This window comes from Pollicipes pollicipes, unplaced genomic scaffold, assembly GCF_011947565.3.
Source record: "Pollicipes pollicipes isolate AB1234 unplaced genomic scaffold, Ppol_2.1 Scaffold_3087;HRSCAF=3621_pilon_pilon_pilon, whole genome shotgun sequence".
In the NCBI taxonomy this organism is placed as follows: domain Eukaryota; kingdom Metazoa; phylum Arthropoda; class Thecostraca; order Pollicipedomorpha; family Pollicipedidae; genus Pollicipes; species Pollicipes pollicipes.
The window spans coordinates 38721917-38784416 of NW_023596225.1; the positions used below are offsets into that span (position 1 = coordinate 38721917).

Consider the following 62500-nt stretch of genomic DNA (forward strand, 5'->3'; position numbering starts at 1 on the left):
TTTCCTACCTAACGTTAGAAAAAATCATTGTACACCATTCGTCGTGTTTAAGGCATGACATATCGTAAATAATCTCAAAACAGGTAGAATCATGCTCCTACCTTCGAATTTCAATAACTTCGATGGCGGGCCCCCGAGCGCCGCGCGCACCGCACCGCCTGGACTCCCCAGCGCCGTTTCCGCGTTGCCGTTGCGTAAATACAATATTTCTGCGTACCAAGAACTGTACAAAATGTACGGGACCAAAGTAAACCATTCGTCATGTTTAAGGCAGGACAACCACAACCTAACTGCGAACCATAAAAATATTTACTAAACATAAACCATATTTACCATAACCATATTTACCATATAAACCATATTAACTGCGAACCATACTATAAACCATAACTATAACTATAAACTATACTATATAAACCATACTATAACTATAAACCATATTTACTGCGAACCATAAAAATGTACCGGGACAAGGTAGCAAGAATCCATGAAATTTGATCCTCGACGCCAACGGGACCATGGGTTGCAGGGGGATTGGGTGGGGAATGTAAAGCAAAATGAGAACATGGCAGCTAAATAAAAGCTCACTATATGGCACCCATATATGGCATGGAACATGGATGCCAATGAGATGCTGGGTTGAAGGGGATATAGGGTGGGGAGGTTGGTTAGGTTAGGTTAGGTTAGGTTAGGTTAGGTTAGGTTAGGTTAGGTTAGGTTAGGTTAGGTTGGGTTGGGTTAGGTTAGGTCAGGTCAGGTCAGGTCAGGTCAGTCTAGCTTAGCTTAGCTTAGCTTAGGTTCTGGTCTATTCTCAGTTAGGTTAGGTTAGGTTAGGTTAGGTTAGGTTAGGCTAGGTTAGGTTAGGTTAGGTTAGGTTAGTTTAGGTTAGGTTAGGTTAGGTTAGGTTAGGTTAGGTTAGGTTAGGCTAGGTTAGGTTAGGTTAGGTTAGGTTAGGTTAGGTTAGGATATGTTCTGGACTATTCTGGCCTGCGTGTTTCATAAAAGTACCTAAACTCGATAAGAAACGATTTTGGTTGCTTTATTATTGTTACCTTGGTCCCGTACATGTTTTATGGTTCTTGATAAGCAGAAATATTGTGCTTTCGCAACAACGTAGAAACGGCGCTTGGAAGTCGAGGCAGTGCGGTGCGGGGCGTGCGGCGCTCGGGAGCTCGCTATCGTATTTATTAAAATTCGAGGGTAGGAGCATGATTCTATCTGTTTTGAAATTATTTACGATATGTTCCGCCTTAAACACGACGAATGGTTTACCTTGGTCCCGTACATTTTGTAGAGTCCTTGGTAAGCAGAAACATTGTATTTACGCAACGGCAACGCAGAAACGGCGCTGGGGAGTCCAGGCGGTGCGGTGCGCGCGGCGCTCGGGAGCTCGCCATCGAAGTTATTGAAATTCGAAGGTAGGAGCATGATTCTACCTGTTTTGAGATGATTTACGATATGTGCTGCCTTGAACACGACAAATGGTGTGCAATGATTTTTTCTAATGTTAGGTAGGAAAGTACACATACACCCTACATGATCTCGATCTGCTGGTTTCTTTGCGTGTGGCTGGAATTTCGCATTGCCGATGTTAAGCTGTGTACCTATTGAAGGGTATGATCCACATTTGAAGATGTTGAAACAAGCACCAGGTATGATGAGATGAGCTCACTTATAAAGGTACGAGGTCTGTTGGTATGTTTTGAAGCGAAAAAAGACCAGCACAATTTCTCTGTTGTGTAAATATGCTCGTCGAAATATCATCATTTAATTACGTCATCATATCTTTTGCAACATTGATTGAGAGCCAACTGAAGACGGTTATATTCGTAAATCGTGGTCACGAACGTCAGATGTTAACTAGTGGGCACTTACATTTTTTTGGCCCGTATCGTCGCATGGCTTAGGAATAGCAGGATTTGAATGACGTGGCGTCGCGGATGCGTGTGTGACCTTGAAGTAGTCAGCCGAAGTATTCCGCACATCTTCGCGGGCGTTTAGCCCAGAAACTAGAGGGGTCATGCCTTAAGAGGGGCGGGGCTATGAACTGCACCGAGTGTTCTTTAAGATGGCTATTTCAGTTCAAAACCTCGTGCAAACGTAGAGCACTCCCTTTAATAGATATCACAAACTTGGTAAGCAGAGTGGGGCACTTGCGTGCGTGTGCGACGCACAGCTCTAATTCGCGGTTTTCGAAGGGAACTTAAGGGCGAAGAGCGTCCGTTGGCACGTATGGTTTGTTATGACGCGCTAATAGCGATTTACTAAATGAGGGCGACCACACGGCGCTTGTGAATACATGACAGCGTGCAGCGTATTTTTACACTACGAGCGTGTGAGAACAAACGCTGCACGCAGAGGATAGTGCCGCGTGTGTTTGATAGCGCTGGCCTGGGGCTATTGAATGACACCCAGACTTTGAGGTGGGTCAGCGACGCCAATTTCTTTGACACAATCCCCACATATATGTATATGTGGGGATTGTGTATATATATATATATATATATATATATATATATATATATATATGTCATATCACGCGAACCCTGATACCCTACTTCCGAAGGCAGGTGGCTGCCGGCCGCATGCGATTCAAACTTTTGACGGCATACACTTCGTGTTCGTTCGAGTAAGAAGCTGCGCCGGCCGGCAGCCGTCTCGAACAGCGTCTCGTCTGGACCTGCCTTCTACAGCACACCACGGAAGCGCAAGGTGCAAGTCCGTCCACCGTCATCATGACGACCGACCAACCGAGGAGATCAACCAGAGCTGGCCTAGCCCAGACATCCGTGCACGAGGATGATGAGCGCGGCTTCATCTGCGATCCCGACATGCGCCGCTTCCCACCGCCCTCACGAGACTCGGCGTCAGATTTGGTAGCTTGTTGGGTGCTCTGGGCGCGGGCTTCAAGTGCACCTACGTCTTACTAGGTACGGGGTGTGCGCCATTGCATACAGATCGAAGCAGGATTGGACGCCTTGCGTGTCCCTCGTGTGTCCCTCGTGTCACGTGTTCGCACGTGTTGTTAGTAAAGCTTGTTAAGATGTCCGCCGTTCCCCCAACACTGACCAGGTTCGCAGCGTAAGCTGATCACGGACATGGACGAACACGCAAAGTGACCAGCAGGGTGATGTGCTTTCCTTACCAAAAGTTATGACATGTTTAATGTGTACGTGAAGAGCATTGTTAGCGCCACAAAATTAGCGGTTCAGTCAATATTGCTTGTAAAAACTTGCATCTAGGGGTCTTAAAACCTTATAAGCTAGATATATTTTAGGGTCTTAATATCTAAGAACGACAACTGTTTCGATTTAGAATCAATGCATCATGTATGTCATAGCATATATGGTACAAGCAATGCTATGCCTGGGAGGTAAAAAGACGCTCGTGCTGCTTTGATCATAGTGAATTTTTGCAAACCAGCTTTCGCAGCAAGGAGGTAGATCCAGAATCCGTATCCTTTTCTTTTCATGGCGGTATAATTGATAATCCACCATACGTCTCCGAACAGCTAATGCTGAACTGCTTTTTTTTCTCAGGAATCCCCAGCATCCGTGATAGAGGTTAGCCAACTATTAAAGGTGAATTTAGGAACTGCTACTTAGCCGGTTCATGAGTCGAAGACCGCGTCAAATGGGTCCCGCGCCTTTTAGGGTCGATGTTTGGAGCGAGCTGCCTTAGCTCGGCTACCTTCATTCCGTGATTTTTAGGCGGAATGGGCTCCGCCATTCCCACGCCCATGAGGCAGGGAAGCATCGGCCACAGCACGGATGCTCTTATCGCTGCATTTCGGCCGGGAGCCGGCGAGCTCGCCTTTACTTTTCGCACCAAATGCATCACGCAGTAACGAGACAGACCCATCCCGCGTCTCACGATGACGGCGTAGACTTACGGGGATCATGGGGCGGATGGCCAGATAGCTCTCGCTACATCAGCTCTGTCTGGCCTTCGGGCGCGGTTTCGGCCACCTGCCTCGCGGTCCATTTGACAGGAGGCCCTTGGGTCCTGTTGCGGTCCGCAATGCGCGCGGTCGAGGTGGCTACGTTTTTCGCGCGGTAACTGAAGAGCTTATGGTGTTTCGGCTACTTGGAAAGGATATCTGGCAACGGAGTTAATGCGCTCTCCTTTATCATCGGAAAAAGCCCATATGTCATGCTCCCAGGGCGTTTATTGTTGCTATACACCGATGTTCTTGGAGGTTTTTGTATTGCGCCAGAATCCCTCTGGTTCCGGAACGTCTCTGGCTGATAATATTCGGAAGGCTGCCAGCTAGGCTACCAGATACAAAATGTAAACATGCGGGTGGTAGGCGAAGGAGGGGGGGTGCTGGACGCGGGTGCTGTGGGTGGCCTACGGTAAGGTGTGTGGTTGTGAGCGTAGGTTGTGAGGGCTGCAGTGGCTATATAGGAAGGAAAAATTGTTTGGACATGTGGTATTCCCTCAAAAGGGTGGGAATCATACAGTGGCGTTGGTAACTCGCCCATGTCTTATCGTGGATCAGTACCTTGAATCTGCCTAATCAGTGATCAGGTTATCAATTTGATGCAGTCAGGAAGTTTTGGATGTATTAGCGTTTGTTGGTGGCTCGTGACTTGTGCAGGTACAAAAATAATGTTCTGTCATGATTTTGTAGTGCATGCCCACCTGTGAACATTTTTTCCAGTGTGTAACCATCCAAATGGGGTATCTTCCATATAGCAGAGCACACATGACTGGTGGCACTCCAACCTGTAACTGTTTTGACTGCTAAGATAACATTTTTTGCTCTACCACAAGTAAAAATTGTCACTTGGATGTTTATCCACCATTAATTCTCAACATGTTTTAAGAAACTTAAGATGTATCAAAAGCCATACTATTGTTCTCTTAAATAAGTGACATCAGCATGTTTGATTGTTTTGTCAGTTAAGGTATTGCAATGGGTTTTGGTTATGTTAACTATCCTTTACCACAGGTCTCGACAAACACTGACTTTTGTTTTGTATTTAGTGAAAAATACTTACCTGTCACAAAATCCATAATGTATTTCCCCAAATGCAGGTGCATAATGAGTCAAGAAGTGCTTCTGAAGCTTGTGGTGCATCAAAAACTTCCACAGATTCGAGGAGGTAAGCTTTTTTCACAGAAGCCTGGGAGATATGTTTTCTTTCAGTATATGTGGACAACATTCATATCACAATGTCATTTAATGTTTAACTGATATGTTGTGAACATTATCATGGCTGCTCATTTTCTTCAAGGGTGTAGCTGATATTTGTTTCCCACTTCACTACCACAGTGTGGCCTACAATCTGTGTTTGTTCAGTGATACTGTGGTTATATTTTGATGATGAATGATATGTTTCCTGATCCTTTTGCCATCTGGAAACTGGTTTTATTGCTGTGCTGAATCAGATGGATTATGATTTTGTGGTTTATTCCCACAGAATCCAAGGAGGAAATTATCCTGCATCCATGCTCAGTGCCAGGCTTGGAAGTTGGCAAGATAGTGGAGATCTCCCACCCGGACCTAGACTTTGCTCGTCTTTTGCTTCAGGTTTCATCTGGATCCCTCAGGGATGATCATAAAGGTGAATGAACAAGCCTTAATGACCTGGATGACAGTGATCACAAATGGAGTTATGCAGCACCAGTAATAAAGGTTGATCACTTGATAGCACAGGGTGTAATGTTTGGGCATAGTTTTGTAAGATCAGTTTAGGTGAGGGTAGGTGGATGCAACAAAGCAGATTTCTCCATGTATTTCAGTTTTTTTCTGTTCAAGACTGATGTGGCTGACATGATGGCTGGAGTTTGAGTATAAGCCAATGCAACTGAACACAAAATTATGTCTGTCCATTTGCACATTGATGTGTGGATGAATATAATATAAGATATATAAATGAAAATGATCAGAAATGAAGTCATGGTAGGGAAGAGTGGAGGCCAATGAAATAGAATTCATGATCATGCTGCACGATTAGAGCACCCAGTTATCCACCCACGTGCCAACAGCAGAGACAGTTGCACAAATAGGCTCCCTGGTAAAGATGCTTTTATGTGGTCAATGCATTTCTAATAGGGGCTATTACTGGTGGTTGTCTGCATGTGTGGTCCATGATTTTGACCAGGCTTCACCCACCTGGTTGCTGTGACCTGGTCTTACTCTGTCCCCATTGACTCCATCTCCATTGACTCTGACCCTCACAAGTCTGCCCCTGTTGACTCTGTCCCCCATTGACTCTGTCCCCATTGACTCTGCCCCCATTTGACTCTGTCCCCATTGACTATGACCCTGACAAGTCTGTCCCCATTGACTCTATTCCTGTTGACTCTGTCCCCATTGACTCTGTCCCCAGTGACTCTACCCCTGTTGACTTTGCCTCTCACAGCTCTGTCCCTGTTAACTCTGTCGCCATCGACTCCATTTCCGTCGAAGCTGTCCCCGTCGGCTCTGTCCCTGTTGGCTCTGTCCCGCGTCGACTCCGTCCCCATCGACTCCGTCCCCGTCGACTCCGTCCCCGTCGTACTGCCGCCCCGCCGATAACGGCTGTGTGTGGACGTTTTCAGTGGACGCCGTCAGTGTGGACAGTACGGTGGTGGAGACGTTCCACCTGCGGGACCGGCTGTACGACTCGGTCAGCGTGCGTCTGGTGGACCCGGCCGACGCCGCGCTCGAGTCGGTGGAGCTGCTCTTCAAGGACCACTACCTTAACCGCAGCGACATGTGGCGCCTCAAGAACAGCCTGGTCAGTGTGACGTGCGCAGGTCACCGCGCAGGCCACGTCTGGGCTGATGCAGCTCCGGTTCCGTGTGCGTGTTGCACTTGGTGCAATGGTACAATACGGCGGTGGGGTCGGCGGCTGCGCCCCAAAGGAAGCGCTCAGTAATTTAAGTAAATTGCGGAGTAAATTGATAAATTTACTTAATTGATTAAGTAAATCAAGTTCGCTGTGATCGGCATTGGACGTCAGCGGAGGTGGTGCAGGATCGCCATCAGTCGAAAACGTGCTGCCGTCGAATGGCAGCGGAATGGCAGCGAGCCAATTTGATTCGGAATGGGCTCCACACGCTGCTTGGAGATTCCAGCTGTCAGTAACAGGGCTTATTTAAGAGGAAAATCACGGCGGGCGCGATTGGCGAACGGAATCCATGGGTCGAGGCCACCGCTGGGTTGAAACTGCCGCTTCCCCGTTCGCTTTCTTCTTGATTTTGACGTACTGCATTCATTGTTGCGTTTCCAAAGCAAATTGTTCACTCTTGAAATCAATAGAGCATGTGGTATGTGAGCGTGTATCCATCCGTGTGGTAATTCATTGATTAATCTCCTAGCTTTTAGGCAGATGAATTAAGTACGTCTATGTGCTAGACTATATGCTCTTGCAAAAATTTGAATGACGATATTTATTAAAGACACGTTACGCCAGCCACGGTGCAGGGTGTGCCATGACCAAAAATTACGCAGATGATGCATAAAGAGGCAGCGTTGGCCGCAAGGGCGAAGATCAGCTGACGCAGAACAGCCGCGGGCAGTATGTACGGCGAACAAATAGGGGTTAAGACACATTCACTTCTGCATGTCTGGACAAGACTTCCCCCTTTGACATTTGAGTTTCTCTAAAAATGGATATCTTTGGCAATGTTTTATAATTTTATTAGTAAGTAATGTTGCAAAACAATCCCCCGGTGATTTCGCCCTAACTTAGGTTGCATTCGCGAGCCGCACTACACAGCATGCAATGAAGGCTACTAAGGCAGTGTAGGATGGAATGTTAATAAGAACACCACCACCAAATTGCCCCATAACAGCAAAAGCCAACACAGAACCGGGGCAGGGCTTCGACACGAGCGCCGCCACGAATCACGCCGCAGACCGGAAGTATCGAGAGCGTGTGACGCTGGAACCGAATAGCCACATGGGGATGTAACCACGGATGATGCACACGCACGCCGGTTGGCTGCCAGCACGCCTCCAGCGAGCAGGTGCCAAACTGGGCTGCCGCTGCCGACAGGTGGGCAAGGTGATGTACCACAAGAAGAACGTGGAGTTCTGCTCGCAGACGGTGCGCTGCCAGGTGTTCGAGATGTGGTCGCAGGGAGACCGCGTGGCGTGCGGTCTGGTCACGCCGGATACCAAGGTCAGTTGGCCGGGCCAGCCGCGGCCCCAGCTGGGTCCGGTGACCGGGTCATCGGCGCGCATACGGGACACGGGATACGTTTGGGGTGCGTACGGGACCGGACCCTGTACCCTGAATCGCCGCTGAGGTCTGTTTGAGGTCATTTGCGACTGGTGCTTTACGGACGGATTGGTGAGCATGAGGTGTTGTTGGCCGGCATGGGGCACCAACACGGAGGTCTGTCTTAACTGCACGGTGTGGAAGGTCGCTTCGGACAGTGCTGACGCTGAGCTTAGCGCCCCTCGTCCCGAGAAGTTAGGTGCGGTGATGGCGTCCCTCGTCCCTTGGAGTGAGGTGCGGTGATGGTGACCCTCGTCCCTGGGAGTGAGGTGCGGGGGTGGGTGCTGCCATCACAGGATCGGTGATGTTTCTTCTGTTGTGGAAGACGCCTTAGCGCCTTACCTCTGCCGCGGCCGTTCGTTATCGCCGTTCCAGCAAACGCGCCCGGCCACCGTGTCGGCCAGCCGTGTCACTCTATCGTGGCTGCGTTCTTTCTTCGGCAGGTGGTGTTCCGGTCAGCCACCAGCATGTTCCACCTCTACATCCAGATGTCAGAGGAAATGTGGGACTTTGACGTTTACGGAGACCTGTACTTCGAGAAGGCCGTTAACGGCTTCCTCAGTGACCTCTTCAACAATTGGAAGGTGCGGAACCTTGCGGAGACGCTTGCTACGTTATGCAGCGTTACGTTTGTTACGTTAAGCAGCCCTTGCTGCTTGGTGTCTGACAGTCACCGCGCCCGCGATGACCAACACGTGAAGTGGCCATCGCGCCTTCACAGACCCCGCGAGGCGCCAGCCGCAGGGCGAACGTCACTTGGGACAGTCAGCAACGGCAAACTGACATTCACGTTCTTACGAAGTCACGGCATGAACCATGAAGCGCAATCGCTCTCTTAAAATGGCACGGCAACAACCACGAGGTGAACATAGCGCTCTTACAGAGGCACGGGACCAACCACGAGGTGACCATGACGCTCTTACAGAGGCACGGGACCAACCACAAGGTGACCATCACGCTCTTACAGAGACATGGGACCAACCACGAGGTGACCATCACGCTGTTCTCCCGGCTCTTCTACAAGGCCAACTCGCTCAGCGAGTTTCCGGAGTACATGCGTCACGATGTACAGAAGGATTTCCGCAACATGTTCTACGAGGACTTCTACAGGTCGGTTAGATGCCCCGGACCGCACCATCCAGCTGCGTGTGGCGGGATCACGGGGCCGTTGTGTTCGGGAAGAGTATGGCGACCATGCGAGTTTAACGGACTTAACAGCAATGCCATCAGTGTTGAGCAGGATTGGAGGCGCCATGATGATTTCAATGTCACCCCGCTGATGCATACTGTTTAAACTTGTCCTGTTCATTTGTACTGCGTAGACATAGTTTACGGTGTCGGCCTACTATATCTCTAAGTTTTTTGCCTATGTACGTTACTGCGTATGTATGCATGTGGCGTTATATGTATAATATATTTATATATATACATACATATATATATACATATATATATATATATATATATATATATATATATATATATATATATATATATGGTTTTGTATATATAAGTGTGCTTTTCTGCTCATATATTTTTATTTATTTCTATATATGGCCTGGAACTAGAAGTGGCCGCACGGCCCCTACCTCACTGGGGCGGGGTACTGGGGGCGTAGTCATGGCCGAGTGGTTAACGTGTCGGACTCCCACTTAAGGGTCCGGGTTCGAATCTCGGTCGTGCCATGGCCCCTGAACGTTAATGTGGCCAATGGAGTCGCTGGCGCTCCATGCAAGAAGCGCGACGACGTGCGTCGCGGCCATTTAAAAAAGCGGGCAGCGCTGTGTTATGACCAAGCGCCCGCGCGGCCTCGATCTCTGTGTCGTGGCCAAGCGCCCGCGCGGCCTCGATCTCTGTGTCGTGACCAAGCGCCCGCGCGGCCTCGATCTCGCCAGGGTTGCCGTGCAAAACGAGCGGTACGAGGACTGGACGCCCGTGCTCTCCACCATCCGGCACCTGTTCATGGGCTACCGGGAGGGCCTGCTGAACTTCCAGCGGGAGCGGGCGCCCCCTGGCGCGCCGCCGCCGCCGCGCGCCTCGCTCAGCTCGGCCGCCCAGGGCAACTTCCTCGAGGTGCTCAACATCTCCATGAATGGTGCGTCCCCCCCCCCTCCGACCACGCGGTGGGTCCAAATGCTAGAAAGCGGTCACTTACTTCAGTGTGTTTTAGTGTGTTTCAGGGAATGGGATACACAGTTATTGCCGTTGTTTTTGTTGGGAATAACGTAAATGTTTGTGGTGGCCGGCCTAGGTCTGTATGCTGCCGATGTGATGCCTTTCCCGTCATTGTCATGCGTTTGCTCGCGTCCGCTCTGCCTCGAGGAACGATCGCGTCACTTTGAACGGCGTGATTCCTCTATGTTGTTCCGTGACGTGTGTGTTGCTGCTGTCTTTTTCGCTGTAAATACGACTTAAGGTTTTATACCCGCTGGTAGACACGGAAATACTTGATTCTGAGAGAAACATAGCATCTGCAGTCGGCATGTCTAAAACACCAACAGCCAATGAAGCCAACATTCATGCTGACACACTGATCTCAAACATAGAATGGCTCGTCCGCATTTATGTGTTCGCTTAGTTTGCCTTTACAGAGCTACTGGCTTGACCAGCGACTGTAAGCGCCAGAGTTTTAACGCCGCCTCCTTGACTAGCGACAATGTGCGGCAGTGTTTGAGAGCCACTGCTCGACTGGCGACTGTGTATGAGTGTTTGAGAGCCACCAGCTTAACTAGCGGCTGTGCGCGGCAGTGTTCGAGATGCACTACCTGCACCGGGCTCTGGAGCGCACCGGCCAGATGTGCGTGGTGGTGTCGCCCGGCGTTGGCGTGTACCAGGTGGAGCGGGAGCTCAACAATCTGACCAAGCAGCGCATCATCGACTACGGCGTCGGCATCGACCTGGTGTGCGTCGGCGAGCAGCCGCTGCACGCCGTGCCTCTGCTCAAGGTGCGTGCGCGCGCGACCGGCGCTCTTCGGCGCCGCCCACCTCCCTGTTGTGGACCGCCGCCGCCAGAGAGCGAGGAATAAGCCCGGCTGGGCGGGGCTCCACGCCATCCACGCGGGTGGGGGGTACTGGCGGCTGTGCCTAAGTTCTAAGTAAGGTTGGTGTCTCCCTCGGCTTCGTCCGCAGCGTCTTGTATTCGATATGTCTTGTTAAGAGTGTCGTTGGCCGCTCGTTCGTCGATCGCTGGCGTCGGTTGCGGTTTGGACCGTCCCGGGATCCTTGAATGAGTCATAACCGGTACATTCGCCAGCACCGTGCAGCTGATTTGGAGATCCTGTAGCGACCTGTAACCGGTGCATTCGCCAGCACCGTGCAGCTAATTTGGGGATCCTGTAGTGAGCTGTAACCGGTGCGCTCACCAATGCCGTGCAGTTGGCGTCACGTCTTCAGCTGTTCTGGCTGCTAAAACCTGACACCGAATCGTGAAAGCGCCCCAAGAACGGGCGGGTCCCTGGATCGCACGCCGGAGTGTGGGATCGCCTGCACAGATGAACCCACACTTCTGCCAGCACCAATGTCCTTGTCCTCCTTGGCCAATTTATCTCACGTTGCTGTGACGTCTGGTCGGCGGGATCTGTGCACAGTTCGTGTTTTGTGTTCTTTGGTTGCCTTACTGTGACTGAAAGTTATATTTTTCTTGCTAGTTGGGTGGCGGGGAGTTGTGGTGATATTGCAGTGCTGCTGAAGCCGACCTGATCAAGAAGTTTAATGCAAATATTGAACAATTGATACAGCGCGGTGTGTAAACAATCGCGCCTCTTGTGAACTATTGGATGAGCCTGCGATCGATGATTGCAAATATCCTACGCAAACAGTCCTGAATAAAGGTCTTAGAGAAATGCAAGAATCCGTTAACGAATTTTGCCAAGCCCATTTGCTTTTTTGGCCCAGGTTATGGTAAAGCGGTCGCTTGCTACTGTTTTGCCAACGTTTCACGCGGAGGTTAGAGCTATTTCTGCAGTGTGTGGCGTTTTTTTGGGAAGCTGACCAAATGATCCTGGCTGCGAACGCCGGTCACTGGCCGTTCACCGCCACACCCTGCTGCCTCAGTTCCACAACAAGAGCCTGACGGAGACGCAGGACTACTACCTGCCACACACCTGGATCAACCTCAGCTTCTACTCGTCCAACAAGCGGGTGGGCTACTCGGAGTTCGTGCCGCGCATCAAGGTGCCGCCGAGCGCGCCCAAGGCGCCCGTGGCGCGCGTGCAGTCGGTGCTGCCGCGCGGTCGCCCGCCGCCCAGCGAGCACGCCATCCCCAGCTCCGTGTACGACTACGACGCCCACGACGCCGACGTCTTCCGCATGCCCGCCAACGCCACCTATAAACAGTGAGTTGGTGAAGCGCGGCGGGAGTTGGGCAGCGAGATGAGATGTGTTATGTCATGAAGTCTGGATTGTGCCGTAAGCGGACAGAATATGGCTGTATAGAGATGAGGCGCTGGCTTCGCATAAAAATGACATCTGTCTGTGTCGATGGGTTGTGAAGCTCGAAGCCTGTCAAAGGCATTTGGCAGAGGCGCATTGTGCCTGTCATTAAAATACAAGGCCGTCTTGGATTTCACAAACCGTAGCGATCTGTTTCGCAGATCCCTGGCAAGTTTAGCCCGTACAAACTAAAGCAGCGCGGTTCTGCCGAATGCCAGGGATTTTCTTACAGGGGGGGGGGGGGGGGGGGAGGGGGACCGGAGCTCACGAGAACGTATTGCGCCGATCGCAAACGTTCTGTCATGCGCCATTTATGGCATAGAAATGCGAAATGCGGGTCTAGGGAATGAGTGTCCGGGCCCGCCTCCCTCCTTGGCTGCACATGCAGAGTTCGTCAGCCGGTGTCAGTCGGTGTCAGTTAGTCGGTGTCGGTGATGGCTGCCATGTTGAGCTGACAGCCAGCGGACGGTGCTGCCGATCCGTCGGCGCGCCGCTGAACCGCGTCCGACGCGTCCCCCCCACCAGGGCGACGATGACCCTGCAGCGCGTGCCGCCGCGCAAGCGCACCGTCACCACCTCGCACGTGAAGCCGCCGCGCCCGCCGACCGACTCGGCCGTCTCGTCGCCGATCGCCGAGCAGGTGTACAGCTCGTCAGCCACCGGGTTTGTCACACCAGGTGGGTTGGCGGCGCCCGCTGGCGGCGCCGCGCCGCGCTCGCCGCACGCCGGGCCCGCTGCCGCGCCGGCTCCAAACGGAGCCGGCGCGGCGTGACGTCACTGCGGCGCGGCGCGCGCGAAGGACGGGCGGTGCGGGCGCTGTGTGTTGTGAAACTGCTGTCGGCGGCATGCGCTGGGCTGTTGCTTGGCAACAAATGCGATGCTCAAACGTTTGATGCACTCGCAAGCTGAGACTGAAGCAACCACTTACAAATGTAGCTGCCTACGAGTGCCGTCACGTCAGGGTAGTGAACACGTCCCGTGGCGACGCCGCTAAAGGTGTAGTGATCTGTGGAGCAGGGTCTGCCCAGCGGTGCAGCCGAGCTACGACACTTTACGGAAGTAATTTGTAGTAACTGCATCTTTACCCTTGAGCGTGTGTAGGCGACGCGTGATAAAAGTAGGTACCATTGACGTAAATAAAGTAGCGATCCTTGTTGTTCATGGGTTCTGTGTTACGGAACTATTGCGTTTTTCGGAAAACACGGAACTTAAATGTAAATAGAAAATAAACCTCTACCACCATTCCAAGTGGTATACAAGGTTATGGCGCTCAGGCGCTGACCGCGACCCAATCTTGACCCTGTCGCCGTGCGCAAGCGCAGCTGATCTGCCTGCCGCCGGCGCCCGCCAGCCCGGCTGCTGCTCTGTGGCATCCGCTGCCCGGGGGTGCATTCGTGCCGCCCGCCGCCGCAGACTGACCGGCCGGCTGGGCCGGCGCGTGTGACTGACTAACCGACTGGGAGGCCGCACGTCAGCCGACCCTGCTGCCTCTGACGGGTTGAGGGCTCGCGCGTCGCGTGTGATGGCTAACGGACTCAAACATGGCATGTTGTAGGCTAGCGACCGTTAGAGGGAGTGTGTCACCTGTTTTGTCATGTTCACTGGAGGGTAGATGACAAGACTCGTCCTCGTCCGGGTTGGTCGGTGACACTAGGTTTCACGAAGTCGCCCAGGGTAGCTCAGAATTTGTAATCGAGTTGGCCGCCCCACACAAGGAATGCCGTTATACTGTGTGACCATCACTTTGAAAGTAATACTTCTGGTTTGATTCGCTTTTCCAACATGTTTTCTATGAAATATTCGTAATACGCAATTGAAGATGCACAAAGACTTGAACTCTCTACAGGGTAAAGACACACAAGTATGGGGTCATAATCATGTCAACTCATCGAAACGTCATACCATGGCTTTGAATCCTCTCTCACATGGCACGGCGAGTCTTTTCAAATGGTTTTTCGACTTTAGGAAACATTGTTTACATGGATGCTCAGTTCGTTGCAAGACCGTGTTAACAACCAGGTTGCCAACCAGCTAACCAGAAACATATCACCTGGACTAGTGATTTACTTGTTCAAAGTTCCACGAATGTACTTCTTGCTAAATGGCTTGTGCCACCCGCTGTACCAATCATGAACATTCTTTTCTTCTGACGTCATTCGTATCTGTCAATGGCGGAACACATTTTGACCACCACACTTTGGGTGTAGCAAGGGTCTGACTGTTGGTGTTGCGGGTTAGCTTTCTCCCTGTTTCGTGCTCATTTTCACGGAAATTTAAACGGCTGAATATCCCGCTAGAACGGATTGTGTGCGCTTAGGTTGCTTACTCCAAAAGCGAAACCTGGGGCTATAGGTACACATTTTGTCGTACTGTGTCGAGCTGGAACCGCGTAATTTTCAATAGAAAATGAAATGAAGTGAAATGGATTTGCTTCAAGTATATTATGATGCAGTACTATGGTAAGACATAACTGGCCCCCAGATATCACCAGAGTATGGTTTTGATTCGCGTCCCAAAGGTGGCACACTCCCTTTAGGGCTGGTACTTGGCGGTGGCAAGCTAACCGACCCCGCCGCCGCATGCGATCGGCCCGGCACGGCTGGTGATTGGCTGAGCGGGCGCGCGCCGGCAGTGACGCGGCGCCGCCATTGGTCTGTTTTAGCGCGCGCCTCGCCGCTCGTGCAGAGCCCAGTGTCGCCGCCTGGTGAGCTATACTCGTCGTCGTTCGGGTCCGTGTTCGGCAGTGACCGGTCCGGTGAGTGATAGACGCGGCATGGCCTGCGCTGACCTGGCTGTGGTGGCAACCATCCATGCGCCCTATAACGGGCTGATGGGCTGCTCACACGGCTGGGAAACCGTTAACCAGGATGTCAAATGGCGCTTGCGCTGTGGTTGGATTGAAGCTGGACTGCGGCATGGGGGTCCCCCTCCCCCGGTCTGGTGTGTGGTGACCGTTGCTCGGGAGCAGTGGTACTAGGAAATAGCAACTGGAGTGGGTGAAGCCGTGAAGGTGATCTACGTCCTTGCGTGTGCCGAACTAATGCTGATTAATAACGTGGATAGGTGCAACATGTGGCCCTGTCGTCGACAGACGCCGACTGACACATCCCCACGTCTTGCATTTTTGCGTTCCAATATTTTTCAGTGTGACATATCCCTGAATATTTCATTCTGCACGTCCCTGCCCTGAATGCTGTCTTGGAACAAGACATCAATCAAGAACAAATTTGTATGGCGTTGCTGTGTACTTCTAGCACATAAGGGCTTTCTTCACTCACGTCCCCAGGCTGTCGTGTGCCTCTGCCCACTTAATATAGCCGATGTGCATCTCGCCAGACCATACCAGACCACCATATGTGCGCCTCGCCAAACCATACCAGACCATCCAGACCATACCAGTCCATACCAGTCCATACCCAGTCATTGTGAAACCAGTCCACTAAACAACACCAAAGCATGGTGTGTCCCTGATCCGTGCTGCGCTGTGCGCTCCGCCGCCTCCTCCCACGTGGCCTTCGTGGCGCCGGGGCGCGTGACAAGTATGGGTCGACCTCTGCCTCAACTCCGATGTGGAGTCAATCCATCACCAGCTGACCGAGAGACCACGCCCGGGGCCGCCGGACCTGGCGGCGCGCTAACGGGCGCGGCGCGGCGCGGCGCCTCCCGCAGACGGCGGCACGCTGCGGCGCGTCTCGTTCGACGACAGCGACGTGACCCGCTCGCCGCCGCGGCCGGCCGCCTCGGCCGTGTCGGCCTGTGACCTGAGCCTCAGCCGCGTGGCCGTGCCGCACGGGCCCGGCCGCGCCCTCTTCAACCCGTTCGACCCCAGCAACATCGTGGTCAAGCACACCTCCAGCCGGCGCCGCTGGACGCATATCTTCCCCAAAGGTGGGCGGGCGCCGCCGCCGGCGACGCGCGGGTCGGGCCGCGCGGCAGGGAGGCGAGCGGGCCGGCGGTGTATGGCGGCGGCGCCTCCCCCGCGGCCGTGGCGAGCGCTCGTATGACAGGGCGTGCGTGCCGTGGAATAGACGCCTGTTTCGTGGTCTGTTACACGAATGCGCTCCGCCGGGGCAGTTGTGTGTGTGGAGATTGGGCGGGGCCGATTCGCTCCGAACGCGTCGACATGGCACGGCTGCGACGTGATCCGTAGTGACGCAGGCAGCTGCGAAGAGAAGTAACCCAGCCGCGCGCAGGCAACAACGCTCCACCGCCGGCTTTGTGGCTGTTGCGAGTCTCTGAGCCTCGAGCCGCTCGCCCGATTTTCATAAAGCCATCACCACTCAACGCGCAGCGTATGAATTTAGGAGTCGTGAGTAGTCTAGTGGTCCCGGGTCACTAAAGTGATCATGCCTTTGGTGTGCTTCCGTCGGTGACTGCGGCATTCTCCGTCTTCAACTTTGTCATTATTTCGAAAGCCGAAAATGGCACAGGCGTTACGCCATCCCGCTGTTTATTGCTGAGGCTAGCGGTGCGAGATCAAACAAAATTCAATAGCATCGCGATGTGTTTGTACGTCTCTAGGCATCATAAATGATTTCAATATTTTTGTTCTTCTCTAAGGAGGTTAATCGCTCCAGTGTCTGAGCGGCGTTCAGATGAGAGTAGCCGCTGTGGATGACCTGCTGTGGGAGCAGTGCCCCGCCATCCAGGTGGGATGAACTATAGACTGGTAGGGCCCGGGCTGGGAGCCAAGCAGCACCCGGGATTGCCGAGGCCGCACACGCGACAGTCACGCGGCCGCGCTGTAAATGTTCCCCAGAACGTCGGGAGAGATACGATGCCCCGGGTGGGGCAAGCCGCCGCGGTGGTGTGTCTCGAGCGCTGCGTGTCTGGCGCGCGGGAGGTGAGGCTCGTGCCCTCATCGCCTCACCATCGGACCGGCCGTTGGCGACGAGCCTCCCTGGGCGCGCCAGCCGAGCGTCAGCAGTGGTAGCCGGAGCGCCAGCTGCGCAGGCGTGCGCACGGTTCGGCGGCGGGTCATGTCTCGTGCTGTTCCAGGTCCGAAGGGAGTGCTGTTCCAGCAGCACCACTACGCCAACGCCATGGGTCTGGACCTCAGCGCCAAAGGTAGGCCGTCCTAGGCCGCCACTGGGCGCGCGCTGCCGGTGTCCTCCAGGGATGTGGTGATGTCATGACGGTATGCTCATTCCCACTGGTAACGATTGGTAGGACTTAGACGTTATCATGCAGTGATATGGAGTACGTCAAGTTCCGATTTCGATTCCTAGCCCGGCTAAGTACTGTTTGCCGCGTGGGCACTTTTCCCGTATTTTCCGCATCCCCATGTGCCTGGCATCCAGCCGTCCGACCCAGCAGCGGACTCGGGCTGCACGGGGCACCCGGATCTGAACCCACGCTGTGTGAGTGATTTAGTGATAGTGTGATTCACCGAGATGATCTCTTGACCGATGTGTGATGTCTTAGGCTATTTTACTAGTTTTCACATTGTCTCTTTTATGCCCGTTTATATCAATGACGACGTGTAACTTTGAAAAAGCCACTGGATCTTGTGGAAAGTTACGAAATATATGAACATGAACATGAACAGTGGCGGCCGGACCGCGGCACACCTGCGGCGCCAGCGCCCCCCCCCCCCCCCCCCAGACTCACGGACGGAGGGGAGGACGGCCGCTGACCGGCCGGCGCGCTGACGCTCCGCCTGTCCCGCAGATGCGCCGCCCTCGTCCAGCGAGCCGACGGCCGGCAGTCCGTCACTGGCCTTCTTGTGGGGTGCCTCCAGCACCGGCGAGCAGGAGTGGTCGGCGCATATCACCACAGGTCAGTCCCGGCCGCCGCCGGAAAGCAGCGTCTGTGCATACGCGCGCGCGTGCGCGCCGCCGGCGGCTCGCTCTCGCCTGTGTCCGGGGGGGGGGGGGGGGGCGCGGCGCGGCGCCCCGGTGGGATGACTTCACCCGTTCACCCGCTCTGTCCCCCCACGGAAGAAAAACGACCGTCGCACCTGGCATCTGGAAACCCATCCCAAACGCAACTCGCTACGATGCAAACATTGAGGAATTCGGTCACGGAAATATCACCACGGGAAGCGCTGTTCAAGGGGTAATGAGCAGCTTTCGGCTCCACGTCAAAAGAAACATATTTGTGAGTCAGTCGATGTACAGTCCTAGGTGACTCGATTTGACCAATGGGAGCCAGCAGCCGTTTCTCTTCTGCTGGGGCGGCAGCGCTGGCGGCCGGGAGTGCAGAGGCGTCCCCGGCGTGCCTGGCCTGGTTCGCTCGGCACTGCCAGCGACGGCCGAGCTGGAGCCGGAACAGTCTCGGCCGGCGTCGGTCGGTGCTGGGGATGAGCCCCAAGGCGCTTACCTGGTGCTTAAAGAGACTGGGAGTGGTAATGAGGCTGAGATGTCCTGTTTGCTGCCGTCGGCTCGTGAAAATACAGTTGCATTTGGGCGGGAGTAGCTTCATTTCACAACGTAGAGTCCGATATTATTTTGATGTTGAGTTTCTCATTGCCACGCGCATCAAGACCGTGGGTGTCAGTCGTGGAATGTTGAGTGCTGCAGTGCCTTTATTACGCGTGAACGCGTATGATAGTGTCAATTCAACGTGCGTCGTGCTTTCATTTTCCCGAATCACTGCCAGCGTTGTTGGTGTCCTGAGCGCGCAGCGTGTCTGATGCTCCGATCTAACAGGGTTCTGTCTTTTTAGCGTACATCGTCGGAGTTTTAGTAGGTAAAGAAAACTCCCGAGGCGACTGTATTTGTTGCATCTCGCGTTAGCCAGTTGTGCTTGCTTGGCCCGCTTGATAGTGCCCCTGCCTTGGCACTGTGGCGTCGTTAGTGCTCGGTGCTCACGCGTACTAAGCGCGCCCCGAGGGCATGCCGTGTGACGTCACGCCCGGCGCGCGGCTGCGGTCGCTGCACGCTGGCTTATGGCGGTCAGCGGCGTGCTCGCCGTAGCAAACGCTGACGGCCAGCTACCTGTGACGTCACAGGTAGGTGCGGCTCACGCATGATTAATAACTTCGTACCCCCGTCCCCTGTGAGGACGGGGGGGGGGGACAGGTGGATCAGGACCTTTCCGTGGTGGTGGTGGGGGGGGGGGGGGGGGGGTTGTATGCTCCGATGACCCTGTGAGCGGCTGGGGAAGCGTTTAAAGCGTCCACTCCGACCAAAGGGAGGAGCCAGACTAAACGTGCCTCCCGCAAGGGCCCTGACCACGATCAGGGCAGGGCTCAGCAGCCCCTCGGCCCCAGCTTTGAGTAATGCCGTGCCGTGTCCCGTTGTGTCCTACGGGAGTGGTGAAGGGGTCCTGGGTGTCAGCCGGCCGCCGTGCGGGTCGGCCTGGGCGTTCACCAACATTCACCGTTGGCCTCAGTTTTCGACCTGTGGGTGCCCCGTGCTGGCTAGCTGTGGGAGTGTGCCCGGGCGCACACGGAGAAGGTGTATGAACAGCTGTTAGTGAGTCAGGGCACGGGCTGCCGCGGACTCCTGCCCGACGGCTCCGCGGCGCACCTCTGGCGCTCCCACCAGCGCATTGCGCGTCCGCAGCCCCGCCGGCACAGTAGTCGCCCGCCGTCCCGTCCCCTTGTTGATCTCGGTTGTGGGTTGGGGAACGTCGTGCTCGAAAACAGATCAGCTTCTACCTAGCCACGGCTGACTCACAATCAAATCACACCACTACTACGCTGCTACCCAGCGAAGGGCAGGTTGAAACGGCCCCGCCCGCTGAACTTAGAGGTGCACCTGACTCCTCTGGAAGGTGTCCGCCACCCGGACAACTATCCCACGTGAGATTACAAAAGATGAGGAAATCAGGAGGATGCTGAGCGTTAAAGTACACAGCGTTTGAGTTGGCGGAGCTGGTATGCGGTCCGTGCCCATACAGGTTAAACCGTGCCCACTTCAAAATTCTGTGCAGGAAGTCATTAGCTGCCGGGACCTGCGGTGGGATGGGCGGGGGGGGGGAGAATCAGCGTGAATGAAATCTTTGAAGGAGTGACGAACGCCAAACACACCATGAGAAGGGTAGGTGACGAGTTGTTGCCCACGGGCTCCATTTCCCTGGCTTTCAACGGTTCTTCGCTGCCAGAGAGGGTAGCAACCGGCTTAACTTCCTTTCCGTCAGTTTCTTCGCTCCCGATCCTGTACGGCGCTCTAAAGCCATTCGTTTAGGTGCTTACCGCTCGTGGCTGACGTCTGCGGCACACCCCGTGGGGACGAGCCGGTGTGGTGATGCGCGATTGGGTGATGAGTGAGGGAAATATGTCGGATGTAAGAACAAACGAACGGCAGAAAGATAGCCGGAATATGCATCAGGCGGATGCACGCCGATATTTCCGTGTCAAACTCTGAAACGACTTTGGGTTTCGCGCAATTCCTGAAAGCAGAGCATCATGGTGCCAGAATTATCGTTCGTTTTTAGGCAACCAGCCTCATTTATACCGAGGGCAGGCCCTGTGTGCCCCAGCGCCCACACTGCTGGGCAGACTATCCAGCTGTCCAGCTGCTGAGCCGTGCGTCGAGCCTCGTCACCTGAGAACGACACGGGACCGGATGGCGTCAATGGCGCCGGCGCCCCCCCCCCCCCCCCGCTCCCCACAAGCGCACTGCGCCGCCGCCACGTCCGCCACAGCAACACCTAGCCTCAGCCGCCTCTGGCGGCGCCGCGCGCCTGCGGGACACGTGTGGGCATCGGGCACGGGCCTCATCTCTGTGCGGCCAGACCCTGGGGCGCACTAACAGCTATGGATGTGTAGCCGTGCTGTGTGCGGGGTGCGTCTGTGTCGTCGTGAGGCCGCTGGTATGCCCCCGTCCCCGTCCCGACCCTCGCCTTCGCTCTGCTTTAGGAGTTCGTGTGCTGCCCCGCGCGCGCCGCCCGAAGACGCCCGGGGCGTGGTGCGGCCAGTGTGCGGTTTGGTGGGAGCGGCCGGAATGAGCAGCGGACATGAAACACATCACCAGAAAACCGAGCACTCGATGATTCAAAGTATGCGTGCCGTTTGAAAATTTGTCGATGATAGATTTGTGACGTGATTTTTGATTAGTTCTAACGTGTATGGTTATCCATTGTCTGTTGAAGATACCTGGTAGTTTTGTCTTCATGTTTAATGTGTTAAGGAGCTGAGGTCCCAAGCAACATCATCTATTTAAAAGCAGTGTGACCCAGTAACAAACATATGGAGATGAGTTCACCATAACTGTCGCCGATCTCCGCGCCAGAAGCCTCAAATTGAGGTCCCTAACGCCGATGCATTCGGCCTTAACGACCTGCATGTACAGAACCCACCATTCTCTCCTACGCCAAGAACCACAAATTTGTTCCAGAAATGCCCCTCGGCAACGGTTAAACGTTACAAAGCAGGAATCCTGACCAGGCGATACAAGTACACTCCACGGTAGTTGCAAAGTGTGTATTTTTCTCGAATGTTATCCTCGGAGGCGTACATTTTACCGATTATATCTGCATGCGGGCTCCACGGCACATGCATTTCTCAGAGATATTAGCACACTCTACCAGAGGAAGGTGACTGTTCGCGCCGCTCCAGTCACGTGTGACTGAAAAGTGTGACCAGGCGGCGAATAGGCCGCAAAACACCAAGGGGTTACCACTGGCTTAAACGCCGTCAGATTTGAGATGCCCTGGCTACAGGCTACACTCGTCAAACTGCGATGAAGCAGAGGAAAATGTGTTTGTTTCACAGAACGTGGGTTTGTAAACTCTTGTGGTGTGTCACGCACTTTAATGATGCAAAAAGGGAAGACAGGCCTCTTTATCCATACACGATAATTCAGAAGTTCCTTGGGGAAAAAGCTTTTCATACAAGGAGCGTATGATAGACCGGTAGCAAGAGGAACCACTATGCATAGACAGGCCGCGATGTCAGCTGTTAAATGACGCGAAGCCTGCCAATTGGAAGTGCAGCACCATTGCAGCGGCAAGAGGTAGTAAATGGAGCACATTCGAAATGGGCACAAAAACGTGACGTGAGTAAAAGCGTCCCACAGTTTTTTCCCCAATTGATATGCATATGTCGAATTACGGAGTGCTGATGGCGAGTTTCGTGTTGGTTGTGTGGCCCGGCCGTTCCCAACCACCGTCGGTGGCGCTGGGGGGTCTGTGCCGTCTTCGGACCGCTCGGTCCCGGTCGCCCCCCCCCCCCCCCCCCCCGGCTGACCTGCGGCTAAACTGTGGCTAACGGTACCCTCCACGTGTGCCCTGTAGGGTTTGATTACTGCGCTTGTGTTTTGGAAACGATTGCGCATTAGCACTTTCTGTTTTATGTTGTGTGTGACGTGCGTGATATACCACGCGCCATGCTTTTATCCCATTTTCGTTGTCTTGTGGTGGCTCGATTTTGGGGCATTTGCTCGCACGCGGTTTTCCAGTTTTACCATGTGTGGACCGATGCATACCAGTGCCCTTAGATGTTAGCCTCGTTGATAGCCTCGAATGAGGCCGGGGTTAAATACAGTGTATTGCCAGAAGCAGTCGTCACTAATTGCGAATGCTTAATGTGATCCTGCGTGCTTATGTCACAGGGCCTAACGGGAATGTGTCGTATACCGCTTGGGTTGTGTTTCGTGCGGCCCGTCTCTACAGCGGGCATATCATGCTGGCTGCTTGGAACACCACGTTGCCCAAATGTTCTTCTGTTGGGTTTGGAGCATCTAAGCCAGTAACGATGTGACGTACTTTAGCGAAGCCTCGCATCAATTGCGACCCCTAAACAATATAAAATGCGCACAATTTACAATGGACTCGTCAAGAAATTGCTGGCTGTTGGCTGGGCTAGGGGCTGCCAGCGATTCCCCTGTTCGGCGCCCCGCGTTCTGCGAAACCATCGAACTCTAGCGGGCCTTTATATGCCTTTCGTTTACTGTTTGCTGTACTGGGCAAATTAGAAGGGTGCACATATTAAAAGGCAGCGAGCTATTCCTTCACAGAGCCTGCGATGGAAAAGTTGCGTTTTCGTCGTCAAAACCCCGCCCGGAAAATGGCAATCACTCAGTGACGAGTTGGTCGGTAACTGAGGGACGGCATTCCGGTTGAGCAAAGCTGGATTGTCACCGTGGGGGACGCCTCGGCCGTTCCTCCCGCTATGGTCCAGCTTCCGTTAGCCAACACCCGCCGCCCCGGCACGTCCCGCTGGGGTGGCGGCGCGCGGGAAGGGTCCCGTCGCCGCCTCCGGCCGCCGCCCTGACTCAGACGCCGCCGTGCGCGCGCGGACAGGCGTCGACTGGAAGTCGCTGACGACGCCGGCCTGCCTGCCCATCACCACCGACTACTTCCCGGACGAGCGCAGCCTGCAGAAGGACTACCTGCTCACCGAGTACAGCATCCTGCCGGACGACATCAACAGCCCGGAGGACGCCGGCGCCGCGCACCGCCAGCTCAGCACGCGCGAGGTCTTCACCGAGATGGTGTCGCAGCGGCTGTGCCAGGTCAGTGAGCGGGGTGTACGCGAGAGGTCTTCACAGAGATGGTGTCGCAGCGGCTGTGTCAGGTCAGTGGGGCGGGGTGCACGCGAGAGGTCTTCACAGAGATGGTGCCACAGCGGCTGTGTGTCGCAGGTCAGTCCGGCGCGGTGCACGTGGGAGGCCTTTACAGACATGTGCTGTGTTCGCGAGACTAGATTTCGACAAGGCGAACGCATTGAAGGTAATATGTGCTGATGGCGTGAAGGAATCACGGAAAAATGGTGAAACTCCATGCGATGTCGGGAGTGCTTATGCGCCTCCTGATATCAATGTTATTTTATATTTTTTATTGACGATTGAACGAAAACGAGCTGTTTGTATGGCCTTCTGTCCATGCGAACAGCTTGTTCGTAAAACGACAGCTTGGCGTAAAAGGTTACGTCGGACTCCTCCAGTAAACACGAGGCATGATAATACAGAGGTACGCGTGGAATGATAACCAAAAAACCGGACGGGGTGGGAAAACTGTGAGACCACTGCGCCGTCTCGCGTTGTCGCCTCAGCCGTCCATCACCGGAAGGGCGATCATTACAACGGCCGCGGCGGCAGCGGCGCGTCGCTTTACACGCAGCTGGCGGATGGCGAGGCGTCGCTGGTGCGGCCGGGCGGCGCGGGCCGGCGGCGGCGCGTGGTCGGCTGTACCGCTAGCGACGCGGCCGCGGAGCGCCGCCCGGCCGGCGGTGGGTGGCACTCGTGCTTCGGCAGCGGCTACACGCGGACGACGCGACGAGCGTGCTCCGTCACAGCCGGTCCGGTCGGCCGTCACCCGCTGTCGCTCCGACCGGGGGCGGCGCCGACGAGCGGCGCGGGATCACGCCAGCAGTGCGGAGCGTGTCTGCTCCCCTCTGCCGCGCCACGATGCTCGGGAGCGTGTAGCTGCTCGGCCGTGCCAAGCTATGCTGCTGGCGCTCGGCCTGCTGGGCGGCGTGTGCGCTGTGCTGGCGCCAGCGGATGGGCGGCCGCTGCCTGCCGCTTACCCCCCGCGGACCGGCTCAGTCCCGCTTGCGCCGGTCTCGCCCGGGCAGCGTCGCCAACACAGCTCGGTCCAGCTCGTCGGCGGCGGGACGGCGGTGGGTGGGCCGCGATGGCGGCCGGGCGGGGTGACGCCTCCGCCGCCGGCCACCACGCCTCGGCGGCACAACATCACCTTCGACACGTCCGACTCGTACTTCACCGACTGGATGTCGGTCCTGCAGCGGCCGGTGGCGCCTCTGCCGCCGCCTCCGCGGGCGCCGGCGCGGCCCGCCTCCGAGCCGCTGTCGGCAGGGCCGTCGGCGCCGCCGCCGCCGCCGCGGGTCGTCATCGGCCAGGACGGCCAGGTGACGGTGCTGGGCGCCGGCGGCAGCGGGTTCGTGGTGGCCGGCCCGCTGGGTGTGCACGTGAAGGTGCCGCGGCCGGCTGGCGCTCTGGACGTGCATACGGCGGCAGCGCCGGCGTCGGCCGACGGCGGCCCGCTGGTCTCCACGGGACCGGCGTTCGTCGAGGTGCTCGTACCGGGCGCCGGCGGACAGCGCGCGCCGCCGGCGCCGCCGTCCGGCCCCTCCGGCCCGTCCGGCCCGGCTCCGTCGAAGCCGGCCGGCGAGAGCGGCGGCGCGGCTCCCGGCGCGGCGGTAGCGCCGCATACCACGCCCATCCCGGACGTGGAGGACGGCGAGCCGTCCGGCGCCGCCGAGGAGGAGGACCCGGCCGACGCCGACGCCGACGCCGACGCCTCCCTGTGCGCGGCCGGCTCCGGCCAGGAGACGACGGTGACGGTGACGCGCCGCAACCTGACGGTGGTGCACCGGCTGCCGGGCCTGGCGCCGGCGGCGCTGGCGCAGATGACGGCCATCATCTCGGCGCTGGGCGCCGGGCTGAGCATCGACGAGCCGCCGCCGCCGCTGCTGCTGGGCTGCGCGCAGGCGGCCGACACGCCGCCGCCAGCGGCCGCGGCCAGACCGGGCACGGCCGGTGTGTCTGCCTCGGCAACGCCGTCTGCGTCAGCATCAGCCGCTGTCGCGACCACTGCTGCTCCCACAGCGACGACGGCGCGGAGACCCTTCACCTCCACAGCGGAGTCGACTGTTAGAGCTCCGACAACCACGTCACGTGCGCCAACCACAGTGGCTATGGCTCCTGCGCTGACCACGACCACGACACGTGCACCGACCACGACAACCACGACACGTCCACCAACCACAACCACGACACGTGCACCGACCACAACCACGACACGTGCACCGACCACAACCACGACACGTCCACCAACCACAACCACGACACGTCCACCAACCACAACCACGACACGTCCACCAACCACAACCACGGCACGTGCACCAACCACAACCACAACACGTGCACCAACCACAACCACGACACGTGCACCAACCACAGCAACCACGACACGTGCACCAACCACAACCACGACACGTGCACCAGCCACAACCACGACACGTGCACCGACCACAACCACGACACGTGCGCCAACCACAACCACGACACGTGCACCGACCACAACCACGACACGTCCACCAACCACAACCACGACACGTCCACCAACCACGACCGCAACACGTCCATCAACCACAACCACAACACGTCCGCCAACCACAACCACAACACGTGCACCAACCACAACAACCACAACCCGTCCACCAACCGCCACCACGACACGTCTACCAACCACAACCACAACACGTCCACCAACCACAACCACATCACGTCCGCCAACCACAACCACAACACGTCCACCAACCACAACAACCACGACACGTCCACCAACCACCACTACTACACGTCCACCAACTACAACCACAACACGTCCACCAACCACAACCACAACACGTCCACCAACCACAACCATAACACGTCCGCCAACCACAACACGTGCACCAACCACAACAACCACGAGACGTCCACCAACCACCACCACTACACGTCCACCAACCACAACCACAACACGTCCACCAACCACAACACGCTCACCAACTACAACAACCACGACACGTCCACCAACCACCACAACCTCGAAGCCATCGACAACTACGGCGCAGGCGCTTACAACAACACCGCCAACGATCCCAGTCTGGGAAATTACAGCATGGACAACCGCCTCGACACCGACAGCCGTAGTGAGTGCAGCTACAACGTCCACAACGCCGACAAGGCGTTCAACCACCGCAAACAGAGTCACAACCCCGAAAACGACAGCCGCCCCAACGTCGACCACAGCTCGCCCAGCTGCGGCCGCCTCCAGCGGCTGGACGCCGACGCAGATGCCGCCCTGGTGGATGACGACCCGGCGGCCCTCGCCGAGCACGGCCGTGGACTGGGCGACGCTGTTCGAGCAGCCGTTCATCCTGGGCGGCAGTCAGCTGTGGGAGGTGGTGGAGCAGCAGCCGCCGGACCGAGTCAGTCAGGTGCAGGGCGGCCAGCTGGGCCTCTTCCCGGCGCAGCTGCAGCGGCCGGCGCCGGCGGCCGGCCCTGCGGCGGTCGCCAGGGGTGGCCTAGGGCCCGGCTCGGCAGACCTCCCCGACGGCGGCCGCCAGGGCTGACCTGGGGCCTGGCCCAGCCGACCTCCCCGGCGGCGGTCGCCAGAGCTGACCTGGGGCCCGACGCTGCCAGCCGGCCCGGCGGCGGCCGCCAGGGCTGACCTGGGGTCTAGCCTGGCCGACTTCTCCAGCGGCGGGCGGCGACCGTGACTGAGGGACGAGCAGTGACGGGACGAGACAAGCGGCTCCGCTGCGTCACCCAGTATTGCGAGTGCTGCCGTGGATGTTGTTAATAGCTAGACTTTGTGTCGCTTCCTTGCACAATAAAATGCCAGGGTAAGAATGGTCTCATTTGCATCAGCCACCGTTGTTTTTTCGTCGTCGCGTAATGTTTCCAGACATGCTTTTGCGCGATGAGTGTTCGGTATGCAGTTGTCTGATAAGGCCTTGGAAAAGCGCTGCGTGAAATTCTCAGCTGACCCACAGACACGTCACGTAAGTATTTTAGATGCTGATCCACCACAAGCCAACTTCAGCCGAATACCTGGGTGCACGTCGTTAAAAGCTCGCCTTTTTCCTTTAATTTTTCCATTAACGGATAATCTGATGTGATGTAATTTTTTCCATAAACGGATGAACTGATGTGAATCCGGTCAAACGGTGCGTCGTATGAAAAGTTAATTGACGTGCATTTCTTGTGGTCATCGCACACCCTTTGAGAGGGACCAAAACAACATTTGCAAAGCCAGTTTGTTGTGTGTAGATGCGGTTTGGGCAGGGCTTTCGACCGACCGTTTTCGATAACTGATCAGGTCAGCGCCCACAAAAACATCATATTTTGCGTAGTTGTTGGTCAGTGAACTTTGCCGCACGTCTTGGCCGCTGTCGTGGGCCGGTGCATCTCGCGTTAGGCCTCCGGATGTCTTGGTGGTCTGGTGTCGAATGACGCGACATTAGCCACTTCCCGGTCGATTGCGGGCGCATCTTGGGTCGGACAGCGCCAAAACCGCCATTTGATTGAATGGTACATCTTCCTACACCCGCCCTTAGTTTTACTTTGACTGCGTTTTGATTGTCGAGGTCCGATGTCATGGGATGTCGATCGTTAAAAATTGGTTGCTTTTTCGTGGTTTACGGTTGAGAGCTCGTGACTGGCTTCACTCATTGACCCGCAGTTTGATGGTACGGTCGTCCGCCCATGCCTCCGTCAAATTGTTTGTGTCGCACGGGTACGACGCTGGTCACCCAAATGTGGGTCCGGTTTAGACCCGTGTTGTTTGTTAAAGGTACGACATTGGGCACCCAAATGTGGGTCAGGTTTAAACCCGTATTTTTTCGTGCGGGTACGACTCTGGTCACCCAAATGTGGGACGGATTTAGACCCGTCCTGTTTCGCACGGGTACGGCACTGGTCACCCAAATGAGGGTCAGGTTTAGGCCAGCGCTGTGTGGTTGTTACGAAGAAAATGTTTCGATTCACGGACAGATCCACAGCGGAGGCCGCATTTTGTGCACGTTGGAATGCGGCAAAATAATCGAGCCAACATAATCGAAGAGCATGACTGCATATGCTCTCGAAATTATGCAACACAATTTGTAAATAATCGCCTCTCGTTTTCGTGGTAATTGCATAAAGTTGCGACTAGTGTTAACAAATTCAGAAAATATGTTGCAGAGTGTGGCAATTAGGCTGGCACGGGCTGCTCAAATGAAAAACACCGATTTATTGATGACACTAGCTCAGCCTACACTTTCAAAACTGTATTCTTTTCCGTTGAGGACCTTGAACCACCTGCCTAAGTCCTGCACGTGGTAAATTTATGCGTTGGATGTAGCTGGGAGTTATGCTGCTCCGCGACCCCGGAGCGCTCATGTGGCCATCGTAGTCGCTGACGCTCCATAAACACGGCTTGCTCGTTAACGCACGTGGCCTACCTGACAAGCAATGGCATCATCTGGGCGGATGCGCCGCCGTTCTCGCGCTGCCGCTGCCGCCAGCGGGCTGGCGATCCACGGTGACCGTCGCCGCTGTTGCAGGGATTCCAGCTGATCGTGTCGTCGGCGAAGCCGAGCCCGGCCAGCGGGGCCGCCGTCGGCCGGGCCGTCTTCCCGCAGCGGGTGCCCGAGGAGCGCGAGGAGTACCTGCTGAGCATCGGCCGCATCTTCCACCGGGTGCTGCTCAGCGGCTCGGCCATCAACGTCACACACTACCGGCCCAGGTGAGCCGGCGCCATCAACGTCACTCATTACCGGCCCAGGTGAGCCAGCGCCATCAACGTCACACATTACCGGCCCAGGTGAGCCGGCGCCATCAACGTCACTCATTACCGGCCCAGGTGAGCCGGCGCCATCAACGTCACACATTACCGGCCCAGGTGAGCCGGTGCCATCAACGTCACACACTACCTGCCCAGGTGAGCCGGCGCCATCAACGTCACACACTACCTGCCCAGGTGAGCCGGCGCCATCAACGTCACTCATTACCGACCCAGGTGAGCCGGTGCCATCAACGTCACACACTACCTGCCCAGGTGAGCCGGCGCCATCAACGTCACACATTACCGGCCCAGGTGAGCCGGCGCCATCAACGTCACACATTACCGGCCCAGGTGAGCCGGTGCCATCAACGTCACACACTACCTGCCCAGGTGAGCCGGTGCCATCAACGTCACTCATTACCGGCCCAGGTGAGCCGGTGCCATCAACGTCACTCATTACCGACCCAGGTGAGCCGGTGCCATCAACGTCACTCATTACCGGCCCAGGTGAGCCGGTGCCATCAACGTCACACACTACCTGCCCAGGTGAGCCGGCGCCATCAACGTCACACATTACCGGCCCAGGTGAGCCGGTGCCATCAACGTCACTCATTACCGACCCAGGTGAGCCGGTGCCATCAACGTCACTCATTACCGGCCCAGGTGAGCCGGCGCCATCAACGTCACTCATTACCGACCCAGGTGAGCCGGTGCCATCAACGTCACTCATTACCGGCCCAGGTGAGCCGGTGCCATCAACGTCACTCATTACCGGCCCAGGTGAGCCGGTGCCATCAACGTCACACACTACCTGCCCAGGTGAGCCGGCGCCATCAACGTCACTCATTACCGACCCAGGTGAGCCGGTGCCATCAACGTCACACACTACCTGCCCAGGTGAGCCGGCGCCATCAACGTCACACATTACCGGCCCAGGTGAGCCGGTGCCATCAACGTCACCCATTACCGGCCCAGGCGAGTCGGCGCCATCAACGTCACACACTACCTGCCCAGGTGAGCCTGCTCCATCAACGTCACACACTACCTGCCCAGGTGAGCCGGCGCCATCAACGTCACTCATTACCGGCCCAGGTGAGCCGGCGCCATCAACGTCACTCATTACCGGCCCAGGCGAGTCGGCGCCATCAACGTCACACATTACCGGCCAAGGTGAGCCGGCGCCATCAACGTCACTCATTACCGGCCCAGGTGAGCCGGCGCCATCAACGTCACTCATTACCGGCCCAGGTGAGCCGGCGCCATCAACGTCACTCATTACCGGCCCAGGTGAGCCGGTGCCATCAACGTCACTCATTACCGGCCCAGGTGAGCCGGCGCCATCAACGTCACTCATTTCCGGCCCAGGTGAGCCGGCGCCATCAACGTCACACACTACCTGCCCAGGTGAGCCGGTGCCATCAACGTCACACATTACCGGCCCAGGTGAGCCGGCGCCATCAACGTCACTCATTACCGGCCCAGGTGAGCCGGTGCCATCAACGTCACACACTACCTGCCCAGGTGAGCCGGCGCCATCAACGTCACACATTACCGGCCCAGGTGAGCCGGCGCCATCAACGTCACTCATTACCGACCCAGGTGAGCCGGCGCCATCAACGTCACTCATTACCGGCCCAGGTGAGCCGGTGCCATCAACGTCACACATTACCGGCCCAGGTGAGCCGGCGCCATCAACGTCACTCATTACCGGCCCAGGTGAGCCGGTGCCATCAACGTCACTCATTACCGGCCCAGGTGAGCCGGTGCCATCAACGTCACACACTACCTGCCCAGGTGAGCCGGTGCCATCAACGTCACACATTACCGGCCCAGGTGAGCCGGCGCCATCAACGTCACTCATTACCGGCCCAGGTGAGCCGGTGCCATCAACGTCACACACTACCTGCCCAGGTGAGCCGGCGCCATCAACGTCACACATTACCGGCCCAGGTGAGCCGGCGCCATCAACGTCACCCATTACCGACCCAGGTGAGCCGGCGCCATCAACGTCACCCATTACCGGCCCAGGTGAGCCGGCGCCATCAACGTCACTCATTACCGGCCCAGGTGAGCCGGCGCCATCAACGTCACTCATTACCGGCCCAGGTGAGCCGGTGCCATCAACGTCACCCATTACCGGCCCAGGTGAGCCGGCGCCATCAACGTCACTCATTACCGGCCCAGGTGAGCCGGTGCCATCAACGTCACTCATTACCGGCCCAGGTGAGCCGGTGCCATCAACGTCACACATTACCGGCCCAGGTGAGCCGGCGCCATCAACGTCACTCATTACCGGCCCAGGTGAGCCGGTGCCATCAACGTCACACACTACCTGCCCAGGTGAGCCGGCGCCATCAACGTCACACATTACCGGCCCAGGTGAGCCGGCGCCATCAACGTCACTCATTACCGACCCAGGTGAGCCGGCGCCATCAACGTCACTCATTACCGGCCCAGGTGAGCCGGTGCCATCAACGTCACACACTACCTGCCCAGGTGAGCCGGCGCCATCAACGTCACTCATTACCGGCCCAGGTGAGCCGGTGCCATCAACGTCACTCATTACCGGCCCAGGTGAGCCGGTGCCATCAACGTCACACACTACCTGCCCAGGTGAGCCGGTGCCATCAACGTCACACATTACCGGCCCAGGTGAGCCGGCGCCATCAACGTCACTCATTACCGGCCCAGGTGAGCCGGTGCCATCAACGTCACACACTACCTGCCCAGGTGAGCCGGCGCCATCAACGTCACACATTACCGGCCCAGGTGAGCCGGCGCCATCAACGTCACTCATTACCGGCCCAGGTGAGCCGGTGCCATCAACGTCACCCATTACCGGCCCAGGTGAGCCGGCGCCATCAACGTCACTCATTACCGGCCCAGGTGAGCCGGCGCCATCAACGTCACACATTACCGGCCCAGGTGAGCCGGCGCCATCAACGTCACTCATTACCGGCCCAGGTGAGCCGGCGCCATCAACGTCACACATTACCGGCCCAGGTGAGCCGGTGCCATCAACGTCACCCATTACCGGCCCAGGTGAGCCGGCGCCATCAACGTCACACATTACTGGCCCAGGTGAGCCGGCGCCATCAACGTCACTCATTACCGACCCAGGTGAGCCGGCGCCATCAACGTCACACACTACCGGCCCAGGTGAGCCGGCGCCATCAACGTCACACATTACTGGCCCAGGTGAGCCGGCGCCATCAACGTCACACATTACTGGCCCAGGCGAGTCGGCGCCATCAACGTCACACGTCACCCACTACCGGCCCAGTCGAGCTGGCACCATCAACATCACACACTGCCGGCCCAGATCAGCCTGCTTCGAGAGGCCCTGTCCCGTGAGAACGCTGTGGCGCAGTGCAGCAGCCGCTGGCGCCGATTTAGGAAACATTGGACGTGGTCAGTCCTGCTTTCATGTCCGGCTGGACATAGCGTGTGTACCGCTTTGGTCGGAGCCAAGTTCAGACTGTTATCACGTAAGGCTTGTTCCGGGGCGGGTCGAACAGGCAGTATCGCACGTGCAGCGCGCCTGGTGGCATTCCATGCACGGAGCTCCGCTCACTGGTCGCTCCCGGTCGACGCCAGCTCTGATCTGCCGGCGGCCGCCGCTGCTGCCGCCACAGTGCTGTGTGCGGCGGTGCTGTGCACGGCGTTGCTGTGTGCGACGGTGCTGTGACCGGGCCCTGGCCGGCAGACACCCGTACCCGGTGCGCCGCGTCTCGTACCGGTACCGGGTCCAGTGTCACCACCACCCGAGCTACGTGGCGTGCGAGGCGGAGCTCAGCACCGACCGGCCCGAGAGCTACAACTGGAACTACCTCGACAACTACGTCTGCACCAAAGGTGGGAGGCCACCTGCCCGCCGGTCGGGCGCCTGCGATGTACGTGGTCTTGTCGAGGGGCCGTTCATGGACGTTTCCACGGGGGGGTATGCTCCGTTAAAAAATATCAGGCTAATCCGAATTGTTTTATTTAAATTCCTACCTCAGTGGGAAGCCCGATCGAATTTAACACTTAAAAGAAAAATACTGCGAAGTTACTTAGTCGTGAACATCCTGTTAACCAAGTAACATTTTGTTAAGCGTGTTTTCTATCCTGGAGCGTGGAAGGCCTTTCAGTGTGGTGCCGGCGGACGCCGGCCGCCGCTGTATCGGCCGGTGCGAGCCGCGCCGCGCGGAGAGGCGGTCGGTGCACAAATTCACTTGCCGCGAGCTTGGCGGGCCGAGAGAGCTGGTCCTCCAGGGACTCGGTTCGTGATGCAGCCTTGTGCTGAACGCGCGTCGTAGTTCTCTGGCTGTTTACTCCGACTGCGAGCTGCCTTTTACGTTTTGAAGGACTTGCTTTGGAAGACTACTACATCTTATGCGACGTTTTGGGTGTGGCCGTAGGTTACGTGTGTTGCTCTAACGGTTGGAGTGGCGCACTTGGTTTCTGTATAGGGGGTCTGTGTAGAAGGGTCTCTCTTGGTTTCTTATGTATGCAGGCCCGCTCACCGCAGCGGGCTCAGAAATCACCCACTCACCCCAGCATCACTGGCATCAGTCTTTTGGCAGCTGCGTGTCCTCGTGGAGAACACACGCTCCTCCCACTCCCGATCGACGCTCAGCTCGACGAGCGTCTACCTCTCTGCGTCTTTCTATCTACCGAGCGTCTATCAACCCCTCTGACCCTTCCACCGACGCCGACCCGTAGTCACCTCCCTCCGCCCTCGCTACCGCTGCCAGCCGGAGCGCGTCCTCACGCGGCGTCTTCCTGCGCGTCACGGCCGGCGTGACGCGACACGTGACACGTGCCCCGGTCTGCGTCGGCAGGCGGCTCGGACTTCCAGCTGAGCAACAATCTCAAGTACTGGCGGTGTCGCTTTCTGCTGGTGCCGGGCGTGCCGGCCGCCGCCAGGGACGCCGCCGCCGCCCCCGCCGCCGCGCACGACTCGAAGACGCTCGTCGACAACTTCATCAGGTTCATCAGTGCCGTCACGTTCGCGCTGAACAAGTTCAAGCGGCATCAGCCGACGTCGGCGCGGCAGCAGATCCGGGTGAGTCGGCGGGCTGCGGGACGGGCCGGCAAGCAGGGGACAGCGGCCACGGCGCCGCGCGGGGGCGGGCAGGGTCACGTCTGGGGGACGGGGCTTAGGGAACGGCACTGGGGGCGACTGAGGACCACGGCCGCCTGCAACTGTGGACTTGTTGATGTTCGAGTCTGTGTGCTGTGCGGCGGGCCAGGCCGAGTCTGTGCGCCGTGTGCCGAACTGGCCCGAGTCTGTGTGCTGTGTGGGGGTCGAGTCCGTGTGCTGTGCGGCGGGCCAGGCCTAGTGTGTGCGCTGGGTGCGGGGTCGAGTCTGTGTGCTGTGCGGCGGGCCAGGCCGAGTCTGTGTGCTGTGTGCCGGGCCGGGCTGAGTCTGTGTGCCGGGCCGGGCCGAGTTTGTGTGCTGTGTGGGGGTCGAGTCTGTGTGCTGTGCGGCGGGCCAGGCCGGGTCTGTGCGCTGTGTGCCGGGCCGGGCTGAGCCTGTGTGCTGTGCGGCGGGCCAGGCCGAGTCTGTGCGCTGTGTGCCGGGCCGGGCCGCGTGCGTGCGCCGCTGACCTCCTCTCGCCGCCGGCCAGGAGCGCCTCTCCAGCAACCGTGTGGACCAGCGGATCCGGGCCCGCTCCGGCAGCAGCGTGATGAAGGTGCGCCAGGAGGCGGCCGCGCGCTCGGTAGCCGGCGCCGCGGCCGCCTCCAACTCGGCCGAGGACGTGTCGGCGACGACGGCGGGCGGCGCCGGCAGCGGCACCCTGCTCAGCTCGGCCGCCACGGCCGCCGAGGTGAGTCGGCCGCGGAGCCGGGACCGCCGGCCAGCTGTCTGGCAGCGGCACCCTGCTCAGCTCGGCCGCCACGGCCGCCGAGGTGAGTCGGCCGCGGAGGTGAGCCGGCCGCGGAGCCGGGACCGCCGGCCGCGGAGCCGGGACCGCCGGCCAGCTCGCTGGCAGCGGCACCCTGCTCACCTCGGCCGCCACGGCCGCCGAGGTGAGTCGGCCGCGGAGCCGGGGCTCGCCAGCCGGGGCTCGCCAGCTCGCCAACGGCGGCACCAGCTTATGGGACAAACAGTGAACGGATATTGGTCAGTGTGCATTGAAAGCAACACCGAACGCGAGTGATCGCAAGCTTAACTATTGGGGAACGCCAGTGGGAATAAGCACCGAAATGGAAAGTGAAATGGAATTAATGGAAATGGTGTTACGAGATTGCAGTTCTGTCGTTTTTCTAACTCAATATGGCGTCCACATCCATGCTGCACGTATCTTGAAATTACATCCTTTTCCACCTCGATATCTTTCGTATCGGTAGTTGTCCCTGTCGCCATCTTGCTCTTGACATGCTGTCTTCGACATTTTTCCATTCGATCATTTTTGCATTTGATATTGTCGACGGCAACCGTGACTTAGTGTTTGACGCACATTTTAAGTGCACGTCAAGCCAGACGTGCCCGAATAATGCGGCCGGCAGGGCACGGCGTGCACCAACGACGGCGCGTCTGTGGTGTGCCTTTTCATTGATAATGGCCAGTGAAAAGCAAGTGAACGGCCGCCCGCCTCCGCTATCACTGGCTGCCCCGGCAGTTGGTCGGGCCTTGAGCCCGAGGTCAGCCACTGCACCCGGGGTCAGCCACTGCACCCTAGGTCAGCCACTGCACCCGGGGTCAGCCACTGCACCCGGGGTCAGCCACTGCACCCGGGGTCAGCCACTGCACCCATGTGCCGTATATCCTCTCTCACTCATCTGGCGGTCGCATTGCGTGCGGTTTGTTACCAGCCTGCCAACGCAAAATTTCCCGTACAGCTGCCATCCAAACGGTAGCACATTGTAGTCGATTGTGCGCTGTGTGTTTGTGCCGGCGTGTGCTCGGCTTGTGTTGCCGTCCTGAGGCGCGCCAACTTCGGGAGGTGGCGGTGAGCCCGTGGTCGCGCCTCCGTGCCGCAGGTGGTGGACGTACTGCGCTCGCCGGAGCTCGGTCTGCCCTTCCTCACGCGCTCCGTGCAGGGCGGCCTGCCCGAGTTCACGTTCGTGGCCGCCGACCTGGTGCAGTGGGTGTACCAGCACGTGGCGGGCGTCACCAGCGAGCAGGATGCCGTGCGGTACTGCCAGGTGCGCGGACGGCCGGCGCCGCCAGTCCCCCCCCCCCCCCCCCCCCTCCCTCTCAGACCAGCCGCGGGGTGCATCAGGCGACAGGCCTGCTCAGACCCTGCAGCCGCCTGTGGCATTTTCAGCGATTGCACCAAGTGATTGCTTATTTCCCACCGTCTTATGGAGGTGCATGGAAATGCGTTTTTTTCAGTACGGTGATCGACTTAACGCCAACCATTCCAGTGGGCGAGGGCGCCGTTCGGACCAGTCGGTATGCAACTGTCCCAGAGGGATAGCATGTTTGGTTAAAGCCTTAAGACATCGGCTTGTGACAGGTGCGAATAGTCATTTTCCGTCGTTGAGTATGTCGTTTGACGCCGGCGTCCGTGCTGTTGAATAGTATTCTTCTGCATCTAGCGCGACATTCATTCAACCGCAATTCAATATGGGGTCCGCTCTTTGTCATAGCTGTCATCTTCGCGTACCCTATTTTCTCCATTGTGTTTACCACAGCGATGTCGTGTGTTCTACAGTACATACGCCAGGAGAACATCATACTGCACGCTTCTCGCGACTTGACCCGGCCGTTCGTGAACGGCTTCTGCCTGTTCTGTGTCGCCGCTCCTGCCGGTACGTGGGGTGTCCTGGCAGCCGCTGGAGGTGCCGCCGGCTTGCTGGCCGCCCCCAGCAGGCACGAGACTCTGTCCCTCGAAACCCGGACTGGTACACTTGGTTCTGCGAACACATGCTATCATATTGTTGGGATGGTTCCAGCCAGTGACACCTATCTCTTTTGATAGCCTTTTGAGGTACCATGTTCCTCTGGTACATGGTACCAGAGGAACATGGTACCTCTGGTACCATGGTAGGAACTGCCCACCTGGAGCAGTTCGCCGCTGTTGTCCGCCGCTTGCTGGCATTTACCATACGAGTATGGTAAATACCAGCCTTAAGTCTACACTACGCGGTCAACCAGCGGGTTGCCAAGGGCCCAATCTTTTATGCAATGAATGATGGCGCGTACCGTTGTGTTTGCAGAGCCGGCTGTGACTAGTACTTGGGTGGAACCTCACATTGTCAGACTTACATGGTCATTCACCAAAGGTACCGTCACCGAAACAACCAATATGGTCACTGCAATAGCCAGTCACTAAAGCCTCAGTCACCAAAGTGACCACCAGAATAGTCAGTCTAGAAATTCCGGTCGCAACTCAGCCCTAGCACATCTACCGCCACCATCCCTGCCGCCAACGCTATCCCGCCTCCGTGTCCTCCGCTCCGCGCAGCGCCCATAACGGCCTACGCGGCACTGCGCAGCGCCCATAGCGGTCTGCGCGGCGCCCATAGCGGCCTGCGCGGCACCCATAGCGGTCTGCGCGGCACTGCGCGCCACTCGCAGCGGCCTGCGCGCGCACCGCCCTGTGGAACGTCCGTCCCGCGCTCCCGCAGACGGCGTGCAGCTGGCGAGCAGCGCCGCCCACCTGGAGCAGTTCGCCGACGAGTGGCTCGAGGTGGAGACGCAGTTCTGGTGGCCGCGCCCGGTGCTGGCCGGCGCGCGGTTCCTGGCGGCCGCGCTGCCCCGCCAGGACGACCCGTTCGAGTGTGAGTGGCCGCGCGGCCCGCTCCGGGGCAGACGCGCTCGACGGCGGCGGTCCGCGCGCAGGGTGTCGGCGCGTGGGGCGTAATTGGTGATATTGTTACGCATATTGGCGCAGCTGTTGCTGTGTGCGTTTCTTCGTTTTGCGTGCGTGCGCGCGCGCGCGCGTAGTATGCATGCGTGCTTGTGTGGGCTGGTGTAGAAATGAAAGCAACCAGATCTCATCCTTTGCGCCGCTTGCTGTCCTTGTTAGCATTGACAACCTTTTAAGGTTTTGTCGCCACATATGTCGCGTACTTAAGAACCCAAGCGTATTTTCGTTCGGTGTCTTGTCCCTGACAAGTGAAAATTGTTCCTGTATCGCATATCTGTGCGTCAGCTCCCCGCCCCCCCCCCCTCGCTGTTGTACCGTCAGTCTCTCCCCTCATTGGTGTCCGTCTGTTCGGGCAGGCGGTAGGATGACTGCTGTACCCTCAGTCTCTCTCCTCATTCGTGTCCGTCTGTCTATCCGGGCAGGCGGCAGGATGACTGTTGCACCCTCAGTCTCTCCCCTCATCGATGTCCGTCTGTCTATCCGGGCAGGCGGCAGGGTGACTGTTGTACCCTCAGTCTCTCCCCTCATCGATGTCCGTCTGTCCGGGCAGGCGGCAGGTGACTGTTGTACCCTCAGTCTCTCCCCTCATCGGTGTCCGTCTGTCTGTCCGGGCAGGCGGCAGGGTGACTGTTGTACCCTCAGTCTCTCCCCTCATCGGTGTCCGTCTGTCCGGGTAGGCGGCAGGTGACTGTTGTACCCTCATTCTCTCCCCTCATCGATGTCCGTCTGTCTATCCGGCCAGGCGTCAAGATGCGGCGCGGCGCGCTGGACCTGGACGTGTCCGCCAAGTCGGACCGCTCCGAGTGGGGCGAGATCGCCTACGAGATCTCGTTCAAGCCGGACCGCGCCTACCAGTTCTGCATCAACTGGCTGGTGGGCACCGGCAGCCTGATCTCCGACCTGGTGAGGGCCGCGCTGGTCGGGTCAGCTCGGCTCCGACGGTGGCCCGTGTCGCCGGACACTGGCTCTGCACGGCCGTCAGGCACGCACCCAGGCGTCTCTGGCCGAGCGGGCAGCAGTCCGAATTGGGCTGGCGGTAGAAAGTAGCAACAAGGCCGTGACGTTTGTCTGTGAGATGCTTTAAATGGTGATTGGAATCGGTAACTCCGGGTCGGGATAGATCACGTCCGCATGGTCAGGCCAGTGGCCGAACCTCGTCGCATTTCAACGGCGAGCGAGAACGGGCAGCCCGGCCTGCCGCTGAATCGATGTTGACGCCGAAGCCGGCGCCGGCCGGTCTGACGCGCCTGTCCGCCGCCGCCTCTGCCGCAGGTGGTGAGCTGGCAGCGACGGGCGCAGAACTCGGGCATGCGTCTGTTCCCGGTGCCGGTGGTCATGTGCCCGGGCAGCACGCGCGACATCGACCCGCTGCGCATCCCCGTGCACGTGCCGATCCAGCTGGACGCCCTGCGCCAGGGCGGACGGCCGCTCTTCCACGGTGGGTGCCGGCTGGCCGCGCCGACTGACGAGGCGGGAGGAGGCGGAGGGGGCGGCGACGACCGGCCCGGTCGGGAGCCCGCCGCCGGGCGGGGCTACGCGGCGTCTGGACTGGCCGGGGCTGGCCGTGGAGATCCGACCCTTGCGCACCGCGTGACCGCCGCGTCGCCGGTGTTTGTCTGTATTCATGCGTTATTCACCTTCTTGAGCCACCAACGTCTAACCAGACATGCCTAACCGCTTAGCCTGTCATGTGAGGAGCCTGCGAGACACGCGTCCAGCTGGTGTCGAACCATCAACGTCTAACCAGACATGCCTAACGGTTTAGCCTGTCTTGTGAGGAGCCTGCAGGGCACTCGTCCAGCTGGTGTCGAGCCACGGACGTGTCTCAGCCAGTGACTGAGCGGTCTCTCACGGCGCGCCGCTCCCGCAGGCTTCCCCCCGTCGACGTGGCGGCAGCGGCTTCTGCTGCTGCAGTCGGCCATCCTGGAGCGGTTCGAGTTCGTGCGCCTGCGCGACGCCGCGCCCGGCCCGCCGTACCAGTACATCCACGCCAGCGGACACTGCTTCGCGCAGATCCCGGAGCCGGTCCAGACGGACGACGGCGATCCGGTCCAGGTGAGGGACGGCTGCTGGTCCAGATCAGGGACAGCTGCGAGTGGGCGACCCGGTCCAGGTTAGGGGCGACCACAGGTGGACGACTTGGTCCAAGCTCAGGGACGGCTGCTGGTGGACGACCCGGTCCAGGTCAGGGACGGCTGCTGGTCCAGGTCAGGGACGGGTGTCGGTCCAGGTCAGGGACGGCTGCAGGTGAACGATCCGGTTCAAGACCGGGGAAAGCCTTGATAGGTGGCCCTGTCCAAGTCGGTGTGTGGGTCGGAATGACCGGCCCAGTCCAGGTCGGCGGAAGGAGGAAGGCGGCTGACCTGATGTTGACCGGAGGAGAGGATTTAAGATCAATGGGCTGGTCCAGGTGGGCGCCCAGTTCCAGGTCGGGAACTGGGTCAGGGCGAGCGACCCAGACCAGTTGAGCGGGGGTATCATGATGATGCGACTCGGTCCTGGTCAGAGCCGGAGGAGAGGCCTGGTCACGTGACGATGGGATGCAAGCCAGCTCAAAGTTTGAAGTGTACGCGACGAGGCATACCTCGTGTCTGTTTCTGGTGCTGTTTGTCCCCCGTCTCTCAAGCCCGGTCAGTCGGCAGAGCGCAGGACACGTGACCGCTCGGGCCACAGACACGTGGGCTCGCGGCCCGAACACCGAGCTCGATCCCTTGGCTCGTGGGAGGCGGAGACGGTGCCATGAAGGGGTCAGGCCAGCACCGGCGGCCGTGTTGCGATATTGCATGACTCGTTGGGGTATGTCGGCCAAGGTGACACGTTATACTGGAATGGCTGCATTCTGGTGGTGGGATGAGGGCCTTTACAAGAACGCATGGTTCGCGAGGATGGTAATCTCAAAGCCAGGCTTGCAAAACATTGGGTTAAGTAAGCACGGTTGCCCTTTTGTTTTGATTGATAATTGCAAACACAAAATATCGCTACAATTCGATGCATTTGATGACAATTTGATGCCTACAACACCCTTTGATGCGTAAGGGTTGGCATATAATTCACAATCACCCATCAATCAGGACCAAAGATCTATCAAGTGTGTGAACGGGTTCATTGCAGCCGACCAGCCAGCAACACTTCAGCCAACCAGAAATATTGTCACGCTGTACCGGTATGAGTGCCGCGCCGTAAGCACCTTTCTAAAATACATTTTTGTCTGGGCGCCCTGGCTTGCCTTTACGCGGCGTCGTCCTGGCAGCTTCCTCTGAGAGGAGAAGTTCATTTGTGACCCGTGTTATGGCCATCGCCTTAACCCGCGTAGTCTTCACCCTTTACCGGCCAGTATCGACGCTCGCCGGCCACCAACTGTGACCTGCTGTGACCGTCCGGTCCAGCAAGTGCCTGCCGGACGTGGCCTTCCATTTCGCACCCGTCCGGCGCGCCGGTTGGGTGTTATCGTCTGGGATGCCAAGTTATCGCAGGGGCTGGAAATTCCCTGCCGATATCGCGCTCTAGAAAACAACTTGAAATAGCTGCTATGCACATGTTACGAGCGATGGTAAAAGTTTCACCCGAACACAGTGCATGTGTGCGTTGAATGGCATCATCGGACATCGCGATGAAGTGCCCCATGTTTTCAGTACGAGAGGCTGTACCGTGCCGTGTCGTGCCGTGCCGTGCCGCGCCGCGCCGTGCCGTGCCGTGCCGTGCCGTGCCGTGTCGTGACATGCCGTGCCGTGTCGTGTCATGCCATGCCGCGCCGTGCCGCGCCGCGCCGTGTCGTGTCATGCCATGCCGTGCCGTGTCGTGTCATGTCATGTCATGCCATGCCGTGCCGTGTCGTGCCGTGCCGCGCCGCGCCGTGCCGTGCCGTGCCGTGCCGTGCCGTGCCATGCCGTGCCGTGCCGTGCCTTGCCGTGCCGTGCCGTGCCGTGTCGTGACATGCCGTGCCGTGTCGTGTCATGCCATGCCGCGCCGTGCCGCGCCGCGCCGTGTCGTGTCATGCCATGCCGTGCCGTGTCGTGCCGTGCCGTGTCGTGTCATGCCGTGCCGTGCCGTGCCGTGCCGTGCCGTGCCGTGCCGTGCCGTGCCGCGCCGCGCCGCGCCGTGTGGGGCCAGTGTGTGTCGCCCCGGCCGGCCTTGACCTGACTGCCCGGTCGGCCCGGCAGGCGGAGCTGCAGTGGTACACCAACTGCCTGCTGTCGCGCCGCTGGCGGGTCGCCGCCGACGACTCGGGCGACCGGCTGCTGGCCGAGCTCACCGCCTTCTGCCGCGACCAGGACGGCCGGCTGCAACTGTTCTGGCGGCAGGCGCAGGCGCAGGCGCAGCTGCAAGAGGCAACGCCCCTGCACGAGCCCTGAGCGCCGCTGAGGCTGTCGAGGGCGGCCGGAGAGCGGTGCGCTCAGAGACGCCCTGGGAACGCGAGTCAGCGCAGCGGCGGGATGGGACCGACTGCGGCCGTTTCTGGCGTCTGGCGCCAGACGGCGGACGTGGCTGCATGTGAAGCGTTACTCTGTGGCTGGCGCTGAGCCACCAGGCGAGCGTGCGCGTCGCTGGCCGGATGTTACGGCCTGGACGCGCTGTGCGCTTTGCTAGTCATTTGTCGCGTATTCTGGGCAGAAGGCTCGCCGCACGTCACGTGACCGTCACGTGACGAACGGGATCCGGGGCGAAACCTGTTGGTATGCACTGCTGGCGTGCCGCCTCGTTGGGTCATCATCCGACTCATACCCAACGCATGGGTGCAATATACATGAATGCTGTAAGGACGCAGTGTGTGAATGCTCATTTCTGCTGTCCGGTGTGCGGACTAGTTGCTGTGGGAGACGCCCTGTCGCGTGCAGCGCTAGAGGCGTCGCTGCAGACGGCCTTTGGCCTGTCCCTCGCGGTCCGGGCGAGCTTGCGGTGGGGTTCGCTGGCCCGCCCGGCTGCGGCCAGTAGCGAGGGAGACGCGCTGGAGTCGGCTACCTCTGAGGCTGCATGCTCAGCTAAACGAGGCTGTACGTAACAGTCAAGCTAAAAGCTTTGTTTCCGATCGGTTTCAGTTCATTAGGGTGCTGGCAGCCGCGGGCATGTTTCGAACTGCCTCCGCTGTATGACTGGTCGAGTGGAGGTAACTAGTGTACCAAGTAAAGTGGCTGTTGGGCTGGAATTACTGTACAAGGACCGGATTTCGAAATAGCGTGTGAAACCCCGCTGCAGAAGTCATTCCAGCACAAATCTCGATTTTATCTTTCAAAAAAGTGCGATATTGAGATATGCAACTTTTTGGATTAGAGCCCTTTTGACCAGAAATAATCATTTCAGGGCTATGGGATGAAGGAAAATGGTTAACGGTGGGGTAGATTTGCATGCGCCTGGGGGGCCAACCGCCGAGCTTTAACCTGCGCATGCGCAGGCACCTGGTGCCACAGCATTGCCAGTCACGGCTTTGCTTAATTTTTATGTCATCTTCAGATGCTTCCCGCACTCTGGGGATGTCACACTCACAGTCGCTGCGTCGCGGGGAGGGGAGGCAGCACGAGGCAGCGCTATATGTGGCGATACCTACACTCGCAGGTGGAGAGGCAGGGCCCATAGATGGAGCTTTGTGGGACTCTGAGGAAGCTGCCCCTCCCACTCTGTCTATTTCGAGCCCTTCGGATGTAAACAGAAAGGTAAAATCGCCCGCAACAAGAGAAAAAATGTTTGTGCAAAATCTATTCAACAAGACCTTATACTCAAATGAGCATGACCACGGCTGCGTCTTCCCTGCGCCGGCGGATAGAAGTGCCAGTTACGCGTGCCTCCTCTTGCGCCCACGCGAGCGCCCTGGCCAGGCGTTAGTCACCCTCCCAACCCATTCCCTGCCACTCGTCGACACCACGTTCCCCGACTTTCATGCCGAGCATGGGGCACGCCTAAGATCAGCATTGCCGAACTGGCGTCTGAGCTCCGTGATACTTACGACTTTACTTGTGATACTGATACTAGATACTTCCGGCTACGGCACGCCACGGCCGAGAGGCGCGGGGCACGAGACGCGCCTGTGTGCAGCGTTGTCTTGCGGAATCTCACTGTTCTCGCCCTGATTTCCTGAGGCCCATGACCACCACCGAGAGCACACTCATGGCCACCCGTCAGTGATTACGCGTGGGAAAGTGGCTTCCAGTCGCCAGAGCGGATGCTTAGGTTTGCAGCATTTTGCCGAAGCGCCATCACTTTGAGAGGATCCACGGGTAGGGACACAGCGACCAGCCAATCGGCTCAACGGACGCTGCAGCGGGTGCATGGACGGGCTGAATGTGGAGATTACCCGGAGCACGACGAGAATGCTGTCAGTACCGGCCACCGTCAGTTCCACCGGCACTCACAGCATGCCGGTGTCGACTTGTGCGGTGAAAAGGCTCACGAGATTCCGGTTGTGAGGTTGGTCAGTGCCGCGAGAGAGAAAATTACAGGCTGACGTCCACGGCGAGGTGCATTGCCGGCTCAAATAAGTCACAGTGTTGTATATAACACCGGGCGGCGTGTCGGCCCCAGGGCCGCGTCATGTCAACCCCAGGGCCGCGTCATGTCAGACCCAGGGCCGCGTCATGTCAGCCCCAGGGCCGCGTCATGTCAGACCCAGGGCCGCATCATGTCAGACCCAGGGCCGCGTCATGTCAGCCCCAGGGCCGCGTCATGTCAGCCCCAGGGCCGTGTCATGTTAGCCCCAGGGCCACGTCATGTTAGCCCCAGGGCCGCGGCATGTCGGCCCCAGGGCCGCGTCATGTCAGACCCAGGGCCGCGTCATGTCAGCTCCAGGGTCGCGTCATGTCAGACCCAGGGCCGCATCATGTCAGACCCAGGGCCGCGTCATGTCAGACCCAGGGCCGCGTCATGTTAGCCCCAGGGCCGCGTCATGTCAGACCCAGGGTCACGTCATGTCAGCCCCAGGGCAGCGCCATGTCAGCCCCAGGGCCGCGTCATGTCAGCTCCAGGGCCGCGTCGTGTCAACCCCAGGGTCACGTCATGTCAGACCCAGGGCCGCGTCATGTCAGCTCCAGGGCCGCGTCATGTTAGCCCCAGGGTCACGTCATGTCAGCTCCAGGGCCGCGTCATGTCAGTCCCAGGGCCGCGTCATGTCAGACCCAGGGCCGCGTCATGTCAGCCCCAGGGTCACGTCATGTCAGACCCAGGGCCGCGTCATGTCAGCCCCAGGGTCACGTCATGTCAGACCCAGGGCCGCGTCATGTTAGCCCCAGGGCCGCGTCATGTCAGCCCCAGGGCCGCGTCATGTCAGCTCCAGGGCCGCGTCATATTAGCCCCAGGGCCGCGTCATGTCAGACCCAGGGCCGCGTCATGTCAGCTCCAGGGCCGCGTCATGTTAGCCCCAGGGCCGCGGCATGTCGGCCCCAGGGCCGAGTCATGTCAGACCCAGGGCCGCGTCATGTCAGCTCCAGGGCCACGTCATGTTAGCCCCAGGGCCGCGTCATGTCAGACCCAGGGCCGCGTCATGTCAGACCCAGGGCCGCGTCATGTCAGCCCCAGGGCCGTGTCATGTTAGCCCCAGGGTCACGTCATGTCAGACCCAGGGCCGCGTCATGTCAGCTCCAGGGCCGCGTCATGTCAGCCCCAGGGCCACGTCATGTTAGCCCCAGGGCCGCGTCATGTCAGACCCAGGACCGCATCATGTCAGACCCAGGGCCGCATCATGTCAGCCCCAGGGTCACGTCATGTTAGCCCCAGGACCGCGTCACGTCAAACCCAGGACCGCATCATGTCATGACCGAGACCCAGCCGTCGTCTGGAATGGGGACGGAGGCTGCAGGTCATAGCCTGATCAGCAGTACAAACGGCAGCGGCGCCGTTTCGCTCAGTCCGTAGGATCAGGTGTGCAATTTCGGTATAAGTAAGGCCTTTAACACTTGAACTTTCGGAATCGTGATTTACTTCATAGTTTTCATACTGAGTTGTCATTTGGATATGATATGCCAAAAAAATGCCGGTTAAGCAACGCATTAGAGCAATCATTGGCTACATTGCCAACCATGACGTTTAAGCCGTGCTTACCTATGCCCACTCGCAATCATAATCGCGAGTTGAAACGTCGAGCGGTGTCAAAATAACTAATGTTTGCTCTATAACGTCGCTTAAACAGCGCCTCCGAACATGCTGAATGCCGACAGCCCAGCATAGGAACTTTCTAACTCATAATGCCGTCATGCCGTTGAGAAGTTTTTTGGTTCAGGAAGCCTGTACAACATCCATGCATTCGGCTTCCCGTTTGCTAGCTAGCTGGCGGCCGCTGCCCCCCCCCCCCCCTCTTTCGCCTGCACCTCAAGCGCCGGTCATTTTCGTTTGAGCTTTTTGTGTTTCGGGTCGACACACGCCGGCACGAGATCAATGTGCGTTCGCACGCATTGGCAGACAAGATTTGAATGAGTCGCGTTCGTGAAGTCGTGTTTCGCTCAGTGCTTCATGTAGCGTATTCACGCCTTTTCTACGTGTGCTCGGCTGACTTTGTCGCTGTCAAGAGAGTACGTGCAGTTGTGTATGAAAAAGTAGCGATCAGGAGTAACTGGCAGTGGAATTATTAATTGTCATGTATTTGTGTGTTAAAACAACTGGCAATAACCAATCAGTGGTAATGAGCAGCGCACACCGTTAATGAGTTTGGTGGCTGCGAAGTACGATTCTTGAAGTTTGTGAACCGCTGACCGGAGCATGCGCAACACGTGCCGCCCGCCACTGAGCGCCACATGTGCGCGGTCCCACCCACAGGCCAGCACACGCCACGCGCAACCCTCTGTAAAGCTCGCAGAGCAACGAATAAATGTCTTAACCAATCAAACGTCAACCGATTAGTACATATGGCACGAGGGGGTAGTCGGCCGGGCGGCCGGCACGGGCCCAGCGGGCGGTGGCGCGCGGCGCGGCCCGGCCTCAGCTGCCCGATACACGGCGCCGGCGAGTCTCACCGGCGCCCCACGTGACTGCGACAGCCAGACACACACGTTCTACTGGCGGCCGCCGACGGACGCGGACGGCGCCGCGCGCGCCGGCCTCAACACGCGCGTCAGGCCACGGCAACGAGCACTCAGCGCCGCACCGTCGCAGGCCGCGAGCCTGCTGTCGGACGCGTCTCCTCTGGCACGGCCTCCCCCACAGAACGTGGGGTCGCACGGCACCATCTGTTCAGTTCAGTTCTATACGCCTAACAAGCACAAAATCAACTCCATAAACAATTCAGTACACGCCGGGCGGCTCGTGCATAAAGTAAAAGCTCACATGCGTAAAAAGCACTGCGCGTGAGCTGCTGGGAATGGAGTGGAATGAGTGCAAAGCGACGCAAGCGCATGCTATCATAAGTAGCGGATAGGCCGCCGGCGCCACGTCAAGCACGGCTAAAACAATTATGACTGCTCGCCGCGGGGGAAGACTAATCTAGAGCCGGTGCGGCCGGGGCGCGCGCGCTGGCGGGAGTGAGCTGCGGCGGCGTCGACGGTCGGCCGTGTCGGCTGAGGTAGTGACCGCCGCCGCGGATGGCACGGAGCGCAGCACGCCCCGGACCGGCTGGCCGGACCGGACCGGACCGAACCGGACCAGGTCAGACCAGACCAGACTAGACCGGCCCAGACCAGACCAGAGTCCGCTGTGTCGCACCGACGGGTGGCGGACGCGCGGCCTCGACTGCGCGGCCGCGCCAAACCGGCCACCAGCGAGACGTCAAACCGGGACCGCCCGGTGTCCACGACACCACGCGCACACGACACTGAAGAACACCTCGGCCAGACGCCCCGGTCGCCGGCCGGCGGGCGTCCCAGCAGCTGCGCACAGCGACGGCGGGTCACGTGAGGCCGGCCGCCGAACCGCTCAGCCGGCGCGGGAGTCTCTGAGCCGCGCGGCGCCGCAGTGTTCCGGCCGCCGCCTCACTGGCCTCGGTGTCGGCGCCTGCCCGGCGGGGCGGCCCGGCCCGCCGGCCGGTCGGCTCCCTGAGTGGGACCGCGGCGCCGCCGCCGGCCGAGCGGCCCGCTCAGCCGGCCCCGCGCCGCTCCGGTCAGCTGGTCGCCGCCGCCCGCTGCTTGGCCTCCTGCTCCTGCTGCCGCTGCCGCTGGCGCTCCGCCTTCTGGCGCTTCTTCACCTGCTTGTGGTGCTCCCGGGTCATCGAGTCTTCGTCCAGGTCTAGCTTGATCATCTGTGAAATGGGGCGGGGTGAGGGAGGCACAGTGGGCAGCTTGATCCATATTTCAACCGGCTCTAATTAGGCTCTGCCAGTTTCCGGTTTTATAAGTTGGACCAGTTTTTACCAGTTTAAACACGCACCAGCTGGCAGAACGTCAGAATCATAACGTCCCCTATTAACAACTATATGACATTGAAGTTATATGTATGTATATATGCAGTATCTTTCCATTAATACAGGTGTAAGCTTTCGTTTCGGCGGTTTGGAATATTTTAAGTCATGCACTATATTGGCGCGTTTTACTCTCTCTGCTTTTGCTGCCAGGTTGTTTTTATGACGATTAAACTGACTTTCCGCTTTTGTAAATAACGGCAAGTTATTACCACAAGTTATTATATACAAGTTATACCATCGACTTCTGTTGTCTGTCGGTTTAACGTTTGCCCCGATGGCGCTTGAAAACATTTTTCACCGACCTTGCATGACAGGAACATCTGGCTTTCATAAAATAGCTGATGCATGGTCTCATATTGCGTCCCACTAGTCATGTAACAGGTACGGGCGCAGAACGACCATCGCAGTCTGCGCACCCTGAACACCCACTCATCATCATAATGGCTTTCCATCACGCGGTTTCGGGTTTGGCCGGCGTCAGCCGGACCTGATCTCTTGGTCAGCTAGGCTGCTGATCAAGAGATCAGAAACCAGTATTTGCCTGCGCCGTCGAGATTCCTGGCGTGTCCAGGGCCGATCAGAGCAACGACATTACTGGACGTGGATTAATACAGACGCATACGAGGAGGCGTGTTATGTGCAGTATTCATGTATGTATTCGAGCGCCCTGCGTGTGATATATTTTATTCGTATGACAATGTTGCATGGCATTAGTATGTGGATATCAATCCTCGGTAAGAGTGCATGATCTAGCTACGGGCGAGGAAGGCTTTGAGACCCTGGTTTTTCGAGATTGTGAGCTGAGAGTTACGTTGCAAACATCAGATCTGACCATGCACGGAAAATGACGACCCGTCAGTTCGTGACCATGAGCACAGCTTCCAAACGTTGAGGTCACTTAATATATAACGCCAATCCGTATGGTATAATGAAGGCCCATTATTTTCGGTGTGTAACTTCCGACTCACTGTGATTTTGATCACGCAAGTTCGTGTGTTGGCTGTGGGTGTTTTTTTTTCTCAATGCGCAGCTTATGAAGGCCCACCGCCGAAAGCTATCCTTAATGCCAAAATTTAGCTATTACAACACTGCGGTTTTCAAGTACGCTGCTACAAGTACTTTGGACAAATCACAGGCCCGCGTTCCGTGGCATAACTTTGCAAGGTTTCTGATTTAACCCTCCCATACTACCACAATGGTTGGTGGGAACTGTTATTCATTATCACAGCCATTTATGACTTGTTTGTTTGTAACTTGTTTGCTTGTGAACATAACTTGCTTATGACTGCGTTTTGACAAGTTAATACGACTTCCGCAAAATACAGTGGTATTCCCAGATATTGGACTAAGCATGCCCAGTCCGTCATGAGGCTACAACAAATGGATCGCCTGCCTACTGGCACAATCTTCATTTGGTTTGGTTTTGCTTGAATAATATAAATACAAATGTATCTCATGCCCCATTTTAACATATTCTGACACCATGCGGTTTTGTCAGTCATCCGTCACTCTTTATACATTTACACGTTTGGCATCGCGGTAATAATAACGATACCCAACATACGATTACTGTTATTGTTATACGGCTACATGAACTTCATTGGCTTACAACATGATCTCCTGGGCTTAAGTTTCAGCCAGTTCTCGTCAGTTTTTGCCACCAGTTGTTTTTGCTAGCCGGTTTTCGCCGGTAACAACGGCTTAAACGGGCTAAAGCCAGCAGAAACACTGCTGGCATCAACTGTTTAGTCCATAGCTGTCCACCCAGGTTCGCAATGCAACGAATAGGGACGCACAGACGACCAGCCGCGTGCCCACAACAGCTCAAGATGGACCAATGTGATTCAAGCACACACACGCAAGCTTAAACATCTCAGCACGATTCGATGTACTGCGCTTTCTTTTCATTTCGCGAAAAGAAGCGCAAAGGCTCTCAAACAAAAACACAATGGTAGGTGGATACTCTGCCTCGCCAAAAACGCGAGACAAAAAAAAAGTTTTCCGGCCTTCATCTGCCCGAGGGCAGCGTCAGACGAGCCTGGGGCTGTAGGGGAGGTGGAGGAGGAGGGAAGGGCGTTACCTGGTGCACGAGCGCCGTCTCGTGCATGATCTCCGGCGGCAGCGAGCGCAGACACTCGACCGTCTCGTACATGCTGGGGCACTGCTTCATGATGCCGCGGCGGCCGAGCGCGTACCGGATCAGCACCAGACCCACGCGGAACAGCACCTTCACGCCTGCGGAGGTCACGGCCGGTGACGGCGGCACGTCACGCCCGTAACGTCACGGCGGTCCCAGCGCCGCGCGGTCCGACGCGCGGCGGGACGCGCGCATCAGCACACACCGCCGCACGGACTTCGGAGGTTGACGCTACGATCCGACACCAGGCGATGTAAATGTCTGAAGTCGAGGTGGGCAACCAACAGCACGCAAAGACCCACTAGGGTGTCGAACTGCGTTTGCTTAAACAACGCCTCAGATCGAGTCTTGGCAAAACGACAGGAGCAAATTTTCTCAGAATTTTTTCTTGCCATTTAAATATTTCAAATCTCGTTAAACATCTTCTGCAAAACTCTAAAAAAAAAAAAAACAGCGGCGGTGACAGAGCAGTGGCGGAGCGGCCGGGTTGCTGACCTTCGCAGAAGAACATGTCCCAGACGCGCAGCACGGACGCCCAGGGCAGCGTGCGACTGAAGATGCACATGAACCACTCGACCATGTACAGCGCCGGGTCCACCTTCTGCTTTTTCTGCGGACGGGGAGGCGGACGATTACGTCCGAGACGAGCGAGACGACACGACATGCAGCGGCTGGCCACCAGCTGAGGTGGGCCGCCCAGCGACGGTGGAACAACATGTACCGCCGCCGGCGGGCTCCAGAAACGCTACTGGCATGTGTTGGCCGAGACTTAATACGCCTATTCCAAGAGATGCACGCTCACGGCGTAGATACAGGCTTCGATCGATACATAGATTTTGTTGACATTCGGGCGTACGGTGCTCCCGATAAGACCATAGATCCCGCTGACGGAGCCGCCTGGAGGCCCGCTTGGAGACCCGGCGGCCCCGCCTAGAGGCCTGGAGGCCCATCAGCCCCGCCTGAAGGCCTAGCGGCCCCACCTGGAGGCCTGGAGGCCCGGCGGCCCCGCCTGGAGGCCCGGGGCCCCCGCCGGCGCTGGCGGCCCACTCACCAGGTGTCGGTAGACGTTGGGCGACACACGCTTCACCAGGCCCTGCAGGATGTCGCCGTCCAGCTGCACCCGCTCCATGCCCGGCCCGTAGTACATGGGCAGGTACTCCTTGCAGATGGAGACCAGGCACCAGAAGGCCTGCTCGGTCGGCATGTGCATGAGCAGCACGGCGGCCAGCGGCGCCTGCGCCTGGCTGTAGCCGTCCGCCGGGTTGTAGCAGGCGTAGGCGCGCAGCACCTTCATCAGCTCCTCCTGGCTGCGGGCACAGTGGGGGGTCACCGCCCCGGCCAGGCAGCCGTGCCTCACCGACACGTGGGGGTCACAAGACAGGAGAAATCACGACCTCCTGGTAGGGTAATCATGTGGGGGGGGGGGGGGGGGGGTCAGTCATGCGAGCAGCCAGGGTCTGTATCCACTGTCTTTTATGTTTTTGTCGGCGCATTTACGGGCGGTATTCCTGAAAGTGAACAGAATACGCTGGGCCAAATACATTACGAACCCGTTTCATCGACGTCAGTCTGCCAATCACCACGCATAGAACGTGCCTGCTCGCGTGAAAGCCAATGGCGGATCACATTGTGGTCATTACGTTTAAGGAGGGTTCTTGATCTTTGCAGAGAAATATGCAGTTCGATGTCACCATTGAACAACAATTTAAAGCGACTTGTGATACACTTCCTTGAAGCAAAGCAGCCGTAACCACAAAATTTGTCGACGCATCACCCAGATAAGGGCGGCCAGACACTGCCTGATTCACCAAGCCGTACTTCTCGTGAATAAAACTGGACACTGTGTGCTTTCGGTGGCACAATTCGTGTTGGATGAAAATACGCATTATATATATATATATATATATATATATATATATATATATATATATATATATATATATATATATATATATATATATATATATATATATATATATACCACGACGAGTTTACACCACGAAGGGAAAATTGACATCACAGTCCTTATTTTTTAGTAGCGTTATCTTTGCGGTTCAATATGCTTTTCATACTAATACCGAGCAACGTTACAAAATTCAGAAAACATGAGCTAAAACGTTGACACATGTATACAGTGACGTAACGTCACCCAAGCTATGCCCAAGTCAAGGCAAGTCTTGAAAACCGTTCCAAGCACGCCATCGTCGTGGATAGATATTGTAAGTAAAGGTCATGTAAGGTGAAGATACCGAAAATTACAGAAAAACAAATCAAGAGCATGATAAACGCATGGTTTCAGGTGACTCCACATTTCATGCGAGGTCAATGAGGTCACGGAGGTAAACCCCTTGCACGCAAATGGTGCTTGCTTTGCCTGAACATCGACCACCCTCGCTCTGCCCACACTCGACAAGCTACGCGCCAACGACAAAAAGGCCAATTTGACCTTGTTTGATCTAGCCTGATAGCTGACCGTGCAAGATAGCACAGCGTAACGACAGCAAAGCGTATGACAAAGACCCAGCATGGCTAAGTCCACGTCCCGTTGTAAAATGTTGCACCAACATATGCGGGGTGCTATTGGTTGCACGTTTCACGCCGACCTGGATGCGTAGGTCTGTCATTTTCTTAGAATTTGGCGTTCCATTCACACGAAACTGAACGTGAAAATCGGATCAAACAGATGCAGCAACGCCGTTTAGAATGTCACATTACCTAGCCGCTCCGTTCTGGCAACAAATCTGGATAAATCCGAATGGGATTATGTCTTGGATAGGATAACGCAGGAACAAGAAGGTGGTTTCGAAGCGGCCGCCAGCGTGCTCACTTGGGGTTTAATTCGGAGCACTCTTCTCGAGTGATTGAATGATCTTTTCCCGCAATCTGTCGAGTTCTGAATGATCTTTTCCCGCAATCTGTCGAGTTCCGTGTGGGTGCTATCGGGGCGACGTCTCCCGGGCGTCTTCTGGATGATGTGTCTTCTGGGGGGGGGGACGAACGGGCTAAACAGGCACGCCATCAACAAACTGACTCAACAGAGTGGGCGGCTTACCCCTGTCCGCCCTTGCGCATGAACATCTCATGCATGGGGAACTGGCGGTGGAGGTCGCGGCTGATCTCGTCCAGCACGTGGCTGTCGATGGGCATCTCCAGGAGGCGCTCGTAGGCGCCCACGTTGCGCTGCATCATGTAGTGGCCGCCGCAGAGGTGCTGCCAGGCGCGCGCCCGCAGCGAGGTCGGGATGCCCTTCCGGCACCGGCTGCGGACCTGCGCAGCGAGGGAGAGAGCGGCTCCGGTCAGCGGGCCGCCGCACTGCCGGCCAGCGACACACGCCGGCTGCGGACCTGCGCAGCGAGGGAGGGAGAGAGCGGCTCCGGTCAGCGGGCCGCCGCACTGCCGGCCAGCGACACACGCCGGCTGCGGACCTGCGCGGCGAGGGAGGGAGAGAGCGGCTCCGGTCAGCGGGCCGCCGTACTGCCGGCCAGCAGCACACAGCGGGCCACGGCCGTGGGACACGCGGGCATGGACACGCGGGGCCGCGGCCGTGGACACGCGGGCCGCGGCCATGGACACGCGGGCCGCGGCCGTGGACACGCGGGCAATGGACACGCGGGCCGCGGCCGTGCCACGCGGCCGCGAGCTGTGGACACGCGGGCCGCGGCCGTGCACACGCGGCCGCGAGCTGTGGACACGCGGGCCGCGAGCGGGCACGCGGCCGGCGTGGACACGCGGGCCACGGGCCGTGGACACGCGGCCGCGAGGCTGTGGACACGCGGGCCGCGAGCTGTGGACACGCGGGCCGCGGCCGTGGACACGCGGGCCGCGGCCGTGGACACGCGGGCCGCGGGCCGTGGACACGCGGCCGCGAGCTGTGGACACGCGGGCCGCGAGCTGTGGACACGCGGGCCGCGGCCGTGGACACGCGAGCCGCGGCCGTGGACACGCGGGCTGCGGGCCGTGGAACCGACAATGACACACCCATTACCAATTAGAGGGACAAAACATGCCTCCATAGCAGCGTTCAATGATTATTATCATGACCCCTCCAAATCGTAACAGCAGTACCCATCGGTGCAGAAACAATTAATTTTGTGACGCTACTTCTCTGAAAGCATGCCTCAAAAAGTGCCCAGTGTAAGCCTGGTCTGCCCTTCCGCGAGTATAAAGCTTGCATGCCTTATCTTCAACCTCCTCCGTTCGAGTCGTTCGAGAACGGCCGCTGTCCTTCTTCCGTGCCGACGGTCCAAATGCCTCGACCTGTTTTCATTACCGTGTGTATCGCTCGACTTTTACAGCGAACCGCCTCTGCCATCCGTTTTCCTTAAATGACGCTTCATTGGCATACAGAAGCGTCGGCGTCAGTGGGATGGCTCTGCGGACTATACTGCTGCTAAGCGCGTGGTTCACTGCCTTCAACGAGCTCTCCGTAACTCACTGACCTCACTAGGAACTCACATAGGAAGGAGCACGATAACGTCACCTTCGCCAAGCCCTCATTTGGGCAGCGTCCTGCAGATGTCACACTGAGCCTCCCGTAAAACGGTCCTCACAACCTGTCGCACGTGTTGCAAGCGACGAGGCTCTCGCTCTACCACCTCGGATGATCAGACCGTATGCAGGACGGCGCACTACGCCGAGAAAAGTGCGTTTTAATGAACACTTCAAGGTATGCGTTTTAAAGGGTTGCGCGGCGAGATCTGTGCGCTGCCCACGGGCTACGCAGATATTTGATTGACGCTGGACGATTGAAAGCTGTCTTCTTTGGCCCCTTGGAAATACGTCGCGTTGAGATTTGATAACAACGATGTGTGTTGTGCTGTTGAGCCAAAGGTAGACAGCTAAGCTTACACCTCGGCGGTCCTTGCTAGACAACAGGATTGATACGTTAACGCGACGGGACGCTCGCGGGATACAAACGCACGTGACCAAGGCTGGATGTGATTCGCTAAAGGTGGCTATCGAAAGTCAGCTGCGCTTTGAAAAGCAACACATCCCCGACAGCAAGCACGCCCGCACGCAGCGTGCTCAAGTTCTGAGCAGGACGAGGGACTCTGAGGACTAGCAGTGATGAGCGACTTAAAACAGAAGACAAACACTGATGTTGGCGACTGACCCTGAAAACAAACACTGTTGTTGACACTGGGGCTGCCAGCTCTGGAGAGGATGACGACCAGTTGCGTCATGCATGACTTCGTGCCATATTCCACACTGCCGGTTACGTGTTTTGATAACAGCGCTTGGAAAAAGTCCCGCACCTTTTTGAAGTCGTGCGTCATAAAGTAGTCCCAGTGCTGCAGCATTTCCAGCCACTTGCGCTCCCGCTGTCGGAGCATCTTCACGGGCAGCTTTTCCTCGCTGAAACGGTGCATCGAGACATCAGCCACCCTCCGTTTGGCCTTTTGCCCACATTTCCCTCCCTCCCACGACGCCAGCAACACAGAAAGATCATAATGGGAGTTCACAGACAAAGTGAAGCACAAAGTTGCATTTCCGAAGTTGTCCTGGAAAATTTACACCACCGAGGCAGTGCAACACATTCCTGCTATACGAGAATACCCACAGAACTGATTCATCCGATGGCCATCCCAGCGATATCAGTTGGCGTCGATGATTCATGAGCTTCCTGAAAGCTGGAGACCTTAGGCCACGCGGTGAACCGCGGGACCGAACTTCCTTCCTCAGCGTCGGGCTAATGAGTCAATGCAAAGCGGCGTGGCAATCCACAGCATCACTGTTTTAGACATGTGTCATCCAGCGTCGCGCCGCGGCGGGCTTAAGTCCACGATGGGCACTGGATGCATCCGAACACATCATAGTTATGAACGGCCCTCACTATACGTAAACGAAATATGTTTGACGTCTCGCAAGAATCTCAGTTCTTCACGTCCGTGGTCTCTCTTTGTGGGATCCGCCACCACGCAGTCATCACAGAAGCTATTCTGCACTTTCAAGCATACACATAGAGCTTATTATGATATGGTATAGCAGTGCACAGCAATCTAAACCCTTTCTAAATGGATTCAGGTTGTCATCAGAAAACCTGAAATCACCCCACTGCTGTAAAACACTAAATCAAGTAAATTTATGAAATGCATTACCGTGTCGCCATTGAGCAGCGAAACCTAACGATAAATTTTAACCTCGTCTACATTGAAAACTTGTCAAATGGCAAAACAATTTGGGTCTCTTATGAACCACAGGACTCCTCACGAACCAAGACAACTGGCAAACATATGCTCTAAAAAGCACATAAACTAAAGCGTGAAATGTACGAAAATGTTGCAATATTGGAAATAAAATCTAACACCAGATACCCTCACACATTAATGCGCCAAACTGTTCGCTTTTATGTCAAAAAGTGCATATAGATCACAAATTCTGCTAACAGTGAACAGCACAGCATGGCGGATTTCCAGGTCTTTGCATTTGCTGCTTCGCGGCTGAGCGGCAGCTGCCATTGCCGGGCACTCCACTTCCGCAACGCTCCGGTGCCGGATGGAGCTCCCTCGGTATAGGCAGTGGCGAATTCTGATAACCTTCGCGTACGGATATGTGCAGTGATGGTGCCAGTTGCAACTGCCAGACACCCCACTTCCGCAATGCTCCGGTGCCGGATGGAAATGCCTCGGTATATGCGGCAATGTGTCCTGATGACCCTCGCGCTACCGCTGGTCCTTTGCACCATTATTGGGTACTCGGGACACGTCATTCTGGGTCTTGGGCTTTTGCTGATATTTTTGACGACGTAACTATTCAGTTCATTTTTCATGGAATTGGCAGAAGGTTCTGATTTCAACCCACAATTTGACAGCCTCGAAGAATCGGAACTCCTGCTTGTCGCCATGTTTGCGCTGCCTTCTGTCGTGACGCTATGGGCGGAACAGCGGCGACCACAGCTCCGCCAGGCAGTACCTGCCCACCATTACGGCCACACCTCCAAATTTTTGTCTACACGACAGAACTATTGTGGCGTTACGACAAAACTTCCACGAAACAAACAGACGTCCCAACAGTAAACGGAACCAGCCGAATTCTAAGAGCGTTAACTAGAAAATATTTCCGCGTTGTATCAATGTACCAGATTCAAGACGTCTGCGATGCTTTTGATTCCGAGACTGCGCTTCCATAAACTTGACTGTATGCACCTACAATTTCTGGCATGATACGCGGACCAATTAACATGCGCCCTGCTCCAATATAGGACTCATGAACGACCTTTCAGAAGATTGCCCATCCTGACGAAAGAAACAGACGAAGATCAGTGATTGTCTGACAATGTCGTAGATAAGTGCTCGCACATTTACCTAGACATACCATGGATTCCAAATTTTGCACTTCATTTTTTTCTTCAACAGGCGGAAAATACCGATTCAACCAGGAGGTTTTGAACCTCAACAAATTCCGAACACCTAAGGTATCACCACTTTTATGCTTCGTTTTCTGCTGTTAAGCTTTGGTCCCTAACATTCCGATTGTGACCGCAACATCCAGTGATTCTTATCTCCCATGGGATCCGTATTTCGGCAAAAGCTTGGCAGCATTATTACCAACAAGCAAACAATGTAGCTCAAAACCATCGGCAGCACATGGTCCACTTGATTATCATAGCATGCCAATGGCGTCATTTTTCATAGGACGCAGGTAGTCGTCTGGACAGCAGAGCATCCAAAAACTAGCCCATGGTTTAGGCAACAGGAGTCTTGAAGACACTTTCACTTGGATCATTGCAGTCTTTGACAGGCAATCAGCTGTGCAATACTGCGACCACTCGCGAGTGAGCCTTACTGCAACTGAAATCCTTCGACCTCGAGCACCACACCCCTATAAAAAGGGAACACCCTCAATATACAATTCTGTATCTCTGTACAAGACACAGCACCCCCATTTCACCCCACTTAATTTATTGAACGCTCTGTGGTCAATTACCCCTCAGTGTGCTTCCCTCCCATCAACATCAGTATCGCTGCCATCCGAACCAACACCGTCACCGCGATCACAACTCACTCATAGTGGAAGTCGTCGCCGTCGACGTGCATAAAGCCGTATTTATCGGGGATGGTGGAGACGTTGGAGACGGCCGCGTTGGTGACCTGCTCGGAGCTCGAGCTGGTCTCGTTGTCCGACACGTCCATGGACGTGCTGGACGGCTGCTGCTCCGCCGACATGGTGATAAGCCGACCCGGGGACCGGGGCACTGCTGACCGCGGCGGCGGCGGCGGCGGCGCCCGGGACACCTGCAGATGGGCACAGCATGGGTCAAAAAGTGCAGGCAGGTAGGGTGACCTGACATGCATCCATCTGTAAGCATGGACAAAAACTAGAGAAGAAAATGTTTGTGAGCTTTGAAAGGCACCGCATGATCTTTGATAACAGTAGCTTTAGCCTTTGACTACCTTTGTGATTAGATCTCCACATCCAGAACTGTTCACAGAATCACGTTATGCCCACCACTAGAAGGGAAAAGTGCATGAAACACCCCAGAAGGCAATCATCATCATAAGTGAAATAAAACAGGTTTTCCACTGCAGCCTGAAAAACAGCCTATGAGAGATAAGGCCCCAGCAACCAGCTGTAACAGCATGCCAAATGACAGCAAGGTGGTCCACAGGGCCTTTTCCAGCCATCATAGCCATCTGTTATCACTATCATGGATTGAAAGCTCATCAGGCAGCTGGATATGCTGCTGCAAGAGATCATCTCAGGGTTTGCAAACTCCACACTGCCTTTGAAGAAGTGTTGCCTTTTACAAGTAACATCTGCATACCCACCCTGTACCTATACAGTAACACCTACACCCATCCTGTACTCATACAGCAATACCCATACCCACCTGCCACATGCTGTGTGCAGGTTTTGACCCTCTGCTTATTGATCCATTATTGATATTGTACTCTTTGGTTCTTTGTTCTACCATTTGGGATATTCAAGCAGTTTTACAGTTGGTTGGCTCAAATTCAATCCCATGTATGTTGCATCTCAGATAATTTGATCTGTCACATTCAAATAATACTTCCAGAGTCAACAGCTGATTTCAGTAGGTGTCAATACATCTTAGCATTCTAGTCATTTGTTTGGTTGAGGGAAGTCAAGCAGATGGCACTGAGCTTCACATGTGCTGTAATAAGTACGACATTATTGTCTGTCACAAGTCTGCACCAAATTGTCTGCCTACCTAAGAATGAAAAACACTTGGTTCCTTTATCAACTTAAAAGTTTGGACTTCAGCACATTTGTAAATTTTAGATATGTGACACTACACGGAGAAGTTTATATATAATATACACCTTCCTTGATAATATGAGAAAAAAGGGTATTCATAGTTACTTTTTCTTATAATACTCCCTTTCAAGTCACCACATATAGCAAACTCAGAATAGCAATGTCTGGGTGCTCTGGCAGCATGGGTGTGACTACATTCCTGAGATCTGAGGGCCAAATTAGGACTGTAGGTGTCAACCTCACATCTGATGGGGTCAACCTGACCTGAGAACTACATTTTGAAGGGGAAAGCATGCCTAAACATTCATTCTATAGGCAAACATAGAGGGAATCAACAGCCATTACAGCCAACTTTAGAGCATCTGTCCCCTCCAGCCTGTCCATGGTCACATCAATATTTGACAGGGCTGCAAACCCACACAGCTGGGGTTGACTCATCCCAGCTGGCTGCAGCATATTCCCTAGTGAGATTGCCAAATGTATGATGTGGGGGATACAAGAAAAATATAACAGCTGATGTTATTTACTTATAATTAGCTGACATGTGTGGGCTCAAAGCCCTGATAAAATCCCTGTTTACCTACAGTATACTGCAAGCACATTGAACAAAGAGTAATGAAGGAGAGAAAATCTGGACTGAGGCTTACTAGTGAGCGCTCAGGCTGCCCTGAGGGCCCAGCGCCGTTGCTGTCGCAAGCAGACCTCGCCAGACAGACACAGGGAACCTCACCTCAGAATTTAAAGGTGAATCCGAGGGCTACGCGTCACAAGAATTGATGGACCCTACACTGACGTTCTGGACGATATCCATCAATCGACTTGATTCGCCGTACCCGTCCTTCAGCTTATGGCGTGAAACACCCACACCCACGACGCACAACCCCTCACGCCCCGCGCCGTACACGTCCCACTCACAGCCCCAACAACTGCTCTGCTACCGTAATCTATGGTGTCAACAGCGCAATAAGATGCCTCTGTTGCGCCATGTAAGCCGACAACTACTGTTACATTTTTTCACGCCCACGAATGTCGGGATGTCTAGATCACAGTAATTTCGACGGTATATTTCGAGAATATTTCACTGATTTTGGCGAAGCTTGACAAGTCGTTTTTAAGGTTTCATCCGGTGGGCAATTTACGTTGTAATTCATAACTTCTAGGCACTAGTGCGCGCTTCTCATTGGCACGCAATTCCAAAACCACGGCCTTTCGCTCCAACAAACGAGCTGATTCTTTCCACGACACTCTCCATGCGCAGATACGCAAGATGAGGTCTAGTAAAAACAAGCGTGTCTACGACTCGTCTTTTCTGAACAGAGGATTGTGGTGCCAAGACGCTTACTATTGTACAGTGATGTAGCCATGGGAGGCTTTCGGGCTTTCGAGGAGGCCCGAAAAGCCTGGAGGGCCCACCGGGTCCGACGATCAAGGACGCGTTTGGAGGGAGTAAGGGCATTGAGGGCTGGTCGGAGTTTTATTCAGGGACCCCGGCCTGCGAAGGCTGACCCTCAAATAGCGGTGAGAGGGCCCTTTGCGCCGATCGAAAAGCTCTTGAGTCGATAAAGGCCTATATGTACTTTAGGTATCACCAGTACCGCACAGTCGGCTCCGTGGCGGTATGATCGTGAGAGCCCGCTTCACAATCAGCTATAAAGCCGGAGCCAGCGATTTACGCTGGTCGGGGGCCTCGTTTCTGTCAGAAGTCTGCAGTGCCTAACAGAGGGTCCTATGCACGCACGGGCCACGGGCCGACTAAGGGGAGTATTTGATGAGGCCCGAAGAGGGACCCCGGCGGCACACCGGAACCGACGATCAAAGTTGGAGGGCGTCAGGGACCGAAGGACTGACTGTAGGTCAAGTAAAGAATCGCGGCCCGGAGGGATAGGCATCTGAATGATAAGGCAGAAGTCCTCTTGCACCGCTCCAGGAACCCCGGAAACAGTGCGGGTGTCTTTGTCGGTCAGAGACCATTAACACCGAACAGTCGGTTCCATGTCGGTCTGAACCCTTGAGACCCATTTCCCGAGCAGAAATGAAGTCGGGGTCCGTGATTTGCAATGTTCGGGGTCCCTGACACAATGAGGAGCTCCTGTGTCGATTGTGGGCCACAGTACCGAAGGGGAGCCCTGTGGCGGCAAGCGGCTTCGAGTCGGAGCGGTGGTTGTGCGGGTCCAAAGAGGTCCAAAGGGTCTCTCGAGACCAAAGATCAAGGGCT

At 56.9% G+C, this 62500-nt stretch overlaps 2 protein-coding genes across 2 annotated transcripts; one reads left to right on the plus strand and one right to left on the minus strand.

Moving 5' to 3' along the window:
* Positions 1-4304: 4304 nt before the first annotated feature.
* Positions 4305-42969, plus strand: LOC119090119 (GATOR complex protein Iml1). Its single transcript, XM_037212913.1, has 30 exons — positions 4305-4355; positions 5041-5108; positions 5427-5570; positions 6550-6728; positions 7992-8117; positions 8660-8800; positions 9184-9326; positions 10112-10311; positions 10965-11161; positions 12270-12550; positions 13173-13324; positions 15310-15402; positions 16317-16535; positions 17646-17714; positions 18318-18425; positions 19314-19337; positions 23838-24049; positions 29593-29774; positions 33520-33668; positions 34637-34860; positions 35426-35518; positions 35781-35828; positions 36783-36947; positions 37460-37556; positions 38376-38528; positions 39360-39520; positions 39890-40055; positions 40488-40672; positions 42778-42825; positions 42889-42969. The coding sequence occupies exons 2-30, from the start codon at positions 5048-5050 to the stop codon at positions 42967-42969; spliced, it is 4101 nt and encodes a 1366-aa protein (XP_037068808.1). The 5' UTR covers positions 4305-4355; positions 5041-5047.
* A 5660-nt stretch (positions 42970-48629) lies between these two features.
* Positions 48630-61206, minus strand: LOC119090562 (TBC1 domain family member 10A). Its single transcript, XM_037213382.1, has 8 exons — positions 61016-61206; positions 59071-59300; positions 56322-56421; positions 54119-54333; positions 52118-52373; positions 51562-51676; positions 51010-51164; positions 48630-48767 (listed from the first exon to the last, which is right to left on the minus strand). The coding sequence occupies exons 2-8, from the start codon at positions 59229-59231 to the stop codon at positions 48630-48632; spliced, it is 1140 nt and encodes a 379-aa protein (XP_037069277.1). The 5' UTR covers positions 59232-59300; positions 61016-61206.
* Positions 61207-62500: the final 1294 nt, after the last annotated feature.

Bases quoted from the DNA above. Each gene is read 5' to 3' on its own strand.
- LOC119090562 (XM_037213382.1), bottom strand. From the start codon at position 59,231: ATGTCGGCGGAGCAGCAGCCGTCCAGCACGTCCATGGACGTGTCGGAC. The intron at 56,422-59,070 runs GTGAGTTGTGAT...GCACCGTTTCAG, and splicing joins GGCGACGACTTCCACTATGA to CGAGGAAAAGCTGCCCGTGA. The intron at 54,334-56,321 runs GTGCGGGACTTT...CTCGCTGCGCAG, and splicing joins TGACGCACGACTTCAAAAAG to GTCCGCAGCCGGTGCCGGAA.
- LOC119090119 (XM_037212913.1), top strand. From the start codon at position 5,048: ATGAGTCAAGAAGTGCTTCTGAAGCTTGTGGTGCATCAAAAACTTCCA. The intron at 5,109-5,426 runs GTAAGCTTTTTT...TTATTCCCACAG, and splicing joins ACTTCCACAGATTCGAGGAG to AATCCAAGGAGGAAATTATC. The intron at 29,775-33,519 runs GTGAGCCGGCGC...CCTGGCCGGCAG, and splicing joins GTCACACACTACCGGCCCAG to ACACCCGTACCCGGTGCGCC.